General features: G+C 44.4%; 1 protein-coding gene across 1 annotated transcript; it reads right to left on the reverse strand.

Moving 5' to 3' along the window:
- Positions 1 to 15,737: 15,737 nt before the first annotated feature.
- On the reverse strand, positions 15,738 to 47,039 carry LOC124545355 (protein takeout-like). Its single transcript, XM_047124258.1, has 6 exons — positions 46,918 to 47,039; positions 36,372 to 36,464; positions 30,039 to 30,186; positions 26,047 to 26,183; positions 18,466 to 18,615; positions 15,738 to 16,066 (listed from the first exon to the last, which is right to left on the reverse strand). The coding sequence occupies exons 1-6, from the start codon at positions 47,000 to 47,002 to the stop codon at positions 15,915 to 15,917; spliced, it is 765 nt and encodes a 254-aa protein (XP_046980214.1). The 5' UTR covers positions 47,003 to 47,039; the 3' UTR covers positions 15,738 to 15,914.
- Between the last annotated feature and the right edge of the window lie 25,050 nt (positions 47,040 to 72,089).

Below are 72,089 nucleotides of genomic sequence, written 5' to 3' on the forward strand. Positions count from 1 at the left end.
CTTTACTGTTCGTCCAACCACGTGTAGACGAGTATTTTGCACCACCATAAGAACTTTACACAGATGGAATAACGTTACCGAAACATAGCTGAAAGATGGGCATTAAAAATAAAAAATAATTTTGTAAAATTAAAGTTTTTTGGAGACGAATTCTAATTGTCACTACCAGACCACCCTTATACACTCCTGGAAATGGAAAAAAGAACACATTGACACCGGTGTGTCAGACCCACCATACTTGCTCCGGACACTGCGAGAGGGCTGTACAAGCAATGATCACACGCACGGCACAGCGGACACACCAGGAACCGCGGTGTTGGCCGTCGAATGGCGCTAGCTGCGCAGCATTTGTGCACCGCCGCCGTCAGTGTCAGCCAGTTTGCCGTGGCATACGGAGCTCCATCGCAGTCTTTAACACTGGTAGCATGCCGCGACAGCGTGGACGTGAACCGTATGTGCAGTTGACGGACTTTGAGCGAGGGCGTATAGTGGGCATGCGGGGGGCCGGGTGGACGTACCGCCGAATTGCTCAACACGTGGGGCGTGAGGTCTCCACAGTACATCGATGTTGTCGCCAGTGGTCGGCGGAAGGTGCACGTGCCCGTCGACCTGGGACCGGACCGCAGCGACGCACGGATGCACGCCAAGACCGTAGGATCCTACGCAGTGCCGTAGGGGACCGCACCGCCACTTCCCAGCAAATTAGGGACACTGTTGCTCCTGGGGTATCGGCGAGGACCATTCGCAACCGTCTCCATGAAGCTGGGCTACGGTCCCGCACACCGTTAGGCCGTCTTCCGCTCACGCCCCAACAGCGTGCAGCCCGCCTCCAGTGGTGTCGCGACAGGCGTGAATGGAGGGACGAATGGAGACGTGTCGTCTTCAGCGATGAGAGTCGCTTCTGCCTTGGTGCCAATGATGGTCGTATGCGTGTTTGGCGCCGTGCAGGTGAGCGCCAAAATCAGGACTGCATACGACCGAGGCACACAGGGCCAACACCCGGCATCATGGTGTGGGGAGCGATCTCCTACACTGGCCGTACACCACTGGTGATCGTCGAGGGGACACTGAATAGTGCACGGTACATCCAAACCGTCATCGAACCCATCGTTCTACCATTCCTAGACTGGCAAGGTAACTTGCTGTTCCAACAGGACAATGCACGTCCGCATGTATCCCGTGCCACCCAACGTGCTCTAGAAGGTGTAAGTCAACTACCCTGGCCAGCAAGATCTCCGGATCTGTCCCCCACTAGCATGTTTGGGACTGGATGAAGCGTCGTCTCACGCGGTCTGCACGTCCAGCACGAACGCTGGTCCAACTGAGGCGCCAGGTGGAAATGGCATGGCAAGCCGTTCCACAGGACTACGTCCAGCATCTCTACGATCGTCTCCATGGGAGAATAGCAGCCTGCATTGCTGCGAAAGGTGGATATACACTGTACTAGTGCCGACATTGTGCATGCTCTGTTGCCTATGTCTATGTGCCTGTGGTTCTGTCAGTGTGATCATGTGATGTATCTGACCCCAGGAATGTGTCAATAAAGTTTCCCCTTCCTGGGACAATGAATTCACGGTGTTCTTATTTCAATTTCCAGGAGTGTATATTCGTCTACAAGTGTGACAGTTGCTGTACCTACACAGAGCGTAAGATGTTCGCTCTGATGGGTGTGATGACCTGGTGTTTTCGAAACGAACAAGGGACTCATTTCCTCTAAAAACTTTGGACTCTGTAGAATCAAAGTGGCTGCAAAGCATTGAGGGGACAGCGAAGTTAAGAGGTAGAGCTCATATTCTGGAGGATGTGGATCAAACCACTGTTCTATCTCTCTGATTTAGGATTTCCCAGGTTACTCTATGCCGCTTAAGGCATATGTATGGGCGGATCTTTGAAAACAGAAGAATGATTGCCTTTCCCACTTTTCCCCAGAGGGAGACTGAAGTTCTATTTCAATGACCTAGTAGTGAACGTGATATTAAGGTTTGATCTCTTTTTGCCTTTTACAACTACACAGCAGCAACTTGAGGAGATCAGGAAACTTCTCTCTTATTCCATTATTTTTGGACTGGCAACCACTAGTGGAACAAAGTATGTTCAAGGGCATTTTGTTAGTGCAGGTAGCCTACATCAGGGTAAGGTATGCACTCAGAGCCAAACCTATTGTTCTGCTTTGTTTGACAGATACTTAAGCTATTGTTCTCCTTCGATTGACAGGTACTTAACCTATTGCTCTGTTAAAGGGATCCTTCCTTTTGATTGACAGGTCCTTAACCTATTGTTCCCCACCCCCTCTCCCTTCCCCCACCCCCCTCCCACCACTCAGGAAACCTCTTCCCTCGCTGCTACAGGTACACTTTCAGGTCTGAGTTATTTGAATAGCCCCTCTCACTCTTATTTGATTGACTACTTAATGAAATTGATCAATTAATTAACCTTTCCCCCTCTGGTAAACCATCTCCCCTCTCACCCTTCCTCCCAGAAATTGGCAGGGAAAAGACTCAGTTTACCAGTCATTTGGAGGGAATTCGGTTGCAGTGAATGGAATATCGTTGAAAATTTTAGACAATGTACAGAATATTATTTAATCATTTATGACAATGTATGGAATATAGTTTATTTATTTAGTTAAATAATTTGTCAGGAAATCTATTGCTGTGTATGGAATATTGTTTAAACAATTTAGACAATGTGTGGAATATTGTTTATTTGAACAATTTAGGGGATTCAAGGCAGTGTATGGTATATATGGAAACTGGTGTCTCTTTGGTGGAGAGGAAGGTTCTCATAACAGGAAATTCGAGGGTATATTATTTATTTATAAAAAATTCAGTTTTGGGGGGATGGATTTCACTTGCTCATCATTCTCTGCTGTTTGGAAACATGTAGTTCTTGTTGTTGTGGTCTTCAGTCCTAAGACTGGTTTGATGCAGCTCTCCATGCTACCCTATCCTGTGCAAGCTTCTTCATCTCCCAGTACCTACTGCAACCTACATCCTTCTGAATCTGCTTAGTGTATTGATCTCTTGGTCTCCCTCTACGATTTTTACCCTCCACGCTGCCCTCCAATGCTAAATTTGTGATCCCTTGATGCCTCTAAACATGTCCTACCAACCGATCCCTTCTTCTAGTCAAGTTGTGCCACAAACTTCTCTTCTCCCCAATCCTATTTAATACCTCCTCATTAGTTACGTGATCTACCCACCTTATCTTCAGCATTCTTCTGTAGCACCACATTTCGAAAGCTTCTATTCTCTTCTTGTCCAAACTGGTTATCGTCCATGCTTCACTTAAATACATGGCTACACTCCATACAAATACTTTAAGAAACGACTTCCTGACACTTAAATCTATACTCGATGTTAACAAATTTCTCTTCTTCAGAAACGACTTCCTTGTCATTGCCAGTCTACATTTTATATCCTCTCTACTTCGACCATCGTCAGTTATTTTACTCCCTAAATAGCAAAACTCCTTTACTACTTTAAGTGTCTCGTTTCCTAATCTAATCCCCTCAGCATCACCCGATTTAATTTGACTACATTCCATTATCCTTGTTTTGCTTTTGTTGATGTTCATCTTATATCCTCCTTTCAAGACACTGTCCATTCCGTTCAACTGCTCTTCCAAGTCCCTTGCTGTCTCTGACAGAATTACAATGTCATCGGCGAACCTCAAAGTTTTTACTTCTTCTCCATGAATTTTAATACCTACTCCGAATTTTTCTTTTGTTTCCTTTACTGCTTGCTCAATATACAGATTGAATAACATCGGGGAGAGGCTACAACCCTGTCTCACTCCTTTCCCAACCACTGCTTCCCTTTCGTGCCTCTCGACTCTTATAACTGCCATCCGGTTTCTGTACAAATTGTAAATAGTCTTTCGCTCCCTGTATTTTACCCCTGCCACCTTCAGAATTTGAAAGAGAGTATTCCAGTTAACGTTGTCAAAAGCTTTCTCTAAGTCTACAAATGCTAGAAACGTAGGTTTGCCTTTTCTTAATCTTTCTTCTAAGATAAGTCGTAAGGTTAATACTGCCTCACGTGTTCCAACATTTCTACGGAATCCAAACTGATCTTCCCCGAGGTCCGCTTCTACCAGTTTTTCAATTCGTCTGTAAAAAATTCGCGTTAGTATTTTGCAGCTGTGACTTATTAAACTGATAGTTCGGTAATTTTCACATCTGTCAACACCTGCTTTCTTTGGGATTGGAATAATTATATTCTTCTTGAAGTCTGTGGGTATTTCGCTTGTCTCATACATCTTGCTCACCAGATGGTAGAGTTTTGTCATGACTGGCTCTCCCAAGGCCATCAGTAGTTCTAATGGAATGTTGTCTACTCCCGGGGCCTTTTTTCGACTCAGGTCTTTCAGCGCTCTGTCAAACTCTTCACGCAGTATCTTATCTCCCATTTCTTCTTCATCTACATCCTCTTCCATTTCCATAATATTGTCCTCAAGTACATCGCCCTTGTATAAACCCTCTATATACTCCTTCCACCTTTCTGCCTTCCCTTCTTTGCTTAGAACTGGGTTGCCATCTGAGCTCTTGATATTCATACAAGTGGTTCTCTTCTCTCCAAAGGTCTCTTTAATTTTCCTGTAGGCAGTATCTATCTTACCCCTAGTGAGACAAGCCTCCATATCTTTACATTTGTTCTCTAGCCATCCCTGCTTAGCCATTTTGCACTTCCTGTTGATCTCATTTTTGAAACGTTTGTATTCGTTTTTGCCTGCTTCATTTACTGCATTTTTATATTTTCTCCTTTCGTCAATTAAATTCAATATTTCTTCTGTTACCCAAGGATTTCTATTAGCCCTCGTCTTTTTACCTACTTGATCCTCTGCTGCCTTCACTACTTCATCCCTCAAAGCTACCCATTCTTCTTCTACTGTATTTCTTTCCCCCATTCCTGTCAATTGTTCCCTTATGCTCTCCCTGAAACTCTCTACAACCTCTGGTTCTTTCAGTTTATCCAGGTCCCATCTCCTTAAATTCCCGCCTTTTTGCAGTTTCTTCAGTTTCAATCTGCAGTTCATAATCAATAGATTGTGGTCAGAATCCACATCTGCCCCTGGAAATGTCTTACAATCTAAAACCTGGTTCCTAAATCTCTGTCTTACCATTATGTAATCTATCTGATACCTTTTAGTATCTCCGGATTCTTCCAGGTATACAACCTTCTTTCATGATTCTTGAACCAAGTGTTAGCTATGATTAAGTTATGCTCTGTGCAAAATTCTACAAGGCGGCTTACTCTTTCATTTCTTCCCCCCCAATCCATATTCACCTACTATGTTTCCTTCTCTACCTTTTCCTACTGACGAATTCCAGTCACCCATGACTATTAAATTTTCGTCTCCCTTAACTACCTGAATAATTTATTTTATCTCGTCATACATTTCATCAATTTCTTCACCATCTGCAGAGCTAGTTGGCATATAAACTTGTACTACTGTAGTAGGCATGGGCTTTGTGTCTATCTTGGCCACAATAATGCGTTCACTATGCTGTTTGTAGTAGCTTACCCGCACTCCTATTTTTTATTCATTATTAAACCTACTCCTGCATTACCCCTATTTGATTTTGTATTTATAACCCTGTAATCACCTGACTAAAAGTCTTGTTCCTCCTGCCACCGAACTTCACTAATTCCCACTATATCTAACTTTAACCTATCCATTTCCCATTTTAAATTTTCTAACCTACCTGCGCGATTAAGGGATCTGACATTCCACGCTCCGACCCGTAGAATGCCAATTTTCTTTCTCCTGATTACGACGTCCTCTTGAGTAGTCCCCGCCCGGAGATCCGAATGGGGGACTATTTTACCTCCGGAATATTTTACCCAAGAGGACGCCATCATCATTTAATCATACAGTAAAGCTGCATGCCCTCGGGAAAAATTACGGCTGTAGTTTCCCCTTGCTTTCAGCCGTTAGCAGTACCAGCACAGCAAGGCCGTTTTGGTTAATGTTACAAGGCCAGATCAGTCAATTATCCAGACTGTTGCCCCTGCAACTACTGAAATGGCTGCTGCCCATCTTCAGGAACCACACGTTTGTCTGGCCTCTCAACAGATACCCCTCCGTTGTGGTTGCATCTACGGTACGGGCATCTGTATCGCCGAGGCACGCAAGCCTCCCCACCAACGGCAAGGTCCATGGTTCATGGGGGTTCTTGTAAGAAGTAATTATATGGGACAAACATGTTGCATGACCTAATGTTCGACACTGTACTCTGTGTGTCTTAACCTAATGTTTGACCCTTTGTTGGTACTTAACCTATTGTTCTGTTAAGTGGATTTTCCATGTCACCCCCATTTCCTTAGACTATTGTACCGCCTTTGATACCGAATTAAGTAATTAGTTATGTACTCCCACCATTTTCTGTTACACTTTTTGAATTTCACATGCTTCTGAACGCCATTTCTAGCGCATTCTTCTTTGTCACCAACGATCTTAAACTATTGTACTGAGTTTCACATAAAAAGTATGCAAATTAACCTAGTGTTTTGTACTTAATGTGCTACAGAAATGGCAACATCATCAAAAGATCTACTTGTTTTGCAATTGATGAACATGCCTTTTTTTTTACATAAAATACAGCATGACATACAGTATCCATGGTCTTCCCTCTTTTCAATACATTGAAATTTTTCATTCTTGTTTTTCAGAGAAAGAATTAATAGCTATTTGAGATGGATGAGACGTTTTGATCATATTTCATTTGGAGAACTTACAAGCATGCATTGACAGCAATGTTTCGGCAGAAACTTTAAAATCAAAGAAGTCAGTTCTGTGCATTGGCTCTATATGGAATGGGTTCGCAACTTTAGCTGACTTAACAGTGTTGTACAGATGTTGTGGAATAAAGGTCTTGCTTTGATTTCATCGCTACTCTGTAATTACAAAATATCTGCCGCACCTCAAAAAGCTGTGCCCACTCACCAAAATCTTGTGTGTTATCTCTTCAAACCATGTCAGGCTTACCATAAACATCATTCGGCACAAAGGACATGCGCCATTTACTAATGAATGTCTGAAACATTTTCTCCTCGATTTGCCACTTTGACCAAGTCTAGAGACATGCAGCAGAGGGCCGAGAACGCAATACCACTGAAAACGCGTTGTGTGGAAAACTGGCATTTAGAACGTTTGACATTTTCACTTTTCAGGTATTGTCATAGAATGGGGATCACGAAGTAATGTTTTAGCAGGCTGGACAGGTGAAACAAAAGACAGGCCAAATATAATGTAAAAAATAGGTTTTATTAATATATGGTTGACAGTTAAAAAAGCTATTAGCAACATGCAAACAAGCTTCATGTCGTCGGCATATGGATGTCCCAGTCTGTCATGAAGATCTGGTGCTGCATCAGTAAGACTGACTATGAGATCTTGTGCATTGTAGCGTCGCAGCTATTACGCGACTGCAGATTTTTGCTGTAAGTTTATTACGTTATGGCAAGCTGTTTTGGAATCGTGCAATATAGCATCGTTCGGTGGCGGCCAGCATGTGGCCTGCCGTATGCTTCATAGCCCCACCTGTTGCTAAGAAGACCTTGAGAATGCTCACTGTGGCGCGTACTAAAATCACTTATTCACCTCACCAAAGAAACTAAATAACTACGTTAAATATTAGCTGACTTATTCCAAATTTGTTACATGACCTTTTGTTATTCAGATGAGCTTTGTGTCGAAATTTGATACCACTACCTACAATAGTTTCAGAGATATATAAAACCTATTAAAAAGTACTTAACCGACACTTATGAAAATAAATTCAGATAGTAATAATAACAGTTTATATTTTGTTGTTGTTTGAAAACAGTAATAGCACTCTTAGTGTGCTGATTTATTTTATAAAGATTTTCAATTCTAAACTTTCGAAAATTTTCATTCATAATGGAAGTAACAGTTTAAAAGTTAATATTTATATTTTGTGTTAGGGTGCAGGTAAATGAAAGTGAATGTGTATATGTGGGACATACGTCAAATTTCAATTCTATATTGTATTACACCTTACATAACTAGCAAGTGTTACGCCACCAGGATGTCATGATAAACTGTGAATCTCCCTACCTGGCGGTTGACGTACGTCTATGAGACGTCTATGAGACGTAATAAGGCAGCCAGAAAGGTAGTAAGACGATAATCAGTTCTAAAGTATATTTCAAGCATAGGTTTCTCTTTCTTTTCGTTTTGTTTGGTACGATGGGACATTTTGTTAATACTTGCAGTACGAAATGACGTAGATGCACCTGCGAATGTTGATTGAAGTAAACCAGTTTGAGAGCGAATATGATCATGAAAGATTAATCTGATTGGCTGCTCGTTTGATCAACCAATGAGAGTAAAGTCTTTCCCGCGCGTTGGGATAAGTCATACGCCCTGAAAGCAAAGGCATATAGTCAGTCGCGGACTAGCTGCCGAACGAGAAGGTCATGTTAGACGTGACCGAAAAAATTATTTGTAAAATGAAGACAAGACTAATATATCGCATTCGGTTTCTATCGGCGTGCAAGCAGATGCAGTTACGGGCAGATCTGTGCAGTTTGGGAGATTTTGGAGTGTTTGTTGTAGAGAAAACCGCATGTGAAACTATCAGCCTTTGTAAAGAATTCTGCGTGGCGTGTTCAGTATGCATTTACAGAACATTTTTGGCGAGCATCTTCATTTGAAGAAACCCCTGAAAAGGAACGAGTGAGAAACTCATTTCGTAGCAGAGTATTGACTGTATTAATCTCGTAGTATTTCGGGTTGGACTCAGCACATTTCTGGCTGTCTTGCATGTGACATAAGCTGCATGAACTAGTAGTGGATGTGCTATTGACGTAAATGTGGGCTTGTTGACACCACAGCTAAAAGACAATAAAAAACATTAGTATCGATAAGCGGACATTTTCAATGAAGGAAGGAAACATCGCCTTATGCCCGTTATTACTAGAGATTTGCGGGTTTATTTTGTTACCTGAGTTACGCCGACTATGCAGTCGTAAGTATGGACGATGGTTTTCTTCAACGCTGCTTGTAACATCGACTGCATAGTAGAGCAACGGATGGTGAACGAACGCTATACTGAAGTAGGTGGACATTAATTTTGCAGCTTGCTTCACTCAGTACTAGCAAACATAGTGTCCCAACTGCCCCGCCGCAACGTGTCCATGTGTTTTAGGACAAAGTTACTAATTTGGACTCAGGAACGAACACGGTAATTACAGTGATTGTGGTGGTCCTGGAATTGTATCACCTCGAACAGTCCAACGATGGCAACACACGCTCAAAGTGAGGTCCGAATTGTCCAGAAATGTGTGCAGTTCCATAACAGTGTTGTAACGAGGTGCGTCTTCAGACTCAGGAACATCAGCCTGAAATATCTACCATGCCTTCGGCAGAAAGATACCGATCGAGCGACGAGCTAGTGTGTACGCCCTATCACGTGATGATGCACAAACCCTGTCAGTCAGAGCTCTGAAAGGTAATTTTTCCTTACATACATGTGGATGTCTGGTGAAAGGATTACAACGCGTCACGGCATATTAACTGCACCAGTTAAACAGGTTCTCCCAATAAAAATAAAATGAATTTGATAAATGAGAACAAACTGCGGAAGTCAAACTCTGCAACGATAATGAACAAGTAAGGTATGATGAACAAACGCCCAGAAATTCATAGTCTTCACTACAGTCATACGAGAACGGGTCAATAAGAAAGTAGCAAACACCAGAAAACTGAAAATCGTTTTAAATTTAACGCACCTGTGCGCATGTAGAAGGTGACAGCACATGTTGCGTGGAAGATAACCGACACCTGCTACCAACAGTTGACGATCTGCAATGAGACTAACATGATAGGTGAGTTAAAAATGTGTACCCGACTAGAACAACGCGACTTTTGTAAGTCGAGGGACTGTCTGCAGGGCACGTTCGTAATGAAAATTCGTCCCGTATATGGTTAGAACTATATTTCATGAAAATCTGTGTTCGACTGGATTCACGAATTCGGCAAAGGACAAGGAAAAATCACAAACAAGGAGCGTCCTGGCCGACCTGAGTATCCAGTCATGCAGATTGTTTCCCCGTCTAGGCGTATTTCGCTACCCGCAGAACACATCGCTCTTGTGGGTTGCAGCGGTTTAAGGAACCAAATAAACTTTTTATATCTCTAGAGGTCAATTCTTAGATGTGAACGCTGCCACAAGAATTCTATGCTGCAAACTTTTAACGCCTTGTCGAACGATGTTTTGAAAAGCGTTTAAGTTTGCAAGGGGAGAATGTGGAAAAGGAAAAAAATTTCAGGTTAGTGCACGTGACTCTGATGTGTCTACCCAATTTACGACTCATTTATTGTCTCTCCCTCGTATTCACAATACAAAATGGTTCAAATGGCTCTGATCACTATGGGACTTAATATCTGAGGTCATCAGTCCCCTAGAACTTAGAACTACGTAAATCTAACCAACCTAAGGACATCACACACATCCATGCCCGAGGCAGGATTCGAACCTGCGACCGTAGCAACAGTGCAGTTCTGGATGAAGCGCCTAGAACCGCTCTGCCACGGCGGCCGGCTTATTCACAAAAGTCATGGGGTAGTGAAATGCACATATACAGAGGACGGTAGTATCGTGTACACAAGGCACTGCATTGGTGTAGCTGTTATTTGCACTCAGGTGATTTATGTGAAAAGATTTCCGACGTGGTTGTCGCCGCACGATGGAAATTAACAGACTTTGTACGGGGGGTTGTTGGAGCTACAGCAGAGGACACTCCATTTCGGAAATCATTAGGTAATTCAATATTCTGAGATCCTCAGTGTCAATAGAGTGCAGAGAACACCAAATTTCAGGCGTGACCTCTCACCACGTAGATCCCATTGGCCGACGAAGTTCATTTAACGACCGAGAGCAACAACGATTGCGTAGAGTTGTCAGTGCTAACAGACAAGAAACACTGCGTGAAATAACCTCAGAAACCAATGTGGGACTACAACGAACTTATTCGTAAGGACAGTACGGCGAAATTTGGCGTTAATGGGCTATGGCAGCAGACGACTGACGCGTCTTTCCTAACACTGCGACATCGCCTGCAGCGTCTCTCCTAAGCTCGTGACCGTATCGGTTGGACTCTAGACGACTGGAAAACAGTGGCCTGATGAGATGAGTGCTGATCACAGTTGGTAAGAGCGCGGGATAGGATTCGAGTGTGGCACAGACCCACCGAAGCTATTGACCCAAATTGTCAACGAGGCACTGTGCAAGCTGCTCCACGATGGAGCTGTGGATGCATGGAATGAAATGAGTCCTCTGGTCCATCTCAACCGACCATTGTATGGAAATGGTTATGTTCGGCTACTTGGAGACCATTTGCAGCCATTCGTCATCTTCGGGTTCCCAAACAACGATGCCGTGTCACCCGGCCACAATATTTCGTCATTGGTATAAAGAACATTCTGGACTATGCAAGAGAATGATCGCCCGATGTGAATCGCGTCGAACATTTATGGGATATAATGGAGGTGTGAGTTCTTGTACAACATCCTTCACCGGCAACAATTCCGCCATAAAGGCAGCATGGCTCAGTATTCCTGCAAGGAATTTCCAATGACTTGGTGAGTCCATGGCACGTCGAGTTGCAAAAGTGGGCAGGGAAAAAGGAGGTCCGACACGATATTAGGAAGCATCCCATGACTTTCTTCACCACATTGTAATCCACTCTAAGATTAATACACCTGATTCAGAAATGTTCCAGTGACGTTATTCCTTTTTTGTATTGTTCCTCCGGAAGTGCTGCAAAATACTCATCTACAGCTGCTATTGCTTCTTGGATGGACGAAAAACGTTTACCAAGAAGGCAGACTTTTTGATTTTGGAAGAGAAGATGAAAGTCTGAGGGTGCCAGGTCTGTCAAAGGGGTGGGATGGAGGGAGGGGGGGGGCGATTGTTCCAACACTTTGTAGAGCAGCCCCTTCAGTTTTCGGGCAGCTACATTATCTTGATGAAAAATGTTTTTTTTCTTCTATAAACCAGATACGGTTACTCAAATTTTTCCACCTAGATCCATTACAGAGTTAGAATAACATTCCTCAGTTATTGTTTAACTTTTCTTAAGATAGCTAATTAACGAAATTATTTCGCCATGGCAAAATACTGATGCCATGACCTGTCCCGCTGATGACATCGTCTTCGCCTGCTTAAGAACTGAAGACCTAGCTTCTTTCCACTGTTTCGATTGTTCTTTCGACTCTGGTGAGTAGTGGTGAACCCATGTTTCATCTATTCGTTGCAGATCCAATGTGAGCAATCGCGGCACCCATACTGCAAAAGCCTTCTCGCGTGTAATTCTTCGTGTAGTATGTAGCCGACACATTCTTTTCAAATTCTTACATTCTTGGAAATTTCACGCATGTTATCAAGCTAATCTTCTAAAATCATGTGGTGCAGTTTTCCCACGGTTTTTGTGTGATTACACTTCTCGGTCGTCTTTTAAGTGAATCATATTGGACGTTATCACGGTTTCGTTTTTAATGTGCATCACATTTCTTCACGCTGGAGATTGAAGAAAGACTCGTCGTCGTCGTCGTCGTACATATAACGATAAGGCATGTCTCTGTTCTGTCTCACAGCATGTCTATCGTTTCCTTAGTCGGCCTACGTCTCACTCCTTTTGTGTTATAGTTCCAGATTTCCTTGGTTAAGTCTTTCATCCTTCATTCTAATCACATGTTTTCACCTCTCTCTGTATTTAGTTATTTCCTCATTAACAGAGTGTACATACAACTGATTTCGAATGTCTTCATTTTTTGTTAAACCTCTTCTTGTGCAGCCCTTTCCTCAAGAATCTTATAGTTGCTGCTAGTATTTTGCCATCTTCTTTCTTTTTATTTATACAGCTCTCACGACCATATAATAGCAATAGTATCTCCACAGCTTCATCAGATTTAATTTTTGTATCTCTTCGCTTTTTGTTCGTAAGTTTTCTGTTTATTGTTCCAGATATTGCCTGAAATTTGTCAGCTTCTCATCTACTAGGTGTAGAAGTATGAAACCGAAATTTCCCTGTAAATGGTGCTAGCCGTCAGTGTAGGGCCCGTGAGACGAATGTCAACACACAGTAACCAAAGTTCCATACATCGGTATATGTTTCAAACCCATAAATACGTCGAATTTTGTGCCTACGGACTACGATTTGCTGACAGCATTGGTGTTTTGTTATCATTTGATAAAAATTGCTGCAGAATCGCATCGAATATTCGTCGAAGCTTTCGGCGAACACGCTTTCGGGAAAACACAGTGTTTCGAGTGGTCCAAAAAATTCAAAACTGGTAATTTTGACGTAAGAAATGACGAGCACGGGAAACCACCTAAAAAGTTCGAAGACAACGAACTGTCGACTTTACTGGATGAAGATGATACTCTGACTCAACAGGAACTCGCGGAACAATTGAATGTGACGCAGAAAGCCGTTTCTCTTCGGTTGAAAGCTATGGGAAAGATGCAGAAAGTGGGAAAATGGGTTCCACATGAATTGAATGAAAGACAGCAAGCAAATCGAAAGATTGCTTGTGAAATGCTACTCGCCAGATCCCGTAAGAGTTCGGGCAATACTTGTGCATCCGCACAGAAGAATAAGGTCAATAGCCGGTTCTTCTGTGCAGATGCACACGTATTGCCCGAACTCTTACAGGACTCGGCAAGATCGTCTGCCACGAGAAATGAGTGTAATGGGCAGGGGCTCTACGAATGTAGTGTTTGGACGTTAAGTTGGGAATGTGGATCTCACGGGGAGCGTGCAAGGGATAAGTCCCTGCAGTCGCACTATCCTGTGTGCTATCGGTGGCTCAGCTGAGCTACATACGACGCAACATCGTCGATAACGGAAGCCTGACGAACAGGAAACTTCATGACCTTCTCATGACAACAAACCACAGGAATCGCCTCGAAGAAAAACATCCACATACACATTGTAGTATGGCGGAATGTGCACAGCGGCATGTTACCATCAAGCGTCATAACCGACTGGTATCTAACAGAACGATAAAGTAGCAACGGATGAAAAGCTACATAAGATAGGCCTTCATCCAACGCGCAAATGTGACGCATGCGGAAGAGTCGATACGCTTACTCATAGACTCACGTTGCATGGGGGCTTAATTAAATATTATGCAAATATTTTCAAGTTTTGTAGCTGACTGTCCGGTTACGCAGTCTCGTAACCGGTTGGCCCTGACTAGTATTACTCCGCAATCTGACTGCATAGAATAACAACAAAGAATGAAAGAAAACTTCCGTTAACACAATTAATCAATTAAGTCCCCAGCAACTATAAAACCTACGAAACAACAAAACACAAGTGTAACTGTTCTGTGTGTGGAAGTGTGATTCAACGTACACATCTGGCACGGTTCTTCCTCAATAAGACAAGGTAATTTAAGCACCATTTACACTGAAATAATTTAAAAAAACAGAAATACTATAATTGCACATAGAAACCAGAATTACGCTCTAATACATGAACACAAGCCAGATGCTTTGTTGACTGAATCTGTGACCAAGAGACATTGTTAGTTAGGACATTTGAAATGAAAAAATAAAAAAATTTTCTTTACCTTCATATATATTGACGAAACATACACTCTGATCATTACAACATCCGCAATCGAACAGCATCGGCTGTCTAGCCCATCAGAACAACTGCATTCAACATGCTCACAACTAGTCACGGCTACATCAGAACTCCTACTGCCCACTTCTCGATAAGCACTCTCCACTGCGACTTCTCAACAAGCACTGCCAGTGGTGGCGGCTGAATAATACTCTTTGGCGCAATCTCTGGCGCTGTGACTCAGTGTAGCCACCTTTCAACGTGCGGACATGCAGAAGAAATTACAACATTTCTTCGTCAACGATTGTCGGTGATAGACCGTACGACGCCCAGTGGTGTAGACCTTTTAGAGATCATTCAGCCACAAAAACTGAGGTATCCACGAGCAAAAAACAACGCTGCAACGTGGATCATGGGACACACAGCATCGTTTATTATGCAGAATAGGCATGCTACTTTCCTAGACTATTATTCTTACATAGAAATTGAACACTTTAAAATGAGCCAACATTGTGACTACAGGAGGATATTTGGAAACATGCTGAAAATCGTAATTAACGGTTAAATACTTCAAATACAATATTTCGGATAGCAGAGGTTGCCAGTGATCTGTATGTATGAATACTAATTCCTTCCTGGGACTTTCGTTCTTGTCGGAATTTTAAGATAATATCCAGAAGATCAACAATGCAGAAGGTATTTTTCTTTCCCACTTTCGTTTTAATATTAAAAAAGAAATAATAATAGAAAAAGATGGATAGAGCGTCTGCCGTGTAAGCAGGAGATCCCGGGTTCAAGTCCCGGTCGGGGCACACGTTTTCAACTGACCCTATTGATGTATATCAACGCCTGTCGGCAGCGTAGGGTCTTGATTTAATTATCCTTTCATTCTAGAGCACTGCATGGTCACCTATGTATATCTGTTCTTTCGGACAGTCCGAAAGAACAGATACCATTTTCATATATTGGTAGAACAAATCTTACACAATAACTGTCGCTAATGACCTCCGTTATGGAGGCTGGTTAAGGAGAAGTGGATGAGGAAATGGGACTGTCGTTGTCAAGAGATCACATTAAGAAGATGCACGCTCTCAACTGGTTGTACAACAAGTTTTATTATCATAAATAGTGGATGACAGGCTGAAGCGGCGCTGGTGTGGGGGCGTGGAGGCAGCGGCGGCGCTCTTGACGAAGACTCGCGGCCCGGAGCTGTCGGCCAGCCGACCCTCTCGGTTTGTACGCTGCCGGCCACGCCGTGCTGGTGGCGGTGACTGATGGGGGATGGGGGATGGGAGGCGGGAGGTGGGAGGCCTACTCCAGCAGCAGGTCCTTGTACGGCACCCTCTGGTAGATCCTGTTCACGATCTCCTTGAAGGTCGCGCCGAAGGCCTCCTCCACAGCGGGCTGCAGCTCCTTCAGGATCTCCTGCCAGTTCTCGTTCAGGAACTTGTTCATGTTGTCCCCTGCCAGAGAGAAAGACAGACACGTTATCAATTACTGTAAAAATTATTCAGGGAGCTACAGCAACCAGTTTCGAAGTATTTCAGAAAAAACATTCTTGGCTGCGAAATTACTTAATGTCAAGAACGAGCTTCAGCATTTTGGGGTTTCATCAGATTTATAAAAGTAGCTGGATATAAAACCCATAGTCATAAAAACGTATGAAATGAAGATTGGCGTTGAAGATACCAGCTGGCTTCACCACAGTAGAACAAGAGAGAGCCACTCTTACCAAATAAAGCCGGTATGAGGCGCACGCAGATCAATGTCCCTTTGGCTCGTACACAATGAGTATTTGTGTGCAAGCCAAAGGGACATTGTGCTGCGTGCTGCGTTTAGCTCATCTCCCATTTATTTTGTAAGTGTGACCGTACATTGTACTACTGTGGTGGCGTCAGCTGGAATGTTTAAGGTATACCTCGTATTTTATACGCCATTATGACGGATGGCTTATATATCCAGCTACTGTTGCGTCCATTTCCCATTTTATGTAGCTTTATGACGGATGTGTTTTATATTCAGCTACTTTTCCACATTCTGATGATGCCCCAAAAGGGTCATACGCGACTTTGATATTAAATAATTTCTCAACCAAGAATGTTTTTATTCTGAAATTATTAATTACTTTTTATTTGCAGTTAATTTCCCTATTGATTATGCTAAAGTCAGTTACTGTGTCGGCTACAATAAATAGTGGGAAGTACTCGAAAATATACAACCAGATGGTCTCGTTTACCTCTAACGGAATTTATAGTCTGATCACGAAGCCTCAGCGAACACCCTATGTGGAGCGATTAAATGGGTCAAAATTCAGAAAGGAGTACGCCAAGGCTGTATATTGTCACCCTTTTGTTCTCCGGTTCAAATGGTTCAAATGGCTCTGAGCACTATGGGACTCAACTGCTGAGGTCATTAGTCCCCTAGAACTTAGAACTAGTTAAACCTAACTAACCTAAGGACATCACAAACATCCATGCCCGAGGCAGGATTCGAACCTGCGACCGTAGCGGTCTTGCGGTTCCAGACTGCAGCGCCTTTAACCGCACGGCCACTTCGGCCGGCGCTGTTCTCCGGTGTCTGCAAGAATCATTGCCGTATTGCAATAAGAGGTGCAAGATTCTTGGAACTATCTGTCGCATGATGCTATTCGGCATCTTTATGATCGTCTACGTGCGAAAATTTACGACTGTGTTGCCGCCATAGAGGGAAGAGGCAGAGAGTAAACTGTGTATTACTGATACTCTTTAGGCATCGATTACTGCGACGGGTAAAATAAATACATGTAAATGTCGTGTGGCTATGGCCTCATGTCGGGTAGACCGTTCGCCGGGTGCAAGTATTTCGATTTGACGCCACTTCGGCGACTTGCACGTCGATGGGGGATGATATGATGATGATTAGGACAACACAACACCCAGTCCCTAAGAGGAGAAAATCTCCGACCCAAGGAGAGGGGGCGAGCGGTGAATGTGACTGTTTGAAATCAGGTCGTATTATTTTAACTGTCCATGACGTTCTATGTTTGAACTTCTGTATCATTCACCAAGCAATTGTAGTTTTTTCACTTTTTAAGATATTACATTTTTGAAATGTGTGTGTGGGTGCAACCAAAAACAAATAAATAAAAAGAACTTAACTTGAATACTGTTGAAGAAAAGAAAACCTAGCATCACAGCACTTCTAGATCTACAGGAAGCTTTTGACAATGTTGACTGGAACACACTCTTTCAAATTCTGAAGACAGCAAAGATAAACTACAAGGAGCATAAGATTGCCCAGAAATCAGACTGTAGTCATAAGAAACGAGGGACCTGAAAGAGAAGCAGTACTTGAGAAATGAGTATGACAGGCTTGTGGCATATGCTCCATGTTGTTCAGTCCGTACTTTGACCAAGCAGTAAAGGAAAACAAGGAGAAATTTAGAAAGGGAATTACAGTTCGGACAGAATAAATAAATACTTTCTGGTTTGCTTTTTGCTGATGACACCGTAATTCTCTCAAAGACGGCAAAAAGTTTGGAACAGTAGTTGACCGAAACAAATAGTGTCTTCAAAACAAGTCAAAAGTTGAACATCAACAACAGTAAAGCAATCGCAATGGGATGTAGTCGAGTTAAATCAGGCGATGCTGAGGGAATAACATTAGTAGTAGATGAGCTTTGCAGTTTCAGCAGCAAAGTGCTAATGATGGCCAACTCAGAGAGGACGTAAAAATGAGGACAGGAAACAGCAAGAAAGGTAGTTCCGGAAAAAAAGCCTCTGAGCTCGTTATTGTTTTCTTACAACCTTTTCGCTTAGAGAATTTTCCGAAGTTTTGTTTATCAAGATACTCGGGACGTTCATCTGAGGACGACGGAACTCACCCAGGGCCTTGTCGCCGTTGAAGAGGTTCTCGAAGTCCATGTGCAGGCGCTGCGGCTGCAGCGAGAATCCGAAGCTGAGGACGCGGCCGTACGTCTGCCCGTCCTTCACGACCTTCTCAGCGCGGATCTTCGCCGTCGTCGTCAGGTCGGCTGCAACACAGCACGACACCGCTACTTATTCCTACGTTCTCTCCCCTCCACAAAAAGCTCTCCTCACTTTCCTAAGCAGAAATTTCTACAGACTACACGGTTACAAAAAGCACTCCGTCTTCAGGCCACGAGTGGCCTACGGGACCATCCGACCGCCGTGTCATCCTCAGTGGAGGATGCGGATAGGAGGGGCGTGGGGTCACACCGCTCTCCCGGTCGTTATGATGGTATTCTTGACCGAAGCCACTACTATTCGGTCGAGTAGCTGCCCAATTGGCACCAAGAGGCTGAGTGCACCCCGAAAAACGGCAACAGCGCATGGTGGCCCGGATGGTCACCCATGCAAGGCCCGACCACGCCCGACAGCGCTTAACTTCGGTGATCTCACGGGAATCGGTGTAGCCACTGCGGCAGGGACGTTCCAGCACGGCTATCAAAACAAAAGGGAATTTATATTTCGCTCTTCTGACTACGAAAAATCTAGGGAATGGTTCACAGGTGTGGAATATCCCTTCAAAAACCGAAACTGGTGGATAAACAGAAATTTAAGGTCAAGCAGTACGAGATGAAAGAGGGATAAATCTGTGAGGCTACGTTACTAACATGGCAGCCATTTTGGAAGCGGCCATCTTGGATGCAACTCGTAATTTTCAAATGGAAAGGGAATCACTTGACATGTCATAGCCGACAGTAAATTTAATGGCGTTAACAGCAAGCTGGCGCAGTTGCCCACCAAAACATTTTCTGCGATTACTCTCCGTCCTCGCACAATACTCGCTACTTTGGAACGTGATTGTCAGTCCAGTGACCAAGATTGTTCCCGTTACGGTCGGGTCTGCGTAGGAGTGCGTGTGTGTGTGTGGGGGGGGGGGGGGGCGTGCGAGGGTGGAAGTGGTGGTGTCATGATGTCAAGAAAGCCATTCGGCCGTCAGCTGGCCATTGACTATACCAAAACCAGTATAACAAGGCCGAGACCTTAAAGAAACGGGACAAGTTAAAAACGAAGAAGGGGAGTCAGGCAATAGTAAAAATGGAATCATTCTTACTGCAACTGTCAACAATTTACGTCGATTGTTCCACGGTTAACTGCGCAGTTAAATAAAACATTATTCCTCATCACAGGAAGCGTATATTAAGATTTTTAAAAATATTTTTTTTCGTTTAGCTTTTAATTAATATACAGCGTATTTGGTTCAATTAGTAACGGTCTGAATAATTTTAAGATGATAACAATCGACAGCTGTAGTTCACCAAAAGGAATTTTATGTAAAATCTTCTACATGTACATCTATACCCCGCTAACCGTATTAAGATGTGTGGCAGAGAGTATTTCTGGCGCCAGTTATAGCTTTCTCTTGTCTTTGATTCACGTATGATGCGATGGGGACGAGTGTCGTTAAGCCTCTATTGTCGTCTTCAGACCGAAGACTAATTTGAATCAGCTCTTCATGCTACTCCATCCTGTGCAAGTGAGCCTCTTCAACTCCAAATAACTACTGCAACATACATCGTTCTGAATCTGCTTACTGTATTCATCTTTTCGTCATCCTCTACGATTTTTATACCCTCCCCCCGCCCCCCAACAGTTTCCTCCAATTCTAAATTGCTGATTCCTTGTTGTCTCGGGAAGTGTCACACCAATCGATCCCGGATTCTAGTCAGGTTGTGCCACATGTTTCTTCCCTCCTCCCCCCGATGCTATTCAGTACCTCATCATTACTCATTACTTACGTAATCTACCCATCTAATCTCCAGTATTCTTCCGTAGCACCACGTTTGAAAAGCTTCTTTCGTCTTCTTCCCTAAACAGTATATTATCGGTCATGTTCCACTTCCATACATGGCCACACTCCTTGCATACACCTTCGGAAAAGGCTTCCTAACATTTGAATCCATATTCGATGTTAACAAATTTCTCTTCTTCCGAAACGCTTTTCTTCCTATTGGCAGTCTACACTTTATATCCTCTATACTTCGGTTATCATCACGTATTTCGCTGCCCAAGTGGCAAAATTCATAAACTATTTCAAGTATTTCGTTTCCTAACCTAATTCCCTCACCATCACCTGATTTAATTCCACTACATTCTGTTATCCTTGTTTTGATTTTGTTGATGTTCATCTTATATGCTCCTCTCAAGACATTTTCCATTCCGTTCAGTTGCTCTTACAAGTCCTCTGCTGTCTCCAATAGAATTACATTATCATCGTCAGACGTTAAAGCTTTTATTTCTACTCCATGAACTTTATTCCCTACTCCAAAGGTTTCTTTGCTTTCTTTCCCTGATAGCCTTTCGCTCCCTGCGGGCTTCAGAATTTTAAATAAGGTATTTCAGTGAAGACTGACAAAAGGTTTCTGTAAGTCTACAAAGGCTAGAAACGTAGATCTGCATTTGCTACCTTCTGAGATATATCGTACGATCTGTATTGCCTCTTGTGTTCCGACATTTCTTCGCAATTCAAAGCAATCTTCCCCGAGGTCGGCATCTACCTGTTTTTCTATTATTCTGTAAAGCATTTTTGTTAGTTTTTTGCAACCATGCCCTATTAAACTACGACTCCAAATGAACTCTTATTTTTATGATTATCTGGTCGGAGACATTCGCGAGACGAGTGTTGGAGGAAGTGATACGTTTCCCGACTGTTTCCCAAATGTACGCTCTCGGAATTTCAACAGTAAACATTTCTGTGACTCACAATGTTTCTCTTGTAACGTCTGCCACTGAGGCTTATTTAGCATCAGCGTAACGCCCTCGCGACGGAAAGCCCCGCCCTTCGTTGGGTCTTCTCTGTCTCGTCTATTAATCCAGCCCGGTAAGAGTCGTATACTGATGAACAATACTCAAAGAGCTACAAAAAATGCTGTTGGAAGAACGTCCGAAACTGAGCATTGTACTAGAGGTTGAAAATACCGCTTCAGTTGTAAATTTCTTTTATTACCACGACCGGTTTCGGGCTCTCGTAAGCCCATCCTCAGGTGTCGCAGCTGTGCTGTGGCCACCGAGCGCCGTGTTGGACGTGTACCAGGCGCGCTGTTGAATAAGTGTTTTGTAAGCCACTTCTATTGTGATTGAATTTAATTTCCTTAGGAGCCTTAAGATTCTGCCAACGAATCTCCGGGTCGCACTGTTTCTTTCCTACAATTGGTTTCATTTGAGCTTTCAATTTTAGGTTGTTCCGGACGGTTACTGCAAGGTGTTTTACTGTATTCAGTGAGTTGTGTGCATTAACAAAACCAACAGTAACAGATCTACTCTCCTATTCACGCGCAGTTCGCTACATTTATCTACGGGAAAGGGAAAAAAATACAGTGTAGTGAGGCTTTTTTCTTTCAAGAAAATAATTTAAAAGTCGGTATTATGTAGGTTTTTAGCAGGTTGGGAACTGGAACCTTTATATGGATATTTACTGGTCGCCATTCGTCTTCCAAAATGTTAAAAATACTGGACGCCCTCAAATCTAGCTCTCCCTCCCCTTCCTCTCCCCGCTCCTCCCTACAATCTTTCGTATGGGCACTCTTGATGAAAACCGTTAATCAGAGATATTGCGGGTGGACAAAAACATGCAGACGCTACAAACTACACATTACCATGCCTAATACGATGTAGGAAACCGTTGGCATTCAAAGCAGCTTCAAGCCGTCTCGAATTGGATGAATACAAGCCCTGTATGATTGTGAAGGGTATTTTATACCATTCTTTCTGCAATATACTGGCAAGTTCAAGCAACGATGATCAGGGTAGATAGCGATCGCACGCACTTCTCTCCAAAGTACATTACAAAGGCCCAGTAGTATTGAAATCTGGCGACTGTGGTGTCCATCGTAGATACGACATTTCATCTTCGTGCTAACAAAACCAGACCTAGACGATGCGAGCTGTGTGGAAAGGGTCCCCGTTTTCTTGGAACGCAGCGTCGCCACTGGGGAACAAACATTGTACTTTGGGACGGATCCGGTCACCCAAAATGGTCACATAAACCTTGACAGTAATGCGGCCTTCAAAAGTATCCATATGTCCCATGATACTCCACAACACGGCTGCCCAAATCATCACCGAACCCTCGCCACGTTTCAGTCTTGGGACACAAACTCGCTCGGTCAGAGGTTAGAAACTGATTAAGGCAAGACTCATCCGACCAAATGAGATTATTCCATTGCTCTATAGCCTATATTTTATGGGTTCGGCACCACGTTTTTCTGTTACGAGCATTTGCGCCACTGATGAGTGATTTTGGAATTCTGCCTTGTCCTGTAATTCCCTGCTTATGGTGCTCAGAGCCGACAGGACTCGCGAGTGCGACATTCACTTTTACATCAACTTTTGCAGCTGTCGCCCTTTTATTTTTCATGACAATCTTCTTCAATGATCTCAAATGGAATGATCAGATTACACAAGTAACGGGTAAGGCGAACCCTAGATTGCGGTTTATTGGTAGAATCCTGAAGCGATGCAGTCCTTCGACAAAGGAAATAGCTTACCAGTCAATTCGTGACTGGTACATTTAGCCATCGCGAGAGCGTTACAAATATCATAGGAAGTTTGAAGTGGGACACACTTGCAGATACACGACGCGCTAAACAGGAGGGGCTGCTCACTAAATTTCGAAATCTAATCTTCACCGAGGATGTAGAGCATATATTATTACCACCAACTTTCAAATCGCGTAATGATCATCATTCAAAGATAAGGGAAATAAGATCTCGTACTGAGGCGTTCAGACAGTCGTTTTTCCCTCGCGCGTTCCGCGAGTGGAACAGAGAGGGGGAAATATGACTTAGGCGCGAATTGTGCCCTCCGCCACACACCGCTTGGTGGATAGCGGAGTATATATGTAGATGTAGATGTAGAATGACCATCTGCCATGGTCAGTCAACAAACATTTTAGTCCGCGTTGTACTTAGAGCATGATGTTTTTCCGCTTTCCCTGTATGCGGTATAAGTTTTTTCGATACGGTGCGTCTAGAAACAACGAACACTTCAGCTCCCTTGGTTACGGAAGCTTCTACCATACAAGCACCAGCAATTTGCCCACTTTCGGATGTACTGAACTCCGACGTAGTGCATTCACAACTACACAGATCGCTGTTCTGAGTACCACTGACACCTGCAACGTATTGGGGGGGGGGGGGGGGGGGAGGGGCACTTCACAGCTACCATTCGAAGTCAGATACAATTGCGTAACCTGCAGGCTTGGCTAGGGTCAGCATTTGTTGCTGAAGCATGCATTTCTCGGTATCTTTCCATACTTTTACTCAATCACTGTACTTCATGCAAGGAGTAAAACAGTTCGCATCCGTAGTGAAAAACGTCTTCGAGCTGAGTTATTGAAATTTACCGGGGCGTGCTGAAAAGTAATGCCTCTGATTCTTTTATATGAAGACTTTTAAAGCTTTTTAAATAAAATAAACTTTATTTTCGTTCTACGTGTTTATTCTTCTTGTCTATATATTTATATCTCAACTAAGCCACCCTGGGGTAGAACATATATCTCCCAGCGACAGACCAACTTGTTGATAGCGTCATTGTAGAATGTTTGACTCTGTTGACGGAGCCACAACCTCACCTCTGCTTGGACCGCTTCATCACTATCAAAGTGAGGTCATCGAAGGTGTTCTTTGTTTTGGAAACTGATGAAAATCGGTCGAGGCAAGTCGGGATTGTATGAGGGATGATGCATGGCAGTAAACCCAAGGAGTCAGATTGTTGCTGATGACGCAGCGCTTGTGTGCGGTCCAGCGTTGTTATGCTGAAAAAGGGTGCTCCGTGTGTGGATGAACTCTTCGAATTTTCAACTCGGTTACAGACGTTCTTATCCCCCGTATCGACATGGTTACGTTACAAACCGCCATGGTACATGCTACAATTAACAGCGCTCCAGCGGCAGAGGACTGCAAATATGTAGACATGGAGGATAAAGTCATTGAGCATTAGTAATGTTTGTTTTACGCTGAAGCGCCAAAGAAACTGCTGTAGCGATGCGTATTCGAGTACAGAGTTATGTGAACGGGCAGAATACGGCATTGTGTTCGGCAACGTCTATATAAGACAACAAATGTCTGGAGCAGTTGTTAGATCGGTTACTGCTGCTACAATGGCAGGTTATCAACATTTAAGTGAGTTTAAAGTGGTGTTATAGTGGGCGCACGAGCGATGGGACACAGCATCTGCGAGGTAGCTATGAAGTGAGGATTTTCCCGTATGACAATTTCACAAGTGTACCGTGAAATGTCAGGAATCCGGTAAAAAAATCAAATCCCCGACACCGCTCCTGCAGGAAAAAGATCCTGCAACAGCGGGACCAACGATGACTGAAGAGAATAGTTCAACGTGACAAAAGGCAACTCCTCCGAAAATTGCTTCAGATTTCAATGCTGGGTCATCAACAAGTGTCAGCGTGCGAACCATTCAACGAAACATCATCGATATGGGCTTTCAGAGCCGAAAACCCACTCCTGTGCCTTTGATAACTGCACGACACAAACCTTTGCGCCTCGCCTGGGCCTGTCAACACCGACAGTGGACTGTTGATGACTGCAAACATGTTCCCTAGTCGGACGAGTCTCGTTTCAAATTGTATCAACCGGATGGACGTGTACGGGTATGGAGACAACCTCATGAATCCATGGACACTGCATGTCAGCAGGGAACTGTTCAAGCTAGTGGAGGCTCTGTAATGGTGTGGACCGAGTACAGTTGGAGGGATATGGGACCTCTGATACGTCGAGATACGACTCTGACAGGTGACACGTACCTAAGATTCCGTCTGATCATCTGCATCCATTCATGTCCATTGTACATTCCGACGCACTTGGATAATTCCAGCAGGACAATGCGGCACCCCACACGTCCAGAATTGCTACAGAGAGGCTCCAAGAACACTCTTCTGAGTTTAAACACTTCCGCTGGCCACCCAGTTCCGCAGACATGAACGTTATAGAGAATATCTGGGATGACTTGCAACATGCTGTTCAGAAGAGATCTCCACCCCCTCGTACTCTTACGGATTTATGGACAGCCCTGTAGGATTCACTGTTTCAGTTCGCTCCAGCACTACTTCAGACATTAGTCGAGTCCATGGCACGTCGTGTTGCCGCACTTCTGCATGCTTGCGGGCGCTACACGATATTAGGCAAGTGTACCAGTTTCTTTGGGGCTTCAGCCTATTTAAGAAGCTTTAAGAGTTTACACATTCAAAATTCGGAGGCATTATTTTTCAGCACTCCCTCGTGAAATCAATGAATAATGTGAATTGCCGTTTTTTTCTCAACTAATAGTAAGGAAATGACAATAAAATAAAGAAAAATGACTATGAATACATTGTACCTGGGCAGCAGGTCAAAGTGGCCCACCTCGGTGTGCCTTCTCGAGTATTGGTGAGAGGACTAAAATGTTTTCACGCTACACAGATACAGAAAGGCAGCAGGACTCACCGAACGTGAGGTTGCAGCGGCCCTCCCCCGTGATGGGCAGCACGAGCACCTTGCCGTCGATGCGGTACTGGCCCAGCAGACTGACGGGGCCGGGAAAGCGCGTCTGCATGTCCAGCGACAGCGTCTTCGTGTCGAACCTGCGGCAGAAGGCTCGCTCTGCAGCTCCACAACACATCAGTTGCTTACATACCTACACGTTCGGCTGAACTCCAAACGCCCTCTCTCAAAGCAGAATGCCCAGCTTAACCCTGGCAATACGAAGGCATTTTCCATAACGCTCATTATTGGGGTGGAGCAGTATTTTACGACCATCCTAAAATTTTTTTAAAGAATTCGTTTGTTGTCGTTGGATTATATTGAGAACACATTTTTTTAAAAGAGGTATTGATGTGTAAGTAGGGTCCAGAACTTGAAAGTGCCTTTTAGAACACTCTTAGCACTATCAATAATCTTTCACAAACATGTAATACCGATTTTATGACCACCACAACATAATTTTAAAAATCCAAATTTCGTTCATTGTTCTTCACTATCACTCTCAACATATTTTTTACATGGATATTAATGTGTAAGTAAGGCACCGAACCTGGGAATATCGATTACGACGTTCAATGGGGAAAGTGGCATCTACTACTGAGACAGATTTTTGGAGTGATTTAAAGCACACATGGAATCTGGTAGAGGAATTAAATAAAAATAACAATTTTTTTCCAAATTTTAAAATGTAGTGTAAAGGAACAGATAGTGTGCTCCATGTGTGGTGCAGGCTATGTCGAGACGGTCTTAGAGTACGGCCAAGCAGATGGAAACGGTCGAGAGGCAAAACAAGTAGCCTTACAGACACGAACCACATCACACAACATTTCAAGTCCTTCTGGGGCATTTGTGTGATCATCGGTCCTTTCAGAGAGACGGGCCTTGCAGGGAGGCGGCGGACTCTGCCTACATCAGATTTGAAGGATCGCGTTCTGCGTAACGACCGTTTCCATGTGTTTGGCCGCACACAAACACCCTCTAGGCTTGTTTCCGACGTCACATGGTCAGCAACATACAAGGAACATACGGCGGACAATGGAACTTTCATCCCTCAGTGCCATCTACAGTGGCTACGATTCATGTCAGGAGACATGTTCATGGGACCTTATATCTCCATTTCCAGTCAGAAATCCTTTCCTACAGTTCGTCCGTATTATTAATGTACACCGTGTATTTTCAAAAGATGGGCATAAATTACCCCTTCCCCCTTCTTCCCTGGTATTGCGAGTGTTCAGCAGGTCATTTTTCGCCCAGCACGAGGTTATGCTCCTACATATCTTTTAAATAATGTCATCTTGCTTTCAGCTATTACAGTTTTATTTTACAACTGCAGTTTAGACACTAACACCCAACCCTTCAGTTGTCAGACGCTCGGATCGGTACCAAACGTTGTATGCCGATAGAGTATCAACCAAAACTCCGATTTAGTTCGTACTATGTGGTGTCGTCCGGCAGAACGGGCATAAACGTTCATTAATGGTGATACCAGAACTGCGGAGCGCAGGAAAAGCATAACTGAGAGTAAGTAATATGTATAGCCTCAGTGTGGAAGTTGTCAGAGCGATAGATCGTTTTACCTATGGTCGTAAGTTCATACTCCAATTATGACAATTTATTATTGTATTATGTGTGAAAGTATTAGCACGTGTGAGGCAATTCTTTCCTTATTCTACAGCTCCAATTGCTTATAGTATGTGATCAAAAGTATCCGGACACCTCCAAAAACTTTTTCGTATTAGGTGCATTGTACTGCCACTTACTGCGAGATACTCCACATCACCGACCTCAGTAGCCATTAGACATCGTGAGAGAGCAGAAGGGGCGCTCCGCGGAACTCACGGACTTCGAAAGTGGTCACTTGTGTCGTACGTCTGTACTCGAGATTTATACACTCCTAAACATCCCTAGGTTCACTGTGATAGTGAAGTGGAAACGTGAGGGAACACGTACAGCACAAAAACGTACAGGCCGACCTCGGCTGTTGACCGACAAGGATAATCGACAATTGAAGAGGGCTAGAACATCACACAGGAATTCCAAACTGCATCAGGATCCACTGCAAGTACTATGACAATTAGGCGGGAGGTGAGAAAACTTTGACTTTATGGTCGAGCGGCTGCTCACAAGCCACACATTACGTCGGTAACTGCCAAACGACGCTTCGCTTGATGTGAGGAGCGTAAACATTGGACGATTTAACAGTGGAAAAATATTGTGTGGAGTAACGAATCACGGTAGACAATGTGGCGATCCGATGGCAGGGTGTGGGTATGGCGAATGCCCGGTGGACGTCATCTGCCAGCGTGTGTAGTACCAACAGTAAAATTCGAAGGCGGTGGTTTTATGGTGTGGTCGTGTTTTTCATTGGAGGGGGCTTGCACCCCTTGTTGCTTTGCGTGGCACTATCACAGCACAGGCCTACATTGATGTTTTAAGCACCTTCTTGCTTCCCACTGTTGAAGAATAATTCGGGGATGGCGATTGCATCCTTCAACACGATCGAGCACCTGTTCATAATGCACGGCCTATGGCGGAGTGGTTACGCGACAATAACATCCCTGTACTGCACTGGCGTGCACAGAGTCCTGGCCCGAATCCTATAGAACACCTTTGGGATGTTTTGGAACGCCGACTTCGTACCAGGCCTCACCGATCGAGATCGATCTCTCTTCAGTGCAGCACTCCGTGAAGAATGGGCAGCCAATCCTCAAGAAACCTTCCAGCACCTGACTGAACGTATGCCTGCGAGGTTGGAAGCTGTCATCAAGGCTAAGGGTGGGTCAACACCATATTGAATTCCAGCATTACCAATGGAGGGCACCACGAACTTTTAAGTCATTTTCGCCTTTTGCGCGGAAACGTTTGATCACATAGTGTATATTTTTCTGTGAAACTACAGGTGCACTAGCTGCTTCATCACCAGTGGTGTCTGTTCTCCCGGACATATCCGATAGAGCACCGCACCTATCTATACAAATGTACTCTATACGCTTGCTACTTTCAGCTAAGGAAGCGAAAGCTGACTGCGAAAAGGGCATTGCTAGAAACTCCGAAAGGTCGTTTTATATGTGAGGAAAATTTTCTCTCATATATCAATTTCACGTGTAAACAGTTGAAGTAGTCATCAGTGGCTTCTGAACGCGAGACTTTTGGTACGAGAACCTCACCCTATACTAGCTGACCCAAGTGAGAGCTACAAAACCATTACTCACAGATAGGCTTTTCCTGTGCTCTATAGTTCTGGTGACACCTTTAATTATCGTTTACGCATGTTCTACTGCACGACAGCACATAGCACGAACTAAATCGGTGTTTTGGTCGGTACATTCTCTAAATACAACGTTTGGTACCGATCTAAGTGTCTGACATCTGAAGGTTTGGGTGTAAGCGATTTTCAAGATGACATCATTTAAAAAATTTATAGAAGCTGTGGGCCCATATTGCAAGAAAGTAACTTATTTCGTAGTTGTTCCGGAGAATAGTAATTTATTCTCTTTATTATAACAGTGACTTAATATAGATGTATTTAATGTTGTTCATTAATAGCAACGATTTCGAAGAGCTCAAAGCCTCATCACCAGGCGCTAAAGATATTTACACAAAATGTGTGTAGTTATCTACATTCTCTGACCAGAAGTACCCGGACGGCGAAGAGAGCGGCCCGCGGGGGGAGGGGATTTAAATCGGCCGCCTGCCCTCAGGAGCTCAGTTCGTCAGCGCACCTGACGATGGCGACATGTCTGATCGCCGAAATATTGTGCCCGTTGGACACCTTGAACCGGCAGTATACCCGTGGGCTGTTCGAGCAACAAATACGCCGGGAGAAACTGAAGAATCACTGCATAAAAGCAGTCTGCGGATTGAACAACTCCAATAAATACCCACGAAGGCGAGTGACGACTTTCGAAATGGGTCAGACAGAGGGGTAAGGAGGTAGAACTGCAGTGGTGACTTACGAGGCTGTCTCGATGACGGCGGAGGAGAGCCCGTGGATGGTGAGGTCCTTGAAGTCGAGACTGACGTCGACGGGCCCGCTGCCGCGGCCGATGCTCAGCGCGGAGATGGCCAGCGGGTCGATGGGCAGCACTCCGAGGCTGGGCGCGCCTGCGGACACACAGCGCCACCACATGCCTTTTACTGACCACTCCCACCGTCTCGCAACTGGCTTGGGTGCACAACATTTCAATCAAAATTTAAGTACAAAAATTACGTAAAATTATTTAAAAAAATATTTATGGCCAAGATCGCGTTCAGTACCATGCCATTCTAAATTACGGTTCCATATGCACAGACCAACAATGTCATTATGTTGTAGTTATACACTTCCCAGCTTTGGATAACCTTATGATATACACTGATGAGCCAAAGAAACTGGTATACCTGCCTAATGTAGTATAGGACCCTCGCGAGCACGCAGAAGTGTCGCAACACGACGTGGCATGGACTCGACTAATGTCTTAAGTAGTGCTGGAGGGAACTGATACCATGAATTCTGCAGGGCTGTCCATAAATCTCATCTGAACAGAACGTTGCAAGGCATCTCAGATATGTTCAATAATGTTCATGTTTGGCGAGTTTGGTGGCCAGCGGAAGTGTTTAAACTCAGAGGAGTAGTCTTGCAGCCAATTCGTAGCAATTCTGGACGAGAGGGGTGTCTCATTGTCCGGATGGTGGTCGTCCGTCGAATGCACAATGGACACGAATGGATGCACGTGATCATACAGGATGCTTACGTACTTGTCACCTGTCAGAGTCGTATCTAGACGTATCAGGGGTCCCATATCACTCCAACTGCACATACCCCACGCCATTATAGAGCCTCCACCAGCTTGTCTCCTACTGACTTGCAGTGTCCATGGATTTGTGTTGTTGTGTTTGTTCCCGTACACCTCTACCCGCTCTATATAATTTGAAACGAGACTAGACCGACCAAGCAACATGTTACCGTCGGTGTTGACGGGCCCAGGCAAGGCGTAAAGCTTTGTGTCGTGCAGTCATCAAGAGGTACAGGAGGGAGTCTCCGGCTCCGAAAGCCTATATCGATGAAGTTTCGTTGAATAGTTCGCAAGCTGACACTTGTTGATGGCGCAGCACTGAAATCTGCAGCAATTTGCGGAAGGGTTGCACTACTGTCAAGTTGAACGATTCTCTTCAGTCGTCGTTGGTTCCGTTCAGTCGTTGTTGGTTCCGTTCAGTCGTTGTTGGTTCCGTTCAGTCGTCGTTGGTTCCGTTCAGTCGTCGTTGCATCCGTTCCTGCAGGATCTTTTCCCGACCGCAGTGATGTCGCAGATTTGATGTTTTACCAGATTCCTGATATTCAAGGTCCACTTGTGAAATGGTCATATGCGTAAATCCCCACTCCGTCGCTACCTCGGAAATGCTGTGTTCTATCGGTCGTGCGCCGACTATAACTCACTTAAATTTTGATAACTGACCATTGTAGCAACAGTAACCGATCTAACAACTGCGCCAGACGCTTGTTATCTTATACAGGCGTCGCCGACCGCAGCGGCATATTCTGCCTTTACATATCTCTGTATTTGAATACGCATGCTTAAACCTGTTTCTTTGGTGCTTCAGTGTATATTCTATGTTACGATGTCCGTGCTATAAACCGCCCTGCTCCTCCTGTCTCGCCTTCTCTTTCAACCCATTATTCCCCATCTCTTATTGCTAAATATATTCACAGATAATTCTCGTGTTTAGTGCTGAAATTATATATATTCTTTTTTGTCTCCCCCCCCCCCCTCTCTCTCTCCAACAGCAGCTCCGACACTGATCCCCTCTTTCAGGACTAATGTCACATGTTCTGTATCTTGTAATGGTATTAAGCAGCTTATGTTGTTTATTACAGAGAAACCATGAAAGATAGAAACACATTGAGCGTGTAACTGAATAGAGGAAGATTCTAAGTTTTATGTCCGCGTATACAGTATACTATACACTCAACGCAAACGCCATGCGTTGCCCGAGAAACATTGAAACGGTAGATCACTTCGTTTCACACACGCATCAACAGGTCCCTGTTTATTGAGCCGGCTGCTTCAACAGTTCGATTTTTCGGCTGTTGAAGAGTAGGCCCCATAGGTGGGACAAAGAAGAAAAAATGGGATATCTGGTGACCTGGGAGGCCAAAAGCAATGAGTAAGATCTTGATGTACAACACACAAAATGATTTGTCTTGTGGTGTAGTCGCCATTTTGCTACAGACAAACAAACAACAGCGCAATTGTGTCAAAACTTTGAACGTCCCTCTATTCAGTGACATGCCCAATGTGTTTTCTTCTTCTATAGTTTTCTGTAATAAGCGACTGAAATCTGTTCTTTCTTTTTGAATCGCCCGATATATTATAAGGATATTAAGACGAATACGAAAAAAAGCGGTGATCTCGTCGAGTGTTGAACGTATATATTCTGTAATTCCCGATAGCATAAAATACTGATAACCGACTTATAATGCATGTGATGAGTAAAATTTTTTTAAAAGTATATTACGAAAATATAAAAACACGCATTACATAAAAATCGGTATGTTTCTCAAATGGTATACTGTTAAACTGTTTACATTAAAAAATCTTCTGTAATTCTAAATGTTAAGAAAAAGAATGCATGAACAGGCACAGAAAACCTACATAAGAGCCCTCTAATCGCTTTAATTATTTGCATGCCTAAATTAAATAAATTCTAGACTTTCATACATCTTTAAGTATGTTTTGTATGCTGTGCAAAATTCATCGAAGAATTTCTCTTACTTATGGAGAAAAGTCTACCTATAGCAACAAATGCAGCCAATTGTAAGTGAAAAAAATGATGAAATTTCACAGATAAAAAAAATTATTTTGTTATTTTTTGAACTTCCACTGGTATGAGTGTGAATCCTGAATCCTTCCTGGACCTGTTGACAAAGTTTTATGAATTTATTTGTAAAACTACAGACAGTGGAAATTAAAATTTCCTGTGGTACCATTCCTGCTCCAAGCCGGCCTGTTTGACGTCCTAGCCCTCTTAACAACAGCTGGGGTCCTCTATTACACATACTCTACACTACAAACAGCTCTGGCTGCGCAATTCAGATCATATGTACAATCATTTCATTCTTCACTTTGGCTGGTAAACTGTTCTCCGAGTCATACCTGAGTGTGAGTAGCTACCACTACCCAATCTCGGTGCAATAATACGTTTACCATATACAGAAGAAGTCCGTAGATAGAACGCAGAACGACTGCTCAGTGATCACGAAGTCTGTTCAAAAAGTATCGAACCTTTCGTTGGCGGAAATAAATTTATTGATTTGGTGGTACAGAACCCTAATCTCTTCAAAGCAGTCTCCCTATTCATGCACAGACTCCTCCAGCGCCCCCGCCATTGTGGAAAACGCTTCTGGAGTGCGTCTACGCAACTGTTGAAACGGTGATCAGCCACGACGTACGATATCTTCTCTTGACTCAAATTGTGTTCCTTTCACAGTCATTTTTAGGTTGAGAAACGGCCAAGAATCACACGGAACCATGTCGGGTAAGTAGGGAGACTGACTAACCACAAAAACATTGTGCTTGGCGAGGAAAGAAATTCATATACACAGAATTGGTGATTGCCTTATTGATATGGAGCTGCCTAGCTTTTTCTGGACACAGACCCACCGTTAGCGCCACATAGAACCACGAAGGCGACTAAGGGCCTGCTAATAGGTTTCTTTCCTGATATTGTGGCCTTGCCCTGTGTACTCATAATGCGTAACCCCGTGAGCGTCAAAGGAAACGGTCAATAGAACCTTGATGTTGCTGTAGACCCGCTGTACTTTTTTTGATCTCGGATATTACCGCTGTGACGATTGCATCTTGGTTTCTGGATCGTATACAGAGACGCACGTCCCATCACATGTCATCAAGATATTCAGAAAGTTGAGGCTACTTTCAGATTGTCCAGCATGTCCTGGACGATGTCCAGACGGCGTTGCTTCTGCTTCATAGACAGTAGTTCCAGAACGTATTTTCCAGATACACTCCTCATGCACAAACCGTCGGTCGAAATTGAAATCCAGTACCCACCACTACCTCGTTCACAAGTTCCCGTACTGTGATACAAAACTCTTCCACGACCGAACTCCGCACGTCCTCAGAGACATTGTAATACCGGCATGTTGAGGTTCTGCCCCAGCGTGGTTCGCTAACGTGCGCCCATGTCCGTAGCGATAGCACCACTCATGACGTCGTCCCCGAAAGACTGACGAATATTGCGATATCGCCTAGCGTTATGGCAAAATTTTATGCAGTATCGCTGCTCAATACACTTCTGGCCACTAACATTGCTACACCAAGAAGAAATGCAGATGATAAACGGGTATTCATTGAACAAATATATTATACTAGAACTGACATGTGATTACGTTTTCACGCGATTTCGGTGCATAGATCCTGAGAAATCAGTACCCAGAACAACCACCTCTGGCTGTAAAAACGGCCTTGATACGCCTGGGCATTGAGTCAAACAGAGCTTGGATGGTCTGTACAGGTACAGCTGCCCATCCAGCTTCAACACGATACCACACTTCATCAAGAGTAATGACTGGCGTATTGTGACGGGCCAGTTCCTCGGCCACCATTGACCAGACGTTTTCAGTTGGTAAGAGATCTGGAGAATGTGCTGGCCAGGGCAGCAGTCCAACGTTTTCTGTATCCAGAAAGGCCCGTACAGTACCTGCAACATGCGGTTGTGCATTATCCTGCTGAAACGTAGGGTTTCGCAGGGATCGAATGAAGAGTGGAACCACGGGGCGTAACACATCTGAAATGTAACGTCCACTATTCAAAGCGCCGTCAATGCGAACAAGAGGTGACCGAGACGTGTAACCAATGGCACCCCATACCATCACGCCGGGTGATACGCCAGTACGGCGATGACGAATACACGCTTCCAATGGGCGTTCAGCGCGATTTCGCCAAATACGGATGCAACCATCATGATGCTGTAAACAGAACTTGGATTCATACGAAAAAATGACGTTTTGCCATTCGTGCATCCAGGCTCGTCGTTGAGTACACCATCGGAGGCGCTCCTGTCTGTGATGCAGCGTCAAGGGTAACCGCAGCCATGGTCTCCGAGTTGATAGTCCATGCTGCTCCAAACGTCGTCGAACTGTTCGTGCAGATGGTTGTTGTCTTGCAAACGTCCACATCTGTTGACTCAGGGATAGAGACGTGGCTGCACTATCCGTTACAGTCATGCGAATAAGATGCTTGTCATCTCGACTGCTAGTGATACGAGGCCGTTGGGATACAGCACGGCGTTCCGTATTACCCTCCTGAACGCACCGATTCCATACTCTGCTAACAACCATTGGATCTCGACCAACGCGAGCAGCAATGTCGCGATACGATAAACCGCAATCGCGATAGGCTACAATCGGACCTTTATGAAAGTCGGAAACGTGACGGTACGCATTTCTCCTCCTTACAAGAGGCATCAAAACAACGTTTCACCAGCAAGGCCGGTCAACTACTGTTTGTGTATGAGAAATCGGTTGGAAACTTTCTTCATGTCAGCACGTTGTGTCGCCACCGGCGCCAACCTAGTGTGAATGCTCTGAAAAGCTAATCATTTGCGTATCACAGCATATTTTTCCTGTCGGTTAAATTTCGCGTCTGTAGCACGTCATCTTTGTAGTGTAGCAATTTTAATGGCCAGTAGTGTATTTAACAGTTATTTTGCAACTTACTAGAATCCAGCAAGCGCTCACTACACGTCCACACTCATAAGCTGCCTACCAGCGACTGACGCTTTCTGCTGGCTGGGAAAAAAATCACTACTAGACATGAACGTACCCAGTCACATCTCCACCAAAGGGTCGCACTTCATTTATTTACGCTTGCTACAAAACATTCGATACTTTCTGGACACACTTCGTAGCTTGAAAATTAGGAAACTCAGTTTCACGGCGGCGTTTCATCCGACACGCAGCCCACACCGTAATGGGTTCACAAGTTCTTTCCGGGGTTACATTCCCGTCACCTATAGCTAAAAAAATCCTCTCCATCAAAACGTTCATTTATTCCATGCCTTCCTTCACAGACGCGGGTTTTGTTTTTCGTCAGTACAGTTTATTACATCCTGTGTTTTACACAATGCATTTGTAGCCTGCTGTGGAGGCAGTGCGAATCAGATCCGGCAAAGTCGAAAGACAGCACAAAGCCCAGCCGTTATCATAAATTTAACAAGTGAATCGCTAGCCTTGCAACAAACCACCGTTCTTCGCCGCTTCTCGAACCTTGACACACAGCGCGCTTGCTTACCTTTAGCGAGTTCTCCGAGTGCGACCTTGATGGCTTCCTTCATGCAGCCCCCAAGTTGTGGGTCTCCCGCCTTGCACCGCTTGAACGAGGCAGCTGTTGAAACACAGTTCGATAGATTATTCTAAATAAAACTGGACGGCGTAATTTAGGTTAAGATAATTAGTCTTAAAACGTCATAGACAAGCACATCAAAGAAACAACGTAGCATGTGAAAGAAAATTTTGGAAGAGAAATAAAACTGGACAGCAAAATACGAAATGAAGTACTATAAGAAACATGTGAGGAAAGTTCATAGAAGAGCCTCACGAGAAGAAGGAATAGGCTAGTGAGACATCCAGGAAAAATAGAGGGAAAAATAGAAGGAGTGGAAAAGGAATATGAATCTGCGTAACTGATTACAGAGAATGTTGGCTGTAGGAGCTACGTAGAGATGAATAGATTACCTCCATAGGAAAAGACGGGGTACAGCACTAAAACAGCAGAAAGACCGGTTACTTAAAAGAAAGTGAAAGTAAATTAGTATGTGACTGGATGCTCATCACATGGAGCAACCCTTCACATTTGATACTTCGTTAGCGACTTGCATATCAAAGTTTCCAACTTATTTCTGCAAGCAGTCTTTCATTTGACCTCGTAAGACACAGTGGCTTTCGTTCCAGACCTTTCAATAGAAGAAAAATTTCAAATGGTTAGCAGAAAGGAAAGAGAGCTCATCGATGTCAGAAGCACTCACTCCGCAGATGATCTTTCGTAAGCAATTATGTCCCTTGAAGTAGTATTAATCTCTCTTTCATGGCGGTTGCTGGTCGCTAACGTACGTGGAAACCATTTCGACGTAAAGCTTGAACATTGGAAGAAGTAAAGAAGCCGATGACGTCATTGCAGCTGATGTACATGCACGGACTGGGGAAGGAATTTTGTCCTTTCCTTTTCAAAGAGTCTTACGATAAGAAGAAACAGCATAGTGTGATATCTGCTACGGCATCCAGGAGTAGTTGACCAGCAGGAGTAGAGGGAAAAATAGTAGGAGTAGATAAAGAATAGGAACCTGGGTAACTGGTTGCACAATTTGCCTTGTGAGATTTAGACAACCAATGAATAACTAAATCTCGATGGCTAGACGGCGATTTGAACCTCTTCCCTCCCGAATGTGATTCCATTGTCTTACCACTATGTTACCCCCCCCCCCTCTATTACCCTTGGAGAGAAATACATAGTGAAAAATGTCAGCCCGAAACTTGGAAATACCACTACTATTACCGTCAAAAGGAATGTTCAAGATTATGTGGTTAGACCGAATAACTAATGAGGAGCTACTGAATAGAGTTCGGAAAATAAGAAATTATGGCGCAAATTGACTAAAAGAAGGGAATGGTTGGTAGGACCCAATCAAAAGCTACAGGGAACCATCAACTTGGTTAATGAATGGAAGAACATTGTGTGAAAATTGTAGAGACGGACCGTGGCTTGAATATACGATGGCGTGCTGAAACGTAACGCCTCTGAATTTTTATGTGAAAACTCTGTAAGCTTTTCAAACAAAAAAACGTAATTCACATTCTACATCTTTATTCTTCCTGTCTACATATTTGCAGCCCTTTGCCGCTGATGGTAGGGATAGAATGTGGCGCAGACCTCACGAAGCTGTGGACCCAAGTTGTCAATGAGGCAATGGGGTCCGGATTGTAATGTGTAACATGGTGGTGTGTAACGGCATGTGAGAGACAGCATACTGTAATCGACTTACGAATTAAAAGAGTTCGTCCACACAGGGGCACCTCCTCCTTCACCATGACACTGTCAGACTGCACACGAGAGTTGTGGCATCTGCAACAATCCGACGCCTTGGGGTCACCCCCGCGATCGTTCTCAATATATTACCGACTTGCCCCAATTCGATTTTCATCTGTTTTCGAAACGTAAAGATCTCCTTCAAGGACTTCACTTTGATAGTGATGAAGCGGTGCAAGCATAGGTGAGGTTGTTGCTCGGTCATAAAGTCAAACATTCTACAGTGACGGTATCAACAAACTGGTCTGTCGGAAGGAGAAATGCTTTCGTCGCCAGGGTGACTGTCGAGAAATAAATACTCGTGAGTAGACGCGAAGAATAAAGATGTAGAATGTTAGTAACGTCTGTTTTATTTAAAAAGCTTTAAGACTTCTCGCATAAAAAATTAGGAGGCATTACTTTTCAGCAGTCATGTCAGGACCCACCACTGCAAGAAACCCAGTTCTTTTGGCTGTTCTTTTTTCTTTGCGCTCGACGTAAATAAGCAATGTGTACGTGGAATTGGTGTTATCAGAACAGTGAGGATTGAAATTTAGAGACTTTTCCATGGGTTAAACAAAGAATTTGATAGGATAATACGGTTCTGTCAGCGGTTGCTGAAAGCAATGCAAAAGGACGAGGGACAATTTAAATAGACATGGACGGTAAGACGGCAAAATTCTCTGCACTTGTGTGTGGACAGTCCATATGTTTGTGCCACAGTAGGGCAATTAAGCGGGATTTAAAGTCTGGTTGGGATATCTTGTCGTCATTTGTAATCTCAGACTCGTACTACAATCGTTCTCCGCGTTTATCAAATGCCTCCTCTCGGGTTTTAATCGACGGCCACCTCACAGAATCTCTTCGCGTTTATCGATCTTCACCAATTATGCCCCTGTCGATGGCTCTATATGCTATAGCCGCTGAACCTAAGTCTCACTGAAAACAGAATTAGAAGAATAGTGGTTCAGAACACGTGGATCTGCTACACAGCATACGCATACGACGTATTGTTGTTGTGTCTTTTCAACAAGACCAGGCCTCCCCGGAAGACGTGCTTAATATCTATATGAAGGCGAGTGGCGCACAGATGAGTACCTGATACTTCCCCTTAGTGGAGGCTTTGACGAAATTTCTGAAGTGGCATAGTCCGAGCAACTACCTCGCATCGTTCTCTGGCCATCTACTGGGAGGCGGATCTCCTGAACCGCTTCAGGGCCACACTGAAATTGCACTTCGATAGACACCGGAACCTCCTGCAAAAGGTGCAGATAATTCATGTATACAACGGAAGCAAAATGTACTACGTGACCCAAGTACTACCGCTCTCTGTAGCTATGGCGTCGAAAATGCAGCGGGCATTCAGCTGGTTTCTTCTACTTGGCAACGTCTTTAAGTACAGTTCGCGGCACACAGCCTGCCTCTCTCACGGGACTGTCTTGGGCTAATCAGCGTCCGACACAAATGTGCGACAGTCCTCATCGACTGAATGAGAAAAGAAATAGAGCGTCAGGGCGCATGTCTTCTCCGCAGTCATTTAACCAGCATAAGATCAACAAGCGTAGCGCCACCGATACAACTCGCGGCTGTTCCTCTGGAATCCTCCAACAATCCGAAAATACTTTCTAGAATTTAGTTATGTGCATGCCGGCGTTCCAAGCACCTCACAGCTCCTAAACAAGACAATATACATAATCATGATAAAGACCGCACGTGGAAACCCCAAGGAGGCACAGGTGAACTGGACAGTACTGTGGCGAAACATTCCCCAACAGTTCCGGCCTTCACGGATTCGCTCACGGCGGTATCTGATTGTCAGTGACAAAATACCCAAGACCGACAAACTGCACCGAAACCACGTCAGTGCAGCTGCGCCCTGCCACAAACGCGGGAGCTTCGACTCGCTGGCGCACAAGTTTGTTTGCGGAGTAGCGCCTGAGTGTGGAACTTTCCCCGCCACCGCCTAGCAGCCATTGATAGGACGAACGCGAGCTACCTGAACGTTCGTGAACTTATGTGAACTGACCGCATTCGATACCCAGTTGTCAAACAAAATGCAGCACTATGGATGCTCGGACATACAGCCACCTACATTACTGAGAACCGTGATGCAATATTTCCCTAATATTTGTCCTACATTTAGTGGAATATTTTCGGATTGCGCAGGATGACAATCATTGGAAAACATTTGGCAACATGCTGCTTATCACGATCAGGGAATCCCCGCAAGTGCTCCCCATTACGGCTGTTAATAGATAATCGACGCAATACGAAAGCTAACACTATAGAAGACTCTCTTACAACGCTATAGTTGCTTCACGTAAGTGATAAAGGTGTGAGAGTACCAGTAGAAGTCGACAACACATGAAGACCAAGTACTACGATTGACTTTTAGTCATTTGGAGGATGAATCTATAGCAACAAAAGGTTGCTTCTTTTGGACTACAAAAAAAATTCTTTTCATGCAGACGTAATTAATTTTCTCCGTAATGCCCAGGAGAAAGGATCGCGTCTGCGCGGCTCCGCCTCCCCCCCCCCCCCCTCCCGCCCTCCTCGTCGGAGGTTCGAGTCCTCCCTCGGGCATGGATGTGAGTGTTGTCCTTAGCGTAAGTTAGTTTAAGAAGTGCGTAAGCTTAGGGACCGATAACATCAGCAGTTTGGTCCCATAAGACCTTACCACAAATTTCCAATTTCTATTATTTAATTTCTTCATTTCCATATTATTATCTTACTATCATGATACGCACGCACACGACAAAGGCACTGAAGCCTGGAAGATGAAGGCACTTTGGGTGAAAGGATGGGCCATAAGGGGAGATGGAGGCCCAAATAAAAAAATTAAAAAAAGAAAAAGAAGAAGAGCTCTTACACACAGAGGCCTCAGTTATTTTAAACAAATATTCCAATCTCTATCCTTGTTCAGAACTTTTACTCATTGTAGCTTTCCCCGGTACCATTGAACTTATTCTCTGACCTCTTAACACATGTTTTGTCATCTTTCTCCTTCATCTACATCTACACTACATCTACATCTACATCCATACTCCGCAAGCCACCTGACGGTGTGTGGCGGAGGGTACCTTGAGTACCTCTATCGGTTCTCCCTTCTATTCCAGTCTCGTATTGTTCGTGGAAAGAAGGATTGTAGGTATGCCTCTGTGTGGGCTCTAATCTCTCTGATTTTATCCTCATGGTCTCTTCGCGAGATATACGTAGGAGGGAGCAATATACTGCTTCACTCCTTGGTGAAGGTGAGTTCTCGAAACTTCAACAAAAGCCCGTACCGAGCTACTGAGCGTCTCTCCTGCAGAGTCTTCCACTGGAGTTTATCATCTCCGTAACGCTTTCGCGATTACTAAACGATCCTGTAACGAAGCGCGTTGCTCTCCGTTGGATCTTCTCTATCTCTTCTATCAACCCTATCTGGTATGGATCCCACACTGCTGAGCAGTATTCAAGCAGTGGTCGAACAAGCGTACTGTAACCTAATTCCTTTGTTTTCGGATTGCATTTCCTTAGGATTCTTCCAATGATACAGATATTCCTCAGCAGTTCTGCCGACATTTCTTAGCTTATCAGTCCACGAAATTTCGGCATTCTTTTGTAATATCGCATTTCAAATGCTTCAATTTTTTCTTTACCGGTTTCGTCGTAGCCCATGATTCACCTCCGCAGGATAATACCTGCAAATTATTTCGTCATTATGGTATGTGTACCTGAGAAAAAGAACAAAAAATGCACGACATGAAGCAAAGGTCTGTGATATTTAGTCTCTTTTCTCCACTGGAATTTCTTCATGCTTTTTGTTTTCGATTTCATTTTTCCTAGTTCTTAAACTAGAGGTTTTCCACCCAAAATACATAAATTGTTACACACCAAGGGTGGGAGGCGACAATGAGATGCCTCTTTGCCGTCTTGCGAAGGACTGCCTCGACGCAGAATGCCTGTCAGCCCTTTAACTGTTTAAGTCCACAGCCCAGGTGGCTGTGACGGGACCATTTCGAAGTGAAAAGCAGCGGAAAGTGAATATTGTGTCCAGAAGGCTTCTTTCAGAAGCGTAAGTGGGTTCTTACCTTCGAGACCTCTCGTAAATTTTCTGATTTGAGAAATTCTGTGTCATTTTCATAGTCTACGAATAACCTATTGTTACTAATTTTCGGTATCTTCGCTTATGGAATGAAAGTCTGCTACAGGAGAATGCTGAATATGTGTCAATCGGGCAAAAAATAAAGAAGCACTGATTCGAACAGACGAGAAAAGAAATTTTAAGATCGCTTGATAGGATACTTGCCGAGGCATCAAGGAATCGACAGTTTGGTAGTGGAAGTGCATGGAGGAAACTGTAGCGAGACTCCAAGAGTTGTTTCTTGTTTCGTGGCAAGTTGCTAGGCTTTTTAGCACTTTATTTTTTTCTACGTAAGTCATAGTAAAAGATGAGGTAGGCACGAATTACATATGCATATAGATTATCAGTACAATATAGATTTCAGATATGAAGATTAATTATCAATAAGTGGAATACCTTACTAATGATCTGGAATCAAAATTAACCCTATACAGAAGAGAAAGGATCAGAATAGTCGAAGATTTTTTAAGCATGGGATTTACTTTTTAAGAGGGAAATTCAAATGTTGAAATCAATAAAAGTATTAGTAAAGACCGGAGGACCATTGGTATTTTGTGGGCCATATGTTTGTGACTATTACAGCGCCATCTATCAAACCGAAAAAAGTGGTCCAACTAAAACATTCATATTTCTTTACGTACTACACGAATATGTAATAAAAATGGGGGTTCCTATTTAAAAAAAAACGTAGTTGATACCGTTTGACCTATGGCAGCGGCACCTAGCGGGCCAACGATACCGCCATCTGGTTTCCCCCTTCAAGCTATACCAGTTTCGTTCTTTGTAGTTTTTTCGTTTGATGCTTTTTTCGTGAGATATTTGGCTTGATCACTATCAATGGACCACCCTGTACAGCAAGAATCATATTCAACTCGATGTTAGAGAGTACAGTCTTGTATACAGTAGAGATCTGGACACCTAATCGGAAATACACGGCCCAGCCACATTAATGTGACCACCGCCTACGTTTGACGTCAATGTGCAATAACTATTCACAGACGTCAGGTGGCAGCACTAGCAGTGGAGGGTATATAAGGCGTGTTGGTTGAAATGGCTCTAAGCACCATGGGACTTAACATCTGAGGTCATCAGCTCTCTAGACTTAGAACTACTTCAACCTAACTAACCTAAGGACATCACATACATCCAAACCCGATCGTAGCAGCAGCGTTATGAGCTGGGTAAATTTTCGTGGCATTCCCTGGGCCATCTCCTCATTCTGGAGAGCACAGTGGATAAATACAAGTACGCATCTATCCTTGGGGACCATGTTCACCCATATAACCGGTTTGCTTTCGCTTGGTACGGTGGCACCTACCAGCAGGACAGTCCAACATGTCACACAGCTCGCAGTGTACGTCGATTTGCAGTAGGGTTTTGGAACATATACTGTATTCGAACATTATGAAGTACCTCGAAGAGCTCTTTATACTCATGAAGTAATAAGTGCTATCGAGAAGGGATGTCAAATTGATTTCATATTTTTAGATTTCCAGAAGGCTTTCGCACCGTTCCTCACAAGCGTCTTCTAACCAAACTGCTTGTCTACGGAGTATCGCCTCAGCTGTGCGACTGGATTCGTGGTTTCCTGTCAGAAAGGTGACAGTTCATATTACTAGACGGAAAACAGAAGTAATATCCGGCGTTCCCCAAGGAAGTGTTATAGGCCCTCTATTGTTCCTGATCTATGTTAACGACATAGGAGACAATCTGAGTAGCTGTCTTAGACTGTTTGCAGATGATGTTGTCATTTACCGTCTTTTAAAGTCATCAGATGATCAAAACGACTTGCAAAATGATTTAGATAAGATATCTGTATGGTGCGAAAAGTGGCAATTGACCCTGAATAAGAAAAAGTGTGAAGTTATTTACATGAGTACTAAAAGAAGTCAGCTAAATTTCGATCACTCGATAAGTCACACAAATCTGGAGGCTGTAAATTCAACCAAATACTTGGGGATTACAATTACAAATAACCTAAATTGGAACGACCACGTAGATGATATTCTGAGTAGAGCAAACCAAGGACTGCGATTCATTGTCAGAACATTTAGAAGGTGCAGAAGGTCTTCTAAAGAGACTGCTTACATCACGCTTGTCCGCCCTATTCTGGAGTATTGCTGGGCGGTGTGGGATCTGCATCTGGTGGGACTGACGAATGACATCGAAAAAGTACAAAGAAGGGCAGCTCGTTTCGTATTATCGCGAAATAGGGGAGATAGTGTCACAGACATGATACGTGAATTGGAGTGGCAATCATTAAAACAAAAGGCGTAATAAGCTTATAAGGTACAAAAGGTGTTACAGTAATAAAAAGCAAATTTCATTTGTGGCTCCTTTAGCGATTTATGTTGTTTAATATTAACCGGTGCAATATCAATGGTGTTTAATGTTTATGTCGTTGTCTAGAATATTTGTACTAGAGCATATGTCAACCACTGGTTTTTAACTCTTCGTCTTTTTAACAATATTACTTTTGTCGTGTTCTTTTTATTGCTTTTTATTACTGTAAAAACTTTTTTACTTTATAAGCTTATTACAGACTTTATCTATTGTATCCCTTTTTATTTTCGCTGTTTCAATTAATTATTGAAAACTAGTGTATGCTGACATTAGCGACATCTGGGCAACTTAAACACAAACATCTTGTGGCTACTGTACGGCAGCTTGTTTTAAACAGTAGTTTTACTGACAACACGACTCGTGCATGTGATGTAATTTATGTGTATTTGACGATGCTGGTGCTGATTCCGCATTTAACATTTGACGATGCCACTATGGCTGCAGTACATTAGGACAGTGTTTTTATGAAACAGGTATGCCTCTTCATATTTAAACCGCACAAATGTAAATTTCGTCAGTACTACTTTTCAATATGCTCTCTGTATTGTTCTTAAGCTGTATACAGTTTGCGAGTGTATTTATGTTTTTTTCCCATTTTTGCTGCGGATCTGATGGTCATTAAAGACCGAAAACGGTAATCTGTTGAACAAAAAAGATTGTCACCATAGACGTAAATTAAAGAAACTTATTGTATCAATATCGACGCATTTTCTAGAGTTTCTCAATTGCTGGGGTTTTTAGACACCATATATTCGAAGGACTTTAGCTATAGTATATAAAATCCATCAAATTACAGTTTCAACTAAAACGACTAAATGCAATAAGATGTCTATCAAGCTCTTCAGCCAAAGTATATCTTTGAAAGGAGCGAAGCCACAGTAGCTGTCTAATGTAATCGTAATGTGTGAAAGAGCACGACCTGTACGCACACAGACCGCTACGGTGCGGTTCTCTTTTCGCAGAGCGGCCATAGACACGGGTTCGCAGGTAGATGCCGTGTTTCTTGACTTCCGTAAGGCGTTTGATACAGTTCCCCGCAGTCGTTTAATGAACAAAGTAAGAGCATATGGACTATCAGACCAATTGTGTGATTGGATTGAAGAGTTCCTAGATAACAGAACGCAGCATGTCATTCTCAATGGAGAGAAGTCTTCCGAAGTAAGAGTGATTTCAGGTGTGCCGCAGGGGAGTGTCGTAGGACCGTTGCTATTCACAATATACATAAATGACCTTGTGGATGACATCGGAAGTTCACTGAGGCTTTTTGCGGATGATGCTGTGGTATATCGAGAGGTTGTAACAATGGAAAATTGTACTGAAATGCAGGAGGATCTGCAGCGAATTTACGCATGGTGCAGGGAATGGCAATTGAATCTGAATGTAGACAAGTGTAATGTGCTGCGAATACATGGAAAGAAAGATCCCTTATCATTTAGCTACAATATAGCAGGTCAGCAACTGGAAGCAGTTAATTCCATAAATTATCTGGGAGTACGCATTAGGAGTGATTTAAAATGGAATGATCATATAAAGTTGATCGTCGGTAAAGCAGATGCCAGACAGATTCATTGGAAGAATCCTAAGGAATTGCAATCCGAAAACAAAGGAAGTAGGATACAGTACGCTTGTTCGCCCACTGCTTGAATGCTGCTCAGCAGTGTGGGATCCGTGCCGGGTAGGGTTGATAGAAGAGATAGAGAAGATCCAACGGAGAGCAGCGCGCTTCGTTACAGGATCATTTAGTTCAAATGGTTCAAATGGCTCTGAGCACTATGGGACTTAACAGCTGTGGTCATCCGTCCCCTAGAACTTAGAACTACTTAAACCTAACTAACCTAAGGAAATCACACACATCCATGCCCGAGGCAGGATTCGAACCTGCGACCGTAGCAGTCGCGCGGTTCCGGACTGCGCGCCTAGAACCACGAGACCACCGCGGCCGGCGATCATTTAGTAATCGCGAAAGCGTTACGGTGATGATAGATAAACTCCAATGGAAGAATCTGCAGGAGAGACGCTCAGTAGCTCGGTACGGGCTTTTGCTGAAGTTTCGAGAACATACCTTCATCGAGGAGTCAAGCGGTATATTGGTCCCTCCTACGTATATCTCGCGAAGAGACCGTGAGGATAAAATCAGAGAGATTAGAGCCCACGCAGAGGCATACCGACAATCCTTTCCGCGAAGAATACGGGACTGGAACAGAAGGGAAACCGATAGAGGTACACAAGGTACCCTTCGCCACACACCGTCAGGTGGCTCCCGGAGTATGGATGTAGATGTAGAACGACTGGCGACATTATACTCACGCAGCTTGGCTGCGGTCGCGAGGTGCGACAGCAGCGCCACGGCGGCGAGGACGGCAGCGGCGGCGGAGGGAAGTCTGCAGGCCATGTCGACGGCTGTGGTGTAGTGGGTGGCTCTGCAGACGCTGCCGCGGACTGTGGCGCCCGGGCCCTCGCAGCCGCACTTATAGGCCGGAAGGAAGGGCAAGGGCGCCCTCGGTCGCTGGACAACGGCCTTCGCGGCGGTCCGGTTCCTTCGCCGTCATTAGCGGCGCGGTCGCCACAAGCGTCAGCCGGCCAGAGGCCGCCCGCGAGGACGGAAGGCGACTCCCGAGTAAACAGCCTTCCCTTCTGCATCAACAGGGGTCATTGGGAAACTTCGTGAGGCAACCGAGCTCTCACGTGTGCACTGGCTCTCGCGACCGGAGTCAGTTTCCGTAAAACTCATATGGGCTGTACACTACGTGTGGTGGTCAATCCACCCTAATCAGGCAATTGCTATTGAGCGGGAGGGCCGGGCTACATAGGCACCATTCACAGTTTATAACAACAACACTTTTATTAAACTTTTCTTTAGGAAATAAAATTTTATCCTTAAAATTTTGTGATAAGGTAAGTTAGCAAAGAATCCTTAGAAGGACGTGCAAGCACCCTATTCAAACAACAACATTAATCTTTAAACAAGCATTAAGTGATTCGCAAGTTAATTAAATTCTCTACACAGTAAAGCTCGCAAAAGGAGACTACAATAATGAGATAAAGTTTAACCAATCACGGATATCGCAATTTTTTTTAAAGAAAATACAAACAGATACGGCCCTTCGTGATAGATTTTCAATACAGGTGACGTCACATAGGCACGGGCTAATTCAAGTAGCAGAATGGGGGGGGGGGGGGGGGGCACTGGACCCAGACCAGAGGCGGCTAGACCCAGAACTCACAGCAAGCGGGCGATCTTGACAGGGTGCCGCACACAGTACACTATAACACACTGAAAAAAAAAGGTCTTACAGCCCGTGCTCATACACAATTTCAGAGAAAGGAGGGGGGGGGGGGGGGGGGGGACGGCAAACATTAATTCCTCAAACGTAAAATAACTACCATGTACAAAATAATAGCCTATTTCACGAACATTGAAATAAAAGTCAAGGGTGAATCAATAACTAATGCCCTTGACGTAACCTTAAAGGACGAGGGCGAATAGCATAATACCAAGTCTGCTTAGAAATTTAAACTACACTAGTAGGTTATGGTTCAAATGGCTCTGAGCACTATGTGACTTAACTTCTGAGGTCATCAGTCGCCTAGAACTTAGAACTAATTAAACCTAACTAACCTAAGGACATCACACACATCCATGCCCGAGGCAGGATTCGAACCTGCGACCGTAGCGGTCGCTCGGCTCCAGACTGAAGAGCCTAGAGCCGCACAGCCACACCGGCCGGCCTAGTAGGTTAACATACGCTTACTGAAACTGGGGAGCTCATTTAAATTCCCCGTTAACAGGATGCTGATAAACTTAAACAGTGAAGTAAGACTACCATTTCACTGTTTACGAGTGAACAAGTAACGCAATTAGATAACACAGAACGTACAGATTCAATGTTAATCCTGTGCTTTGAACCAACTATGACAACGTCCACACAGCTCAGTGTACCACGAAAAATATTACAGCCGGCTGGAGTGGCCGTGCGGTTCTAGGCGCTGCAGTCTGGAGCCGAGCAGCCGCTACGGTCGCAGGTTCGAATCCTGCCTCGGGCATGGATGTGTGTGATGTCCTTAGGTTAGGTAGGTTTAAGTAATTGTAAGTTCTAGGCGACTGATGACCTCAGAAGTTAAGTCGCATAGTGCTCAGAGCCATTTGAACCAAAAATATTGCAGTTTCACCATACTGGCTTATGCCGTCCGTCACTCCGAACAGCAATAGCACCAATTAATACACTCGGACTGTATCACATCACAAAATCCAGATAGACCTTTAACCAAACACAATAACATGTGTTTCCTTGGCTCTGAGCACTATGGGACTCAACTGCTGAGGTCATTAGTCCCCTAGAACTTAGAGCTACTTAAACCTAACTAACCTAAGGACATCACAAACATCCATGCCCGAGGCAGGATTCGAACCTGCGACCGTAGCGGTCTTGCGGTTCCAGACTGCAGCGCCTTTAACCGCACGGCCACTTCGGCCGGCACATGTGTTTCCTTAAACAACACTAAATAGAGGGGACCTTTTGGTTGGCAAGACAACAGTTTCCAGTCATGGTGCCGATACTTGGGAAGCAAGGATCAGTATAATATGCGCACCAAAAACATGACAAGCAATTCTCGCCAAATCTTATAGGAGATCCTTTACAGATCCAAATCAGGGCCTCACGACTCGATTCGGGTAATGTGGCCGAGTCCAGTTCCCACACTACAAGCCAGGTTCGGTCTTGCAAACGTGTCAAACACACCACAACCTTTGCGTCTTGCCCCGGCCTGCTCAGCCACGCTCCCCCTGGTTCCCCAGCCCGCGCGGCTCTCCGGCTGTCCCGTCTCTAGCCCCCTACCCGTCGCGGCCAAAAGCCACGTCAAACGGCCGAGCCCAAAGACCACACCATGCCGACCCGGTGGATCAATCGATAAGAGCCGGCACGGCTCACTACGATCTATTGTAAAACGTTGAACCAACGCTTAGGCTGCGCCTCCAGGCCGTGTTTATGAGTGTATGTAAATTATAGGCGGAAATCCAACTTCCACACTCAAACAGTGTCGTGTAAGTGCGGACATAACCGAGATAGCATAATTGTCTTCAAAATTTCGCGGAAAGGGAAATGCGTGACTTCGAACGGTCGGATTCGCACGAAAATATGGGTAGTCAGAAGTTATGGGTTAGCGATATGTCCACATACAGATACGAGGGTTGTTTTTTAAGTAAAGGCCGTTCGCGCGTATAGTCCCGTAGTTCGCGCGGACGTCGCAACACGCCACCGCGCCACTTGCCGGCATCCTTCCCGTTCACACTGATGCAAGTTGCAGCTCTGTAGCTGACGTGTACGCATCACTGTGCTACTTCATAATGTTTACGATTATTGAATCGCCCGCCGCGTGTGAGATACGGTCATTGACCGCGAGAAGCCTATCAGCTGCAGAAATTCATCGCCAGTTAACAGAAGTTTTGGCTCCAATGCAGTGAGTGAAGGTAAAGTGCGTCAGTGGATTAGAGAGTTTAAAAATGGCCGTCAAAACGTCCGTGACGAAGAACGCTCAGGCCGGCCCTCTGTGATCACTGATGATTTGGTGGCTGCAGTCGAAACAAAGATTCGTGAGGACAGAAGATTCACAATTTCCACTCTTTCTTTGGAATTTCCACAAGTTTCAAAATCGGTTTTCTACAAAATTGTGTCTGAAAACCTAAACTTTAAGAAACTGTGTTCTCAGTGGGTACCCAGACTCCTCACAGAGGACCACAAAGGGAAGAGATTTGCCACTTCAATGGACTTTTTGATTCGTTACGAGGAAGAAGGGGATGACATGTTGAGTCAAATTGTCACTGGAGATGAAACGTGGGTATCCCATATCACTCCCGAAAGCAAGCGACAATAGATGGAATGGCGACACACGACCTCGCCCGTCAAGGTCAAAGCCAAACAGACGCTGTCAAAGCGCAAGATTATGGCAACTGTGTTCTGGGACCGGCGCGGTGTTTGCTAGTGGACTTTATGCCACGAGGAACGACAATCAACTCAGATGCCTACTGAGCAACTCTAAAGAAGCTCCGCAGAACAATTCAAAACAAAAGGCGCGGCATGCTGACAAAAGGAGTTTTGCTCCTGTACGATAACGCTAGGCCTCACACCTCACAAAAGACTCGGGATTTGATTGACTCTTTTGGCTGGGAAGTTTTGGACCGTGCACCATACAGCCCCGACGTTGCTCCTAGCGATTTTCACCTTTTCCGCTACCTGAGACACCATCTTGGCGGGCAGCGCTTCAATGACGACGATGAAGTGAAAGCGGCCGTGAACTCTTGGCTGTCGGAGCAGGCGGCCGAATTCTTTGAAGAGGGAATTAAAAACTTTGTTGTACGGCATGACAAGTGCTTAAATAAACAAGGCAACTATGTAGAAAAATAGGTAAAAGTGTGTAGAATCAGAAAATAAAGTTTTTTTTACAAAAGCATTTGTATCTTTTTTTAAAAATAAAAGCGGCCCTTACTTAAAGAACAACCCTCGTAGCTGCAATATCGTGTACACAAGGTATAAAAGGGCAGCGCACTGGCGGAGGTGTCACTGGCACTCAGCCGATTCATGAGAAGAATGTATGGCCACTCGACGGCAATTAACACTTTGAACGCGAAATGGTAGTTTGATTTAGACGCATGAGACATTACATTTTGGAAATCGTTTGAGAACTCAATATTCCGAGATCCAAAGTGTCTCAAGTGTGCCGAGAATACCAAATTTCAGGCGTTATCTCTCGCTATGGACATCGCAATGGCCTAAGGTCTTCACTTAACGACCGAGAACAGCGGCGTTTTTGTAGCGTTCTCAATGTTAACAGACAAGCAACACGGCGTGAAATAACCACAGAATTCAATGTGGGACGTATGACGAACGTATCCGATACGACAGTGTGGCGAAATTTGGCGTTAATGGTTTATGGCAGCAGGCGACCGACGCGAATGACTTCGCTAACAGTTATATTATCAGTGTACGTCCGGGTTGCGAAGAGCACCGGAATGAGTTTACCATACTCCCCTGGCCACCGAACTCCGCGGATTTAAACCCAATCGAAAATCTGTGGGACCACCTTGATCGGGCTGTTCACTCCATGGATTCACGACTGAGAAATCTAGCTTACGTGGTCATAGCACCAGAGTTGGCATCGCTCCACATCCCTGTCAGTACCTTCCAGAACCTGACTGACTTTCTTCCTGTGATCTGCGCTGCAGAAGATGGTTATTCAGGCATTCAGGTTTTGACAGGTGGTCACCATGTGAATGGACAGTGCATATTAATGAACTGAAAGTGTTAGAGACTGACATTTTGAGAAAGTTGGAAAGAAAGGCACTATTGCTACGGTCGCAGGTTCGAATCCTGCCTCGGGCATGGATGTGTGTGATGTCCTTAGGTTAGTTAGGTTTAAGTAGTTCTAAGTCTAGGAGACTGATGGCCTCAGATGTTAAGTCCCATAGTGCCATTTGAACCATTTTTGTTGTCGGGCCCACATGTTTCCATTACGCCTCAGAAGTTTTGCTGGAACACTGAACAAAGACAATTGTGACTGTCGATTTGCCTCGGACGAAGAGGTACACGCCTGTATGCAATCGTGATTCTGTAGACAACTGCAAACACTTGTCCATGAAGGAACTGATCGTCTTGTCTCGCAATGGGATAAATGTATCAGCAGTCATGGCGATTACGTTTGAAATAACGAACAGTTTACATACTTTTTTTTCGATCTGTCTCGTTTCCATTTGACTGCACCTTGTGTAGAAGTTGCTCGTCCAAAAAACAGCGGTATGAGCCATTCGCGTGCAAAATAATATTAATATATATAATTATTAATTATTATAATGTTATTTTAATAGTTATTTGAAACGGATGAGTATGAGACACTTTCCCCATACTGCATGTAGAGATTTTACACACGTATACAGAAAACAGAGTTTCAACAGCATCTTTAAAACAAAGATGTCAGGTGTATTCATTGTTATTACAGGGTGACAATTATTGAACTGTATGAAAAAATGTAAATTAGTTACAAACTTCGGCTTGCACAAACTTTTATTTAATATGTAAACGCCACTATAGATATTCGTGTTTAGGTTATGACATGTTCGATATGCCTGCCATCATTGGCGATGATGTGACACAGACGAATAGCGAAATTCCGCGTGACTCGCTGAAGTGTCAGAACATCAGTGCTATCGATGACCGCCTGAATGGCTGTTTTCAGCTCAGCAATGGTTTTGGGGTTATTGCTGTACACCTTGTCTTCAATATAGCCCCACAAAAAGGAGTCGGTTGTGTTCAGATACGGAGAATATGGCGGCCAATCGAGGCCCATGGCAGAGGCCTCTGGGCACACCAGAGCCAGAATGCGATCCCCAACGTGCTCCTCCAGGACATCGAACACTATCCTGCTTCGATGGGGGCGAGCTCCGTCTTACGTGAACCACATCTTCTCGGAATCAGCATCACTTTGGACAATGGGAATGAAATAATCATCCAAAACCTTCACAGACCCTTCGGTAGTCACGGTGCCATCAAGAAATGTCGCACCGATTGTTCCGTGACTGGACATTGCACACCACACAATCACCCGTTGAAGGTGAAGAGACTTCTCGATCGCGAAATGCGGATTCTCAGTCCCCAAACGCGCCAGTCTTGCTTATTGACAAACACATCCAAATGAACGTGGGCTTCGTTGCCAAACCAAATCATACCGTGCATATTAATTCCCAAATCTTTAACATCATGCAGCGCGTCAGTGCCGGCCGAAGTGGCCGTGCGGTTAAAGGCGCTGCAGTCTGGAACCGCAAGACCGCTACGGTCGCAGGTTCGAATCCTGCCTCGGGCATGGATGTTTGTGATGTCCTTAGGTTAGTTAGGTTTAACTAGTTCTTAGTTCTAGGGGACTAATGACCTCAGCAGTTGAGTCCCATAGCGCTCAGAGCCATTTGAACCAGCGCGTCAGCAACCGTATATGTATAGAAAATAAACAATTTTTTCAGCCTTCAGTTGCAAGGTAATTTTTACTCGTTTACCTAGGTTTTGATTCCAGTAATGGAATCTTCTTCAGAACAAAAATTTTTTGTTCTGAAGAAGATTCCATTACTGGAATCGAAACCTAGGTAAACGAGTAAAAATTACCTTGTAACTGAAGGCTGAAAAAATTGTTTATTTTCCATATTAATTCCCATCATGGCCCGCGAGCAACCGTGTAGTTTGAACGTCCTAATGCAAATCGTTCAGAAGTTATGAAGATTTTATTTCATATAGTTCAATAATTGTCACCTTGTATGTGGAATAGGTTCTCATAGCTTTCGCTGATTATAAAATCTTGTGTAAATCCTCCGAAACAAAGGCCTTGCTTACCTTTCTTCATTTCTCTACAATTCCAAAATCTCTGCCACGGTTAAAAAAAATCTGTTGCCCGCTCACCAAATGCTTGTGTGCTATGTCTTAAAACCCTCCCAGGCTAAATGGAGGAGACCTTTGACGCATGGCACCTGGAATTAAAAAGAGAAGCCCTGCCTGACGCAAGGATCTTGCACAACCAGGAAATCAATGTTTGAAACATTTTCTTCCTGTTTCGATGCTTGTAACAAGCTTAGAGGCTTGCAACAACGTGCCGAGAAGGCAACACAACTGAAAACGTGTTTTGTGAAAAAAAAAGGCGCTAAGAATGTTTGACATTTCAACTCTTCAAATTAACAATTTCAGAGTTGATTTTCGTGAATTCCACCTCCAACTTCATTGCATTTCTCTCCACTACACCATGTGTAATTTCTCTGCGGCGTCTTGGAATTCTTTTATGAAGACAGAAGCACTCACAACCCGAATAATCAGTTCGCCTCTGATGTTTATCTTTCTTGTGTATACTTCACCTTGCAACCATCCCCACACGCAAACATCTAAATGAGTAAAATCAGGAAACCTTGCTGGTCGACAAACATGATATTTTCTACCGATCCATCTTTAGATGATGTGCCACCTGTCGACTAGAATGTGCAGGAGCTCCGTCACGGTGCAAGAACACACCCATCCCTGTAGCTAAAGCTCTTCCAGTAATGTTGGAAGCTCGTTTTCAAGAAACTCTAGAAGATAACCGGGCGTGGTAACACAATAGGCCCAATGAACTATCTGTCAAACACACCATACATCCACAAAGAAGTGTTCCAGAAAATGTGTGTTCACAGATATTCAGGCTTTCGTCGGACCACCGATGTGAGTTAGGAGTGTTACTGAGGCCGTCACAAGTGAAAGAAGTTCATCAGTATACAGTGTTAATGGGATTACTCGGAGGTTTGCAATTAGTCAACAACAAAATTCCAGTTATATATATGCATCTTCTACTCTAAGTTGTTGAATGCAGTGCACACAAGCACGTTGAGGTGATACATGAGTGCTGGTCACTGCATCACTGCACTAGGATTGCGCAGTTTAGTGAAAACACGATTAAAAACATTTTATGAGCTCTATGTTTAGCAGATTAGCATACCCCTAAAATGCTACAGATCCATTCCTTGGCGACGTACAGGGAAGGGAAGCCCCCCCCCCCCCCCCCATAAGATTATGGAAGTTTAAGAGAACGTCTTATTAAATGAAAGTTACACGGATATATTAATGAAGTGATTCATATGACTACAAAAGGAAACTAGCCGCCACTATAATAATTTGGTTTATTGCCGTAAGACATCAAACAAAATGATTTATCCATTGAAACAAGCCCATAAACATTTAATAAGTGGACAAGAAAAAAGTGGTTCAAATGGCTCTAAGCACTATGGGACTTAAACATCTGAGGTCATCAGTCCCCTAGAACTTAGAACTACTTATATCTAACCAACCTATCACACACATCCATGCCCGAGGCAGAATTTGAACCTGCGACCGTAAGAGCAGCGCGGTTCCGGACTGAAGCGCCTAGAGCCGCACGGCCACAGCGGCGGACTAAGTGGACAAGAGATGGAGCTATAGTCTTGTCATGAGTACGTGGACACATGAAAGTATAGCAAGAAACTATATTGAGGATAACACAAATACTGCAAAACGTGCATGATGAGCGCAATCAACTGGCTGTGTATGCTAAACCATCACAATGAAACCCTGATGCTAATTAACCAGCTCCACGCCCCCCTCGTCTCATTGCAGTGGCCGCGTGGACAGCGCACGCTTACCACTCTTAAACAATGAGAGTGTGGAAGACGGTTGCAGCAGTGGCTGGAAATTCTGAGTGCAGCTCAGCTTCTGTACATTGCTCTAAGTCCAAAACATCTCTCTCTACGACTGCCTAAGTTGAAGTGCATTCACGACGGTATCCCTAAAGCAAGTGCTTCAGACTTTACGAAACATAGCTGGTTAAGCCAACATCAGAATCTCGGCTGCCAATTGCAGTAGATCTTGTGAGTTCCGACCAAGAATAATTTTATAAACAAGTTTAATAATTTTCTACTCTTGCAGAATTTGTCAGTGTTAACTAATAATAGTATCATGGAGAAAGGAGGCAGAAAAGCTCTCCCATTAAAGACACATTTCCAGCCACTGTCAACCGAAGCCTTGCACACAGAGACATGTGCATGAATCCTTTCTTCTGCTTAAATAATTACTGTGAGGCAAACACAGAACCTCTTACTATGATTTGAACAAATCTTTCTTTGTGGGGCAGCAGCATCCAGTGGTTGGTCCCTTGATCTGAAGCTCTGTGTTTTCACTTGGCCCTCGGATTTTATCTAGCTTCTTGCATTATGTGCTTTTATGGAACACACTTTGGCCTCTCCCATGTTCCTACTGTGCAGACATGGGAGACTGCCATTTCGCTGTTCTATATCTGCTCAGGGATGACTTTCAGTTTTACGACACTTCAGTCCTCCTTCGTTAACTTCCTTGTCGCGAGCCAGCTAAAGCAAGCCCACAATGCAGCGGAAATACCAGGTCTCCTTCACTGTATTAAGAGGAAAGGAAGAAGTAATAAGCAGTGGAAGCATTGGCATTAATGAATATTGACTGCAGTTTCCAGGCAGTTAAATAATTGACCGTACTGACTCTTGGGATCTGCACATTACATTATAAAAACTTAGGTTATGTAACAGTTGGGGCATAAATTGCACGTAACATCAAGAATCTGAAACTCTAGTTATGGAATCATCTACAGTATACTCTACAAGCAGCAAAAGAGTTTCCAATGCAAAACCTGTTCACAAATACCATGTCAGCTATCTCAGCTTTTGTAAATACATGCAGCATCCTGAAAGTATGCTACAGAAGTGGCCAACAAATCACAATCACAGTCGAGAAATTCATTTATGCAAACTCAAGCACAACTTCGCAATTTGAACTTCCAAACGAAAACGACAATCGATAAAGAAACACACAGAAACTGGAGTACCAAGATAAAAAAAGGAAAACTTATCTCTGCAACAGCTGTATCTCCATAACCAATAAAAGTTGAATACATGTTACATGGAATGTTGTACTCGAATTACTCAATGGTATTATTACGAGGGTTGACTGAAAAGTAATGCCTCCACCTTCGTAACTCTTCAACAGTTGGCAGCATTGGTATGCGGCAGATACTGCCTTGTTCCGTAGCCTCTTCTGAACAGCTCCAGTTGGCGGGAAGCCTAAGCATTGAACGGTTGTGTTGTTACAGTGTAAAGTATGGGACCCTGCGCAGACGGTCGGTCAACGCGATTTAAGCAACGTGCAGTCACTGAATTCTTGACAGGAGAAGGTGTCACCGTAAAGCAGATTCATCAGAGAATGAAAACAGTTTATGCTGATTGTGTTGATGTGAGTATTGTGCGACGTTAGTCGAGAAAGTTTAGATGTTGAGGCGGGAACATCTGAACTGCGTGACAAACAAAGAGTTGGACATCCTGTGACAGCAACCACCGAGTTTCACTAGCAAAATGTTGACAGGTTGATTCAGGACAATCGTCGTATCACTCAGAGAGAAATTGCAAGCACAATCGGCATTTCACAAGAACGTGTGTGTCACATTATTGCTTGCGTGCCTATCGGGAGATCTGTGCACGATGGGCACCCCGGATGCTGACTCCTGAAATGAAAGTGCACAGACTTTAAATTTGCCAGGTACTCCTCTCGCGTTACAAGAATGAAGACGCACAGTACTCACATCAACACCATCACTGCTTTCATTCTCTGATGAATCTCCTTTGGGGTGACACCTTCTGCTGTCAAGAATTCAATGACTGTACGTTGCTTAAATCGCATTGACCGACCGTCTGCGCAGGGTTCCATACTTCAAACTGTAACAACAAAGCCGTTTAATGCTAAGACTTCCCGCCAACTGGAGCTGCTGAGGCTACGGAACAAGCCAGTACCTGCCGCATACCAATGCTGCCAACTGTTGAAGAGTTACGAAGGTGGAGGCATTTTCAGTCAACCCTCGTACCATGTCAGGACTCATATCCTTCCAGCGTAAGAGAGCTGCACAACAGGTGACATATGACAAAAATTACACGGGCTGCAATGCGAATACCGTTACTGTATTTCTAATAACACATCTCACTTACAGGCGGCAGTGCCATTGCTCAAGGAGGGTGCAATCAACGACCCAGTATTTGCGGAATTAGAGACAGTTCTTCGTGGTCCAGAACTTTGACTATAATAACTGTGATTCAGTTTTCAGTGCTTCCCAGTCCACTGGACTTACATATCTCACCCACTTCAAAGACAGAGATAATTTGAACGATTTCTTATCGCCTGTAATTATACTTCAGGAAAAGAGAATTGATATGTTCATTTCTGTAAACGTGCTTCTCGTTCTGTACCTGGCCTTTAGGTTCTCTACATCAGACCCAGCGGAAGTCACTTCGATTACATCCTGAAATACACTGCATTCCAAAGAAAGCGATGAAGCAGGCCCTCAGGGGACCCACTGGTTGGAGGATGCTAAGACCACAGCACCGGAATTAGCACCAGCAGCAGGGCCGCAGCTAGAAGTGGCAGAATCTGGAGAGAGTGACTGTTTGATCCATGTAAACGCGTAAACTCGCGGATGTAGGTGTCCTTGTAGAACTGGTGACTCGCCAACTGCTATACCTTTGACCAAAAATGACGAGTATTTATATGGTCTTGGCCCATCCTTGTTTTGCTACAGCCCTATCTTCTACCACATACCACGCAATAACTCCATGGCTCGCATATGAAGTAAATGGTGCAATGGGTCTGTCTTCTCGCTGAGTTGGTGATGTTTCAATCCTGGTTCCTCGGTTGTGCCTGGCGATGAAGTAATTGCCTGGTGATATAATGGCAATTCGTGTTCTACCAGCAATCAGCCTCCTATGTAATAACGTTCAGTCAGGTTTGGTCTGACCTGCTTATGCAGCCCATCACATTAGGCGTGGTAGGTATCTTAATTCTACTCAGCTTTATCCAATCAATTATTTGTGGCAAAATAAATTTATTGCTGGTAAACAAAATGATAATGGCGATCCGCGCCTCAGATGAGAACTTTAAGCTAGATGTTGTTGTTGTTGTTGTTGTAGTCTTCAGCAAGAAACAGTTTTCACCCCCACACTTCCTCGCTTTACTGAACAGACCATTCCTTGATGCTTCAGAATGTGACCCTATCAACCATTCCCTTCTTTTAATCAAGATGTACCATAATTTCTTTTTCTCTAGTTTTCCCAATGCCTTCTTACCTGTTATTAGATCTGTTCATGTAATCAATCCCTCTCGTTCCTTCAATTTTGCCAGTTCGCATCTCTATACTTTCATACGTTTTTTGCAATTTCTCCATTTTTAATACACAGTTCATAACCAGTAAATTGCAGCAAGAATCCTCATCTGCCGCTGGAAATGCTTTACAATTTAATATCTGGCCACTAGTTCATAGTAGCTCACTCGCATTCCTATTTTCTTTTTCGTTATTAGGTCTACTCCTGCATTACACCTATTTGATTTTGTTTTAAGAACCATGTACTGATCGAACCAGAACTTCTGTTCCTCCTGATACTGCAACTTACTAATTCCCACTACATTTAACTTTACCTATCAATTTTCCTTTTTAATTAAGAGACCTACCATCCCACACTCTGACCCATGGAATACCAATCTTGTTTTTCCTCACAACAACCTCCTTCTGTGTAGTCACCATCAGGAGATCTGAATGGGGGGACTAATTTACTGCTGGAATATTTCACCCAAGAGGATATCATTATTAAGCTATACAGTTAAGCTACTTGGCCTCAGAGGAAAAAAGGCTGCAGTTTCCCCTTGTGTACTGTGTATTGAACTGGGGACCAAGAAACGATGTAGAGGATTCATCCCACTGCAGCCCTCAGTGGTTCACAACCCCACAACAGGCCACAGCAATCCACCCGCCTCACCACCGCCCCACACCGAACCCGGGGTTATTGTGCAGTTCGGCCCCGAGTAAATGCTTCCCCTCCCCCAGAAACATCTCATACCAGACGAGTGTGCCCAAAATGTTTGGGTGATAGAATAATTATGGTGTACGCGTACGTGGAGACGGTGTGTGTGTAGCAATCGCCGACGTAGTGTAATGATGGCGGAATTAGGGGGAAGCAGCCCACATTCGCCAAGGCAAATGGAAAACCATCCACAGGCTGGCCGCACACTATACCTCGACACTAATCCGTCGGGCGGATTCGTACTGGGGACCGGCACGCCTTCCCACTTGGGAAGCAGCGCGTTAGACCGCGTGGGCTAGCTGGACAGTAGCTTTCAGCCACTCACAGTACCATCATAGCAAGACCATGTTGTCTAACGTTACAAGGCCAGATCAGTCACTCATCCAAACTTTTGCTCCTGCAAATACTCAAAAGACTGCTACCTGCCTTCAGGAAACAGACATCCTTCTGATGTGGTTGCAGCTATGGTATGCCTTTTTGTATCACTGATGCACACAAGCCACTGCACCTCGACAAGATCCATGGCTCATGGGGGCTTGTTAAGCTAGATAGCCCCTTCACAAATGAAAGCTAGGACTCAGTAGGGGGAACACAAGCTCTTTAGAAATACAAGGGGAAGAAAATCGCCCACTGCCTTATCAAAGAAATCATCCCAGAACAGCGATTTAAGTAACATCTGCACCACGATCATTGCACAGACACCTAAACTCAGTCTCTCCACACTACTTCGTCTTCCTCTCCCGCCCCCCCCCCCCCCCCCCCCCGTCTCAGGTACTCACAACTCTTTCGTGAATACATGCTTCGCTACCATGTGACCCCAGCCTTTGCAGCATTACTTCCAGTTCTGTGCTGCAAACCTATACTTCCATACTTTCACTATTCGTTTCCCCCTCTGCCTTTCCATCATATAGCCTTTCTATTGTAGACCCTGCTTCAAGCTGTTACTTGATTTAGCAGCCTGGTTTTTCATTTCACTTTTGGCGCTCTCTACAACAGTTCATTAATAAATATATGGTCGCCATTGTTGGGTTTGACCTGCCACCACTTTTCCACATTTTTAAGAAATTCGGCTCATACAGGGAAGTTTTCTCAGTGTGGTGTCTGTTCTAGCTTTGTGCCTCTCCACCTTATCAGCTTTTCCTTCCAATAAAGTAGTACGTCCAAAACCCAGCACAGTAACCATCCCATTATGGTGGGGGTGGGTGGGGGGGGGGGGGTGTCCTCAAGAACCTACTCAATAGTAGCCACCTGAATACGCTGGGATGGCACTGTTGATGCATGAGCTGATACCTGCCTTTGTATGCCAACGAATATATGCCCATGATGACTGCAGTATGGTGACTCCAAGCAACAGATTATTTTCCATGTAGCCATTGCTGAGGTTGGGTGGTGCCCATTGAGAGGCATCCCCTTTGAAGTGGGTGTCACCATGGTAGATGACTTGCATATGAAGTGGATGAAGCTTTCTCCCACCAGTGGTCACATGGCACCAGCAGCCTTTTCAGAAGGAAAGATCTCATTCAATGCAAAGAGATACGACCCCAAAATGTTTCCTTCCCTAGCTATGCAATGGGAGGAATGTCAGAATGTCAAGAAAAGTGACGAGCAGAGAAATACTCCCCCCACTACCGGTTTGTACATCGACAGATGTGGTTTCTTTTTTTAGCAACACAGCCTTTATTCTTTGTAGAGACTATAGAGGACATGTTTGGTGTAATTGCAGGTGTCTCAAGAATGAAGAGTGGATTAGTTTTGATTAAAACAGCATTTTCTGCCCAGTCACAGGCCTGCTTGTGACAAACTTGGTAACATTCTGGTGACTATCACTCCACATACTAGTCTAAACGTGGTTCAAGGCATCATTTTCCTTTGTGACTACCTCTTGCAGTCTGATGGTGAGCTATCCACCAACTTGAAGTGACAGTGTGTACACTTTATCTGTTGTGGCCTTATGGGACCAAAGAACGATATACTTTCTACTGGGGCCTTCATCTTGGCCTTTGAGGTCAATTCACTGTCTGAAAAGGTAAAGATGGTGGTATTCCAATGTGACATGAAACCATATGCCACCCTCCCTCATGTGGCGCTTCAAATATATGAAATTCTGTCACATCTTCACATTGCGATGCCAGCCCAGTCTGTCGAGGTTGTGAACGACCATTGCACTCAAACATTCCTTGGCTCCTCCCCCTGTCTGTGTCAGCCATGGAGAACACCAGTCTCCCTACTCACCAGACTGCACTGTCTTTCAGAGAGTGAAAGAATGCAATAATATAATACTCTGTGCAGACTGACAGACCAAGAGGCAAAAAAAAAATGAGCATCTACATTCTGCACGAAAATGTCATTCGCTACAGATATGACTACGTCGCCCTCTCTGTCAACGGTGCTCTCCTTCATTATGCACCCCACAGAAAGCCCTCAGAGGCATTTGATCATGCCTGCCCCTCTGATGGTTGGGGTCTCTCCTCCTGCTGCTTCCCTCACACCCAGTTTGGGAACAATGGCTGCCCACCCACCAGGGACGCCGATCTCCAAACCCTAACTGGAGACAAATTACCCTTGTCTCGATTCTAATGTCAGGAAAGAGTCTCTTGGGACACTCCTCTCCAATGTTTCTGTCAGTCTGTAACTGGATACCAGCCAATAGCTGAAGGAGCCCAAGGCTGCTGGTTGTAGAGCTTCATGATCTTCTTCAGTCCCTGAAACTAATTCTGGGAAGCCCTCCCAGTCATCCAAACCCCACAAGCAAAGAAAGACAAAAAGAAGTCTTGTAAGTCAAAGGAAATTCCGATGGCCCCCACACCACCGGATTCCACATGTTCTGCTTCTGTGGCTATAGCAGCTATTCCAGTGGCCGCTGAGGCTCCAGATTCCACCACATGCCGTACCTCAGAAGCTATGTGTCTTGTCATCATACCCTCTCAACCAGTAGCAGCAGGTGACCCTAGTATATAACCTGCTTCTTTGGTCCCTTCATGCCCTCATGGTACACTGACAGTGCAATTCTCCAGTGCAGCTGTAGTGGTTTTATCCATTATCTGGTTGATTTATGACATCTCTTAAGCTCCTCCTTTCTGCATTGCCCTTCAGGAAACTTAGTTTCCAGCAACGTGGACCCTTGCCCTTTGTGGCTACTGGGGATATTTTAAGAATTATGCCAATTACTATTAAGGTGGAAGACTGAGTTTGCACATATGTTCTGAACTTTGTACACTCCTGGAAATTGAAATAAGAACACCGTGAATTCATTGTCCCAGGAAGGGGAAACTTTATTGACACATTCCTGGGGTCAGATACATCACATGATCACACTGACAGAACCACAGGCACATAGACACAGGCAACAGAGCATGCACAATGTCGGCACTAGTACAGTGTATATCCACCTTTCGCAGCAATGCAGGCTGCTATTCTCCCATGGAGACGATCGTAGAGATGCTGGATGTAGTCCTGTGGAACGGCTTGCCATGCCATTTCCACCTGGCGCCTCAGCTGGACCAGCGTTCGTGCTGGACGTGCAGACCGCGTGAGACGACGCTTCATCCAGCCCCAAACATGCTCAATGGGGGACAGATCCGGAGATCTTGCTGGCCAGGGTAGTTGACTTACACCTTCTAGAGCACGTTGGGTGGCACGGGATACATGCAGACGTGCATTGTCCTGTTGGAACAGCAAGTTCCCTTGCCGGTCTAGGAATGGTAGAACGATGGGTTCGATGACGGTTTGGATGTATCGTGCACTATTCAGTGTCCCCTCGACGATCACCAGTGGTGTACGGCCAGTGTAGGAGATCGCTCCCCACACCAAGATGCTGGGTGTTGGCCCTGTGTGCCTCGGTCGTATGCAGTCCTGATTGTGGCGCTCACCTGCACGGCGCCAAACACGCATACGACCATCATTGGCACCAAGGCAGAAGCGACTCTCATTGCTGAAGACGACAGGTCTCCATTCGTCCCTCCATTCACGCCTGTCGCGACACCACTGGAGGCGGGCTGCACGATGTTGGGGCGTGAGCGGAAGATGGCCTAACGGTGTGCGGGACCGTAGCCCAGCTTCATGGAGACGGTTGCGAATGGTCCTCGCCGATACCCCAGGAGCAACAGTGTCCCTAATTTGCTGGGAAGTGGCGTTGCGGTCCCCTACGGCACTGCATAGGATCCTACGGTCTTGGCGTGCATCCGTGCGTCGCTGCGGTCCGGTCCCAGGTCGACGGGCACGTGCACCTTCCGCCGACCACTGGCGACAACATCGATGTACTGTGGAGACCTCACGGCCCACGTGTTTAGCAATTCGGCGGTACGTCCACCTGGCCTCCCGCATGCCCACTATACGCCCTCGCTCAAAGTCCGTCAACTGCACATACGGTTCACGTCCACGCTGTCGCGGCATGCTACCAGTGTTAAAGACTGCGATGGAGCTCCGTATGCCACGGCAAACTGGCTGACACTGACGGCGGCGGTGCACAAATGTTGTGCAGCTAGCGCCATTCGACGGCCAACACCGCGGTTCCTGGTGTGTCCGCTGTGCCGTGCGTGTGATCATTGCTTGTACAGCCCTCTCGCAGTGTCCGGAGCAAGTATGGTGGGTCTGACACACCAGTGTCAATGTGTTCTTTTTTCCATTTCCAGGAGTGTATATAGTGAACCTGTGCCTCTTGATACAACTCTGAAGGCTCTGTGGCTGTTCAGGTAAGGGCATTTCAGGATTGTACCATCTGCTACTTTTATCTCCCCCCCCCCCCCCCCCCCAATGGTAGAGTGCCTCAGAACATAATGTCTGCATTGGTTTCCCAGCTCCACCCACCTTTCCTAATGGCATTAACCCTTCGCAGGGTGGAACAACGATCACAGGCCACAGTAGAAACATTGAAAACTTACTGGCAGATCTCGACCTTTGTCTCTTGATTACTGGTGCCTCCACACACTACAGTGTGGCACATGGAATTGGCCATCGATCTTTCTATTTGTAGTCCTTGGTCTTCTCCCATCCATCCGCTGTTGGGTCTATGATGAACAGAGTGGCAGCAGCTGCTTCCCAATCTCCCTGTCTCTCCCTCAGCGTCACTCCCCTGGCTGCGCATCTAGATGGGATCTACACAACGTCGACTGGGATGCTTTCGACTCCACTATTGTTCTGAACTCCCCTCTAAAATGAGGCACTGACAAGGCTGTCCAGAACACAACAGCAGCCATTCTATCTGCAGCTGACTTAGTGATTCCCTATTCTTCAGGATCCTCCCATCGAAAGATAGTACCTTGATGGACCTCGGAAATCACTGAGGCCATTAGAGATCATAGGTAGTCTCTCCAAAGCCATAAGCAGCATCCATGAATTGAGCACCTCATTCCCTTTAGACAGCTCTGAGCCCAGGTCCGCCACTTAATAAAACGATGCAGGGAACAGTACGTTTCAATCACTGGACCACGTATACCTCCTTCACAGGTTTGGGTGTAGGTCAGACTCCTCTGTGGATACCTTGCATGTTTACGTGGTATTTCCTTGAATAGTACTGTTTCCACTGACCTAGATGCAGTGGCTGCACATTTTTTTCTGCATTTTTCTTGAGCCTCTGTGTCATAGAACTATTAACCCACCTTTCGTGTCCTTAAACAAAGGAGTGAGTGATTACACTTATCTTTCATGTCGAACCCTATAATGCTCCATTTAGTGAGTGGGAATTCTTCAGTGACCTAGCCTCTTGCCTTGATACAACCCCAGGACCAGATCGCATCCACAATCAAATGCTCAGACACCTATTAGTGAACCAGGACCCTCACCCATGGCTTTCAGTTTTCCGCCACCAAGCCTCACTGCATTTATTTCTATCATCACACTGTTCGCCCACGACCAGAACTCTGCCTCTCTGAGCAGTTACTCAGTGTGGTGGGGACTTATCGCTTTTTGGGACCGATCTTGGATGCCCAGCTGATGTGGCTTCCCCATCCGCGACAACTTTAGCAAAGGTGCTGGCTACACCTTAATACACTTTGCTGCCTCAGTAACTCCTGTAACTTTACAAAGCCCTGATCCAGTCCAGTTTTTATCGTGGAAGTCTGGTATATGGTTCAGCATTGCCCTCAGTATTGCAGTCACTGGACCTGATACACCACTGTGGGGCCAGACTTGCAGCAGGAGCATGTCGAACTTCCCTACATCTGTGTGGCTTTCGAATCGCCATCGCTTCGGCGGTAAAAGCAGTAATAATAAAGAGGTAGACAAAATTGCTAGAAATATTTCAACGTTGAGAAACGAAATGCACGTCCCACTGCTGGAGTCCCTTGATATCGAGAGTCATCACTATACAAACGGACAAACGGACGTTTCACATACTCCGCAAGCCACCTGACGGTGTGTGGCGGAGGGTACCTTGAGTACCTCTATCGGTTCTCCCTTCCATTCCAGTCTCGTATTGTTAGTGGAAAGAAAGATTGTCGGTATGCTTCTGTGTGGGCTCTAATATCTCTTTTTCCTAGACTTCACAGTACACTTAAAGTAAAAGAATACGAACATTGTTAACTGTAATTATATCACTTAAAAGGCTTAAATGGCGTTTATCATTCTTCAAAAGCATAATAGAAAAATATTACTGTCTGAGAATATAAAATGTAAGTTGCAGTCATGTTTTAATAAGTAAATAAAAAATATTGTATTTCATTCTCTCTCTATACGTGTATAAACTGAAGTTCCCTGCTCAGTTCCTTTTGTATGTCTGAGCTAGTCTCAGGAACTACTGAAGAGGTTTTGATACAGCCTTGGAGTTCTTGGGACCTATATTTTGCCAGTATTGATATCGATAAAAGGCAAAAATCATCAAGACTCTCGATTCCCACCATGGATGAACTACCTATATACATAATGAAGTTTGTACTAAACCCTCAGTTAGCGAGTCCTTCTCGCCGGCTTCTTTTGATTTTCTTTTTAATTTGTCTACACCTACATCCATATTCCGCAAGCCACCTGACGGTGTGTGGCGGAGGGTACCTTGAGTACCTCTATCAGTTCTCCCTTCTATTCCAGTCTCGTATTGTTAGTGGAAAGAAAGATTGTCGGTATGCTTCTGTGTGGGCTCTAATCTCTCTGATTTTAATCTCATGGTCTCTTCGCGAGATATACGTAGGAGGGAGCAATATACTGCTTGACTCCTCGGTGAAGGTTTGTTCTCGAAATTTCAACAAAAGCCCGTACCGAGCTACTGAGCGTCTCTCCTGCAGAGTCTTCCACTGAAGTTTATCTATCATCTCCGTAACGCTTTCGCGATTACTAAATGATCCTGTAACGAAGCGCGCTGCTCTCCGTTGGATCTTCTCTATCTTTTCTATCAACCCTGTCTGGTACGGATCCCACACCAGTGTGCAGTATTCAAGCAGTGGGTGAACAAGCGTACTGTAACCTACTTCCTTAGTTTTCCGACTGCATTTCGTTAGGATTCTTCCAATGAATCTCAGTCTGGCATCTGCTTTAATTTTATATGGTCATTCCATTTTAAATCACTCCTAATGCGTACTCCTTGTCTTCGGTTTATTCAATCATACTGCCAACAGTTTGCTACGACTACGAATTTATGAGTACAGAGAAATCACTATATAATTAGTTTGAACAATGATTTTAAATTATTTTACATTTTCCACATAGGTTCAATACTTACAGCTTAGGAATCTTGATATATCAACCCAACTATACACACAATAAAATATAAAAGAGAAAACTCAACAGAAATCGCGAAGTATACACCTATATATTAGAATGATTGTGCAGCCACAGATAGAACGCCAAATTTCTTGTAGGCACGTTACAATCCCGTAGAGAACAAGGAAGAGCTTTGTATGTTTGAGGATCTTCACCATGTAATACTGTATGACAGGATCACTTGTTGGAAGGGGCTCCTTTACTTTCACAACGTTTTGCGGTAAGCGCTTTTATTGTACTTCTAAAAAGCTGGAGGAAAACAGCAAGTGATCGATATGTCCTTCTTCTTTCTGCTGACAGTAGCAAAAAAGATTATCCTTGATGCCTGTGCCATATAAGCAGCAAGGAGTTGAGTCATGATTTTTATACGCTGTACCTGCTTTCCTGAAGTTCTCGGAACCAGAGGGTTCTAATTCCTAGTCGGATCGCACCGTGTTACTGACTTTTATGGAAGACTGAAAGGCTCCAGCCCAATGCCTATTCTTCCTCTTCCAGTTTCCGCTCCATAATTTGAAATTCGAGGATGGTAAACTGATGTCTATTACAGGGCCAGAAACACCGGCCGCCTTCGCTAACTGCTCGACCTTGTCATTGTAAACCAATCCTACATGAGCTGGAGTCCACTGCAACGAGATTCTCATACCTGTTCGTCTGTTTAGCATAATTTCCAATATTTGAATATTCATTTTATTGTCCCACTTCAATAGATTACTATACGCTTTTCGCACGTGGCAGTCAGCAGGTTCTGGAGCCCCGCATGACGATTACATCTGTGTGGCTTTCGAATCGCCACCGCTTCGGCGGCAAAAGCAGTAATAATAAAGAGGTAGACAAAATTGCTAGAAATATTTCAACGTTGAGAAACGAAACGCACGTCCCACTGCTGGAGTCCCTTGATATCGAGAGACATCACTATACAAACGGACAAAGTGCGTCCAGTAAATATTAATGTACGGTAATAGTGAATATCCCGCTTTCCCAGATGATAAAAGGTCAAATATAAGTATACTGTTAAATTTAGGTGTCTTGTCGAAAGAATACGACACAGTTGCTAGACTTGAAATCAGCGACATAATGAATTTACATCGCTCAAAGTAAGGCAAAGAAAATACAATGTAATAATACAGGGTGCGGCAGCGTTCATAGTAGGATATTAAAAACACACCATCAAGCAGTAACTGTGATTTATTTATTACCTCTTATATCAATTAATAGTTAAAGGTATGCCATCTACAAATGTGTAAGTCGTTGTCCATTGCGTGGATTACTTTTTGAATATGACTCCTGTCAAATGATGCCCTCTCTGCACAACACATTCATCTAGGCGGCGTTGGAAGCTTTCCACAACTCAGCGTAACGTATTCCCTGGTACATTGTCGACATCAGTTCTGATCCTTCAACTTAGGAATGGTGGCACAACTTGTTCGGAACACTTCTTGCTTCAGGTAGCCCCAAAGGAAAAAGTATGCACATGAGAGGTCAGGTGAGCGAGGCGGCCAGGAAATGTCACAAAAACGGGAGATTACTGTACCGGGAAATGTCTGTCGCAAGAAATCCATACAAATCCTGGCTGTATGCGAGGTCGCCCCGTCTTGTTGAAACCATAATTGTTCCACATCCACATCAACCATACCGGTTTGGGGAAGAACGAAGTCTTGCAGCATCTTTAAGTAGCGTTCACTGGTGACAGTTACAGCCACTCCGCTGTCATCCTCAAAGAAGTAAGGTCCAATAATCCCAAAGCAAGCAACTCCACACCAGACTGTGACACGAGAACTGTGCAAGGGCTTGATGTGCAGTTCATGCGGGCTTACATCAATCCATTAACGCATATTCTGTTTATTCACAGAACCACATAACTCGAAATGAGCTTCATCTGACATCAGGATGGTGTGCAACATTTGTGGATTTTGGCGAAGGATATCACAATGTTTCGCGTGAAGCCCAATTTCGAGGCCTAATTCCCTGAACAATTTGCAGCTTATATGGGTGAAAATGGAGATCTTCGTGCGATATTCTCCTGAATGAGCGATCCGACATATGTACAGTTTGCGCATGACGACGAGCAGATCTTTTTTGGGCTACGTAATAGTGCAGCACGACCATTTTCCACGGCTTCTGGCGTCCGCACAGTTCTTTCACTTCTTTCCGGTTTGCTATTGCAAACAGAACCTGTTGTTCGAAATGCACATACCCACCTCACAATGGTCCGTCCATCTGGAACTTTCCCATGACATCCCAAGTTGAAATGTTGCCGAAATAGAGTCTGGGTTGCAATAACAGAGTCGTCATTCTTGAAATAACTTTCAACATCAAGGGCACGATGATGTGCACTCCACCGCTCCATATCACTGTCACACTCGATATGGCAGCTCATTAGTTCACGAATGCGGCACGAGGTGGCGCGCATTCCTGCAGTACATCGTTGTACTACGCAAGTCAATTTACGCTATGAACTCTGCCACATCCTGTATAATAAGAACAGAGTTCCTTGAAATGGACGCCTTCTTAACTCTTGATGACACCTCCTTACACCTTTTTATTTTGTACTCTAGCACAAAAAACAACGAAGGAATCGTCCAAATGGGGTGGATATCGATAGGTACATGTACAAACAAACAAACTGCTACAACTTCAGAAAAATTGATAATTTATTCAAAAGAAGGGCTTCACAAATTGAGAGAGTCAATAGCGCTCTACAGTATCTTCCTTCGTCGTCGGCGTTGTCGTTGTTGCCGTGAGGCACCGTTATACCAAGTGGAAAGGCGCGTAGATCTTAGAGCATGAGATATGGTAACCTTATGTCATTGACAACACACAACGGTCACGGTAGCACCTGATTCCAGAGTAGCTGCAGTAGTTAGGATCTACGAAATACCCCCTCTTGACAAGGTCCCCAAAACTTAACTCGTAACGAGATCCCTTCGAAGGCAATTGTCATAAAGATCATCTATAAAGGCTTCATACAACGATAAGAAATGTTACAGTTTATGGAATAATAACAGATACGACCAAACTGTCTTGTTTCTTCTGTTTTATTTAACGTAACTTTGTTCACAGTTTTATTTCGCATTCACCACTCATTCACACTCTGATGTGGAGTATATGCGAGTGTCTGAACCCTAACTCCCAAGTTCCATCGAAACCCTTTGATGAACAGTTTTGGTTGCTCGACACCAACAGTCAATGATAATGATACAGTATTTTGTAACTGACTCTTCTAGTTTAGCCACTGCCCTCCACGAATGTTTGTTAGGCGTAGGACAATTACAAAAATGGTTCAAATGGTTCTGAGCACTATGGGACTTAACATCTGAGGTCATCAGTCCCCTAGAACTTAGAACTACTTGAACCTAACTAACCTAAGGACATTACACACATCTATGCCCGAGGCAGGAATCGAACCTGCGACCGTAGCAGTCGCGCGGTTCCGGACTGAAGCGCCTAGAACCGCTCAGTCACCGCGGCCGGCAAGACAATTACACGCTTTTCTCTCCGGTCTGTTATTATTAGGAGTTCGCGTAAAAGTTAACGTTTTCCTTTTCATAAATTGGAGCCAGCTCTCCGCGATATAATTTAAAGAAATTATTTAAAACTCGCCCCTATATTTTTTCACAACGCACAATTAGCTCTTCTTTACTTGTTTGTTTCTAAGAGTAAACGAAAAAATGATGCCGTATCATCGGCTTCGTCGATATAAAGCAAAAACCTCAATATGCCCAATTTTACCTCTTGTTATAGGATCGGCTACCTTACTCATTAATTTACTACATATTATTTCCAATAACACTAAACAGGTATCGCCGTTATATTTTAATTGTATTCAAAAGCATGTTATTATTATTATGACCGACCAAATCGTAACAAATCGCGCGGCGTGCGTTTTTAACGATAGCTTTACACTCGCCCAGCCTTTATTCGTGCAATATTACATATAAATATACAGACAGGACCGAAAGGTCGATCTCTCTACCGTAACCAATAGAGGCAAATACGCTATTCAAGTTCCGTTACATCCATCTTGACTCGTATTGTTGCAACGCGTCGGTCGACCTCTGGCCCTTGTGCAAGCAGTTACTTGGCATTGACTGGTAGGTTTGTTGGACGTCCTGCTGAGGGATATCGTGTGAAATTCTGACCAATTGGTGCGTTAGATCGTCAAAATCCCAAGGTAGCTGGAGGCCCCTGGCAATGTGCCGACCGTGCTGGTCAACGTAGGATTTGTCAAGCACCGAAAAAAGCATTAGATACTTTCGCCGAGTGTGGGCAGGCATCATCTTGCTGAATTGTAAGAATTGGATGGCTTGCTGTGAAGGGCAGAAACAGAGGGTGTAAGAATATCGTCGACGTACCACAGTGCTGTAAGGGTGTCTCGCATGATAACCAAAGGGGTCCT

Source organism: Schistocerca americana, chromosome 8 (genome assembly GCF_021461395.2).
Source record: "Schistocerca americana isolate TAMUIC-IGC-003095 chromosome 8, iqSchAmer2.1, whole genome shotgun sequence".
Taxonomy (NCBI): domain Eukaryota; kingdom Metazoa; phylum Arthropoda; class Insecta; order Orthoptera; family Acrididae; genus Schistocerca; species Schistocerca americana.

Coding starts and splice junctions, on each gene's coding strand:
- LOC124545355 (XM_047124258.1), bottom strand. CDS start 47,002: ATGGCCTGCAGACTTCCCTCCGCCGCCGCTGCCGTCCTCGCCGCCGTG. Junction 26,184..30,038: donor GCCGTCATCGAGACAGCCTC/GTAAGTCACCAC, acceptor CTTCTGCCGCAG/GTTCGACACGAAGACGCTGT. Junction 16,067..18,465: donor CAACGGCGACAAGGCCCTGG/GTGAGTTCCGTC, acceptor TCTCTCTGGCAG/GGGACAACATGAACAAGTTC.